Raw genomic sequence first — 72,089 nt, 5'->3', positions numbered from 1 at the left:
TGTAGTCCTGCTTTTAGTGCTCTGCGTGCCATGCCTAGTTTCTTGGAGGCTGTTTCCACTGTCTCGTTGTCTTATGGCATTGTTACGTCCAACAAGATGGTCATGAAAGCACATTGTTGAGCATTGAAGCTCATGAAGATGGCACATGCCCTGTTTTCCGCCATCAGTTTATCTTTCTCCAGCTGTCCTAGGCATTGGGTGAGAGTCTTCACCCACCTTTCATTGTGAGCAGCCCACTCCTCGGCCCTCTTTCTCATATCCTCCAGACTCTTGCCTTGCCTTTGAGCCAGCACCATCAATCGCTGCTCTTGGTCTTGCATGTCCTTCTTCAGCTGTACCTGTTTCTCTTGCTCCACACTCAGCTCCTATTTTAACTTTTCTATCTCTTGCTCATACCTACGAGCCCTCTCTTCTCGCACCACCTCCAGGTCATTCGCAGCCTTATGGATCTTCTCCCCCTCGGCCTACAAATCCTCGCAAAATCCTATAAGTTCATCATTTCGCTGTCTTAAAGATGCCATGATCTCTGTGTCTTCACTGGCCTTGGTCTCATACTCGGCTTGCGCATCCTCCTTTTCCTAGAGCTGCCCTTTCAACTCATGTAGTTCTCTCTGAGCTGCGGCTAGCTGCCTCGTTGTTTCCAGTTGGAAGGTAGCTCTAGCCTCTTTCTCAGCTTCCAGCTTAGCAGCCGTTGCTTTCTTCTCTTCCTTTGCCTTTTCCAGCTGAGCTAGCAGTTGCTTCATGTATTCATCATATTCTTGTGCTGGCATGCCTGTTGTGGGGATGGAGGTGGTGGAAGTTTCTATTTTTTGTCTCTTTGGGTCCCTTTGCGACTCTACATCAGCAGCTATAGGTCTCTTAGTTTCGAGTGCAGAGGATGTGACCTCTCCTCCTCCTTGGCCCATCTGCTTGTCAACCAAAAACTGCACCCACTCCAAGACATTGCTGAGATCGACCTTGCGAGTGGAGCCTTGGGTGGCGGTGGTAGTGGGCGTTGTCGTGATGAGAGTGGCTGGTGTGGTAGGTACAAAGAGAGGGGGAATTGGTGCCATTGGTTCTTTGCCTTTTCCTTTTGCTGGGGGCGGGGGTGTGATTTTCGGCACACTGGTACTGGGACCAGGTGCTTCTGTTCTGCGTGGGCTCTTTGCGCCCTCCTCATCTCTTTTGTGCGGCTCCTCAATGGAGCCACGGGTGGCCAATGCTATTTCTTCCTCTTCCTTTCTTCTCAGCTCCTCTTTAGTCTTCTTCCTCTCCTCCTCTGCCTTCTTTGATTCCATCTCAGCTAATCTTGCCTCCTCTTGCTCCTTCTTTTTTCTCTCCTCCTTATCCCTGAGCGACTCCCTCCGAGCCCTCTCCAGATCTTCTTTTTCTTTTTTCTTGCGCTCTTCTTCCCTCTTTCCATGCAGGGCTTTTGTTTGCCCTGGGATTCTCCCTCTTCGTCTTTGTCAGTCTCTATTTCATCTGAAGACCTGTGCTGTTCTTCTATGTGAGGTGGGGGTTGTGACGGTGACTCGTCACTTCCTTCTTCGTCTCCCTTCTTAACTTCTTCTTCCCATCCTTGCCCTAGTGCTTCTCGGATTATGGCAGTAAGGACGCCTCCAAACCCTATGGTTGAGGCCTTGGAGGACAATGCCTTGCATTTTGATCTAGACGATGGGGATTCTCCTCCAACGGCTCTTCCTCCCGTTGCTAGAGCCTTAGCTGAAGCCTCTATGGTTCTCCTCACAAACCTATTCAGGTTTACCTCATCTAGTGATTGTGCCGCAATGCTGTCGAGCAACGGCACGTTGATCCGGCTCATTATGGTGTTGTACCTTTGGCTCGAGAACAAAGTGTGCACCATTTTTGCTTGCAGCTGGATATCTGGGTTTGGGATGTCTGCCAAGCTAATCCCATCATTGGTATGTACCTTCACCTTGTCCATTTCCAACATGGCATAGATGTCCCTCTTCGGCTTTCTTTTCACTTTATTTGGCAGCCCCAGTGCCCTCTCCACCAATTTCGGGGTCAGCTCAATCTGTACTTGCCGGGTGGCTTCTTTCTCACACACCGTGATGGTGCCTCTGTTTCTGTTAAAGGTGCGCAAAAAGTCGGCACACTGGGTGTAGTCCACCCTCTGGCCACTGCTTCTAGGTATTTCTGCAAATGGCACTGGTCTATAATCTGGCGCACTGTCGGCTCTTCGATGGCCACATCTTCAAGGTTGAAGATGTGACGGAACTTCAACTGGCTAAAGGCTCTAGTCTCCACCATGAGCCCGTACTTCGCTTGCTCCTCCTCCGAGAAGGGGAGCTTGCCAGCCTTGTCCTGGCTTGCCATGCTAGATGCCTGTAAGTTCAGCCATTTTCACTATTAGTGCTTTTTGACAAGTAACTTGCTGAAAGAAGAAAAGCGTAGCAGATTTTATTGATCTGAAATATTTTGAGTATAGCCTTAACTTTTCTTTTCAAACTTTTACCATTACATTTTACCATTGCATTTCAACTTTTATTGACATTTCATACTTGGTTCACTTTTTAAATTTAAATTCCACCTTACCCCCTCTCCCTTTGGAACAAGAAGAATCCATCCCAGGATTGGAGGTTGAGAGGACAAGGGCATTCAGCATACAGAGCGTCAATCTATTTGCGCATGAGCCAAGCATAGAAGTTGGGGTTGTACTCTAGCTAAGCTTCATGGTCTAATTCGAATGGATGGATACCCACGTGCATGATGTATGTCAGAACATCGGTTAGGAGATCGCCAGAATCGACACGACTAGCAATGTGGAGTTCTTCCTCTGTTAAGAGGCGGTCAAGGTAGGGATGCCCCTTGATGTGCTCTTCCATGGGTCGGCCACGAAGAGTGGTTAATACTCGATATGAGGTTGGCACGATGTAAGTGGGATCGTACTCTGCTATTTTGATTGCACAGCGCTGCTCAGCGTTGGTCATTATGCGGCACCCCTCAACTTCCCATAGTAGCCTAAGAGTGTACCAATGCTTCAAAAACATGGAGTCAGTATCAGTGAGCTTGGATAACTCTGTGATTTCCTGATCAATGATAGCAGAAGTGGTTTGCTGATCATGGGATGTGATGTGACGTTGTTTAATGGCTTGCTCTTTGGAGATCTCGCTGTTGAGCAACTCAGCAATAGAGCGAGAAGCTTTTGCAAATGCGAATTCAAAGGTCTCCCAAGAGCAAGGTATATTGCGCACTTCCGTTGCAAAGGGTTCTTCTAATATACCTAAGTCTAAGCGGTCATAGCTGAGGGCTAGCGACAGGAAGGTGGCATCGAGTCCTTTAATGCATTCCACCACGTCATCCCCGGTGTCCTCAGCAAGGTCAACGGCTAGCACTAGAAAGGATTTTCGTTCATAGGAGGCCATAAGGCCGACAGGTGGTTGAGGTTTGACAAAACAAGAACTTTTGACAACGAAGATGGGCGGTTGGGAGGGTTCGTGAGTTTGTGGTTGGGCCGTTTGGATGTTGAGTGGATTGGGAGCAGCCATGATGGATGGGCTACTACATTTAGGTTGGAGTTGGGGAGGCAGATTGACTTCGGCGGGTGATGACTCTTGTGATAGAGCTTGCAATTTGGGCCAGTAGACTTATGGAACTCCCTTGGGTCTAGGCGTGGATGAGGCGGATGGTTGTGGTTCAGGAGAGCACTATGGCTTGTGGGTTTGAGGGTTTATGGGACGCAGTTTGATCAAGCTTGAGGGCGGTGTATGAATGTTGCCTTTGGCCGCATGGGCCTTAGGGATCCACAGCCAGGTATTTCCCTCGTAGTAGCCTTGTGCATGCAAGAGGGCTTTAGGGACCCATCTTTGCTTGATCACGCGGCACTTCCTGTGATTGTGTATTGGCCTCCTAAGTTTAGAGTTCTGGGTCTTATGAGGATAGAAGCGTCGACTCCTAGGCGGCGGTTGCGGCTGTTTGGGCTTCCATTGAAATCTAGGCTGTTGAACCTGATGTTTTGCTATTGTGGGCCGTGATTCCTGAATGCTGGGAGGTGGCGGCTGTGCACTATCCCCCTCCGTAGATTTGGTCATGGAGAATTCTATCAGTGGCGTTGCGGACGATGATGAAGTCGCGCAGCCCTTGCTGAAAGCTGTGACAATGCGAACGTTGCCTATTGCGAGGTGGATGCGCTGCAACTCATAATCAACATTGCAATGAGTCTGCTTTTTGAAAGTGCGCCCTAGCAGCGACTCCGTGCCTGCATCTTTAGCATTTGGCAACACGTAAAAAATCATTGCGATAGTCTCAGACTCGATAGAAATGGCTACTTTGCACTTGTCGAGGAGTGCGTAGGAATGGGCCCCATATGGGCTTAATTTAGCATTCGTGGGTTGAAGTGGTGGTCTGCCAAGTTTGGTCCAATGATCATGAGGTAGGACATTGAAGTCTGCTCCCTCATCGATCAGAGTGTTGAAAGCGCAGGTTTGTTTTGCAGTGACCATTATATGGAGGTATGCGGGCTCTACGGCTTCCTCATCCTCATCATCAATCTCAGTGATTGTGGCCACTCGTACCTTGACAGGCGGCTCTAACATCGGGGGCTCGTGCAAAGGATGGGTGGGAGGTAGTACTTCTTGACACAACTGTCATTGAAGAAGCCTATTCCCTCACCGTCTAAGGTTTCAAGTTCAACATTGCCTATGCGGATGATCGCACGAACTTTGAAGGGTCCAAGGCCTCGAAATTTCATTTTCTGTTTATGTTCCTTAACGGAGTAGAGAGCACTAAGTCACCCTGTTCAAAGTCGTGCTGCTTGACATGCTTGTCAAACCAACTCTTGCAATGGGCCTTCTTACATATAAGTGCATGGGTGGCTAGAAGACTAGGCATTCGAGCTCGACTAGGAGTTGGGTCCATGCCTCCTTCCCTTCCCATCGTTCTTGAAGGGCTATTCTCAGGCTAGGAACAAAGAATTCTAAGGGTAGGATTGCTTCTATTCCATAGGTCAGCGTGAACGAGGTTTGGCCGACAGCCATCTTATAAGCTGTGTGGTAAGCCCAAAAAGTTGCCATAAGCTTGTTGTCCCAGTCGCTGCGTGAGGCTGAGACTACTTTGGTCAAGACATTGACGAGAATCTTATTCGTGGATTCTGCCTGACCGTTCGCCTGCGGGTAGTATGGCGATGATTTGCGATGGATAATGAGAAAGGTGGACAGGAGATGCGCTATCACTTCGTTGATGAAGTGCGTGCCTTGGTCACTAACCAGTTCGATGGGGAAACCAAATCACGAGATCACTTGCTCCCATAAGAACTTGGTAGTCGTCCTAGCGTCGTTTTTACGTGTGGCTCTTGCCTCTGCCCATTTCATGAGGTAATCCGTGGCCACAATGATGTACTTGGCTTGTGAGTACTGCGCCGCAAGACTGATGGGTCCTATGAAGTTGATTCCCCATTTTTCGAAGGGTTGTCGAGCAATAATTGGGGTCAACTCCATTTGATCCCTTGCGAATTGGGACTTTTGTCCGTTGGTACTCGTCACAATGCTTGACGAATCGCGTGGCATCGCGGAAAAGCGTGGGCTACCATAGTTGAGACTGCAACACCTTCCATGCTGTCGTGTCTCCGCTAAAGTGTCCTCCCGCAATGCCACTGTGTGCCTCCGAGAGCACATCGTGCATCTCATGCTCATATACGCATCTACGCAGCAATCTGTCTTGCCCCAACCTATAGAGTTGGCTTGCAATCAGCTGATAGGGCTGGACCTTAAGGATTAAGCACCTAAGTCGTGGGCTTTTTCTATTGGTTGCTCAGGTAGTCCATGCTCAAGCACTTGGACTATGTCATCCGCCCAATATGGCGTCAGATCAACCTTAAATAACTCTCTCTCGCTAGACAGGTTAAATAGATGGGCATCGGGTAATTCATCAACGATACCTTATCCAACAGCTTCTCCTGTGGGGATGCGTGACATGTGATCAGCCATGTAATGTTGTTTTCCCTTTCGTACTACCACGGAGAAATCGAACTCTAGAAGCAGAAGGAGCCATCGAGCTATGCGTCCTGTAGCGCAAGGTTTGTTACGAGATAGAGCAAGGCTTGATGGTCCACGAAGAAGGTAAAGGGTGTGGCCAAAAGATAATGCCGAAATTTCTTCACAACGAACACCATGGCTAATCCCTCTCTTTACGTTGTCGAGTAGTTCATTTTCGTCTCAGTGAGTTGTCTGCTAGCAAAGCTCACTGGATAATCTAAGTTGTGTTCGCCAAGTTGGCACAACACTGCCCCCACGGCAAACTTAGAAGCGTCGATGTGCACGTGGAAGGTAATGGTCCAATCTGGGGCTCGTAGAAATGGTGCTGTTGTTAGAGCCTTTTTCAATTCTTCGTACGCTTGTTGGCATGCCTCGGTCCATTCGAAGACAATCAGCAGCTTGAATAATGGTCTGGCGATCAACGCATAGCTCAGTACAAACCGCCAATAGTACCCCGTATGGCCCAAGAAGCATTGAACTCCCTTGTAATTAATTGTGGGTGGAAGGTCAACAATAACCCTGACTTTCGAGAAGTCAGTGGCAATGCCGTTCTTTGACACCACGTGCCCTAAGATGCATCCGTGCTTTATCCAAAACTAGCACTTTAAGGGGTTCAAGGAGAGACAATACAAGCGACACCGCTCAAAGACTGCGCGGAGTTTGTCTAAGTGTTCGATCCAGGTCGAGTGGACACAGAGATCATCAACAAAGACTTCTAACTCCTTGCGAAGCATGTCCTTAAAGATGGTGCACATGAGACGTTGGAAAGTAGCAAGGGCATTGGTCAACCCGAAGGGCATGACTATGTATGCAAAGATGCCCCACTCAGTAGCAAAGGCGGTCTTGTGCTTGTGCGCAGGATGTACTTGCACCTGGTTGTACCCAGAGAAGCCGTCCAAAAAACTGTAGGCTTCCTTGCCTGCCACCCTCTCAAGCATGTACTCGATGTACAGAAATGGATAATTGTCCCTCTTCGTAGCAGTGTTCACTTTCTTGTAATTGACACACACTCGGATTTTTCCATTCTTCTTCATCACAATGACTATGGGCGATACCCAGTCTGTATGCTCAATTTCGTAAATGAATCCAGCTCTCATCAGCTTGTCAATTTTCTCTTTGATAGCATGAGCGTGTTTTGGATTCATAGGGTACAGTCGCTGCTTGATCGGCGTTGCGTCTGGTGTCATGGGTATGTTGTGAGTCACGACACTCGAATCTACCCCCTTAAGCTCCTCTAAGGATCAAGCAAACACGTCTATATACTCTCACAAGAGAGCGACAAGACTCGTTTCTTCTTCATCAGTCAAGTCATCGGCAATGAATACTGGTCGAGGTGTTTTCCCTTCCTGGGCTAAGTCTACCTCCTTGACTTTGGCCGGTCCCTCGATTGGTTCGCTTGTCCGCCCTTGACGTTTGGCACCTAATAGAACTACTACCCTATCCCCTTTTTTGAATTTCGTGAAGCATTTAGGGAGGTCCTGCGGCTTTTGTTGTTCTTTTGTTCGTGTATCCCTGGGTTGCTTTGCCTTTTCCTGCCTTAACTGTCTGCACCTTAGGTGGACGGGTAGGTCCCCCTTGGTACTGGTCGTGGGTGGCCTAGGGATCTCTGGATCACTATCTGAACTAACTTCTGATTTAGAGCAAACCCTCCGTCTTCGTTAGAAGAGGTGGTCTCCCCTAGTGGCCGCAGTTCAAATGGTGATTCAGTCCTAAGTACTCATGTCGTTCCTGGCTGGGATAGGCCTGCTTGCTCAAGGTCTATGGCTCCTACGTGTTCCAACCAAGCACGATCACATTCCATACGCATGACTCCTCGCTCTACCCTAAAGGTATGCCTTCTCTGCGGCTTGGAATATGCTCATATCTGCTCAATTTCTTATCCTTCAGTGTCATATTCTACGGTATCTACTTCACCCTCGCTCTCATCACTGAAGGATTGGCAGTCTTCATATTCGTCGCTAGAATCTTTGTCATCCGACTGCTCGTCGTCTCTTAGGGTTTGGTATGTCTGGTGTCGTTGGTCAGGAACTAGGGCCTAGTTATACATGAGGTTTAAATCATGCACCCTAGTCCATTGCCACTTGGATTCCTCTAAGAGATCCTGGAGTGGTTTGAAGTTTGCAACTGGATTGCCAGCTAGCTTGTCCGTTAGGTATTCGAGTATCCCCTGGAGTTCCCTTTTGTTGGATGGTACTTGGAAGGTGACAGGCTTAGGCTTTCCACGGAGGCTTCCTGCCATCATGCAGACTGGCACGGAGAGTGCGTTGCTAGGCTTGCCAATCGTTTTGATGGCTTGCTCATACACCTCATAATCTGAGAATGGCAGGTCGATTGTAGTGAGAACATGCATTCAATCCCGCTCATCCTCTAGGCATGGGATATACTTGGTCAAGGGCCATAAGACTTCTTGACCTGAGTGTTACCCTTGAGCATAGCAGAGATGGCATCTAGGTCGACTGGTGAGGTCTTCCAAGTATCCATCTCTATCCTTATGACATCCATTCTATTGCCAAGGAAGATCAAGTCATTACCCCAATCTTCGATGACTCTAGCATTGTGCATCCAGGGTCGGCCTAATAGGATATCGTAGTCCACTCCCTTCATGACTATAAAGTCAATAGAGAACTCGACACCTGCGATCTTCACTGGCCAATTCTTAAGTACCCCGAATGGCTTCACTCTCATACCATTTGCTAACGTGACATTAAACCTAGCAGTTTCAACAGGCGGGTTTCCCCAAGTCTGAAGCACTGCGTGGCTAAGCACACTAACCCCAGCTCCCGTGTCTACGATTCCCTTTCTTGTTGTGTCACCTAGGGCTAAAACCGACAAGACCGCATGCATCTTGGAACCTTCCCAGAAGGCATTGACGTGCAAGGATTTAGGCATAGAGTGCAGCGTCAAGCTCGGTATTTGCGTTTCCGTGTCTTGGTCTTGAGGGTCTGCCATGACTTGGTCTCATGACCCTTCGACCCACTGCTTAAGATCTTGCCATAGGGTAGGATACTGCCTAAGCAGATCTCCTAGGCTAAGTGTTACAGGGGTAGTCACTAGCGTAGTAAGGAGATTGTTGGATACTCGTCTTTCCCCTAACCTAGATTGTCCTAGCCAATGGCCGCGAGTGATCTGCGGCTCTGTAGCATCAAGGCTTGGTCTTAACGGCACTGCCTGTGGCACGGTTGCTTTTGCCGACTTAGGTTGGGGAGGTGCTATTGGCATGCTTACGCTGGAGAGATCATCGATCTCATCCTCTATGATGGGCTCAGCGTCCTTGAGATGCTCTTGAGCCTCCACCCATTCCTTCACCTTTTCTATGGCCTCTAACTGTTGCTTCGGATGCGGGTATTCCCCTACCTTAGCGCTTCCCTTTTCGGCTATCTTAGAGATTAAAGTCTCTGCCTCTGCGTCTGAAACCTTCTTTCCAGCAGGCAGAGTTGTAGCACTCTTGGTTTTTTGTGTGACTTTAGCTTTCGATCTCTTCTTCTTCCGCTTGTGGCTTTTCTTCCCTATCGAGGATGCATCAAGGTTGCTAGGTCCTGGCAGAGAGATGCCGGCCTTCTTCATTTGGGCTCGGGTCATGACCCGCAGTGGGATAGGTCTAGCCTCCCCATCGTGGTTTTCGACACCAAACAGTCCCAATGGGACAGATGGTACGTTGGCTAAGCTAGAAGATGGCTTTCGCTTTGGGCAATCTACGAAGAGATGGGTGATTCCGCACTCTACGCACCTTTGGTCAGCCTTGTCTCTGTTTTGCTGCTCTCTTTCAGGGCAGCGTGATGAGACATGACTTGGGTGACCACAAGTCCAATAGATGATTGGATCCTGCGTCTGCCCCCCTAGGCCTCTACCTCGTCCCCTTTCTAATGCCATCACCGGCACGGGTCGATAATCCATGAGGACCGTGTTGCCCTCGTTGTCATGCGAGACGTAAGGGTATATGTCTCTTCCTCATTCGGCTCCTCCACGTAGTGGACTGGAGCGTCGCTCGGTGGATGGGTCACGTAAGGACCAGGCGGTCTAGGAATGCCTATAGGGTTTATGTCCATTCTAGGGACGGCTGGTTTCATATCGTTAGGTGCGGGAAGAGCCAATGGGACTCCCCTTCCGAAGAATGGCTGGGGCCTGTTCGCTAGGTAAGGCTAGCCATAGGGTTGCAAGTACGGAAGTCTTCTTGGTAATCTACAATGCGCGACATCATGGCCGAGGCTACCGCAGTTAGCACAAGGTCTTGACCTAGGGTCTTGATGCTCGGCCGGCAAGTGGTTTGCGCCACAGTACACGCATTGGATGTGCGGGCGCGTTGGTCGTCTCAACATGTCTTGCAACTTGGCTAATTTCATCTTGACATCAGCAAGCCTTGGTCTGTCTCTCAGTGGCTTTCCCCTTATCTTGGGATGATGGGATTGATCACTCACTAGAGGCTGACGCTCTCTCTGAGCTTCACGAGTTGGTCTCCTCTAGATTCGAGCTCCTGAAGTTCTTCTCCTTCAACTGATCATCGACTCTGATGACTTCCTCAAACACTCTAGCTATCGCGTCTCGCTGCAAGCTCGAATTGCCTGTCAAAGCCTTATATAATTCCTCGTTTCGAATGCCGCTATTGAACACAATCAAAACTGCTCTTTCAGTCCGTCACTCGCCCATAGGGATTCTCTTGAAGAGGCTCCTCACATGGGTTACGTAGTCGCGGATGTCCTCCTTCTCTTTCTGCTTGATGTTTATCAAGCGTACTAGTAGATTATCGGAGTATCCAAGCTCGGCAAATCTCTTAATGAAGAGATCCTTGAGGCTGTTGAAATTGGCACGCTCTGCAGCATCTAAGCTCGTATACCACGTCCTACCCTTGTCGCCTAGGCAAAGCCCGAACACTTGCGAGCGTTGAGTTTGGTCGTTGAGGCCGTTAGCTTCGCAGACTTGCTCAAACTGCTCAACAAAGCTGTATGGGTCGTCATGAGGTTGGTACTTATCGAGTTGCTTGGCAACAGTCAATATTTTGGCCTAGCTCTTTGAGCCTTGGCTTGCCCCTAATCCTACGAGTAGCGACGTCACTAGTGCGGTGGCACTCTACTCTGCTGCTGTATTATCGAGCAGCCGTTTCATGAGAAGCTCGCTCAACGTCAAGTCTCCCTCTAGTGCTCTCTCATGGTCCGTTTGGTTTCGGCCAACTAAGTTCAGCACTTGTTGCACCTCATGCAGCTCCATGCTTTGCCTTTGGCTCTTAGCTTGCTGATCCCTATTGTACTTGGCTATAATCTGCAATGCTTTGCGGGCTAGCCTTCTCTCCTCTTCTAGATCTGCGATGATTGCGTCTGCTGTCCTGACGCGGTGCTCATACCGGGCATGCGCGTCGTAACTACTCACCAGCTGCTAAATAGCATCTGGAAATACGTACAAATCGAGCTCCTCATTAGACCGATGGTCTGAGCTCTCTTCCGCCATGGTCGAGTTCTTGCGCTCCACTAAGCTGTCGATCAGGTTTGACAGATCCATGTCGTTGGCGCTCCTTGCATTGTCCTACTCTGCGCTTTGATGGTTTGTCTATGTCTTGGTTCTCTCCTACTGGTGGGTTCCTTGAGTGGTTTTATCTAAGTGAGTTCCTTGACTTATTGAATACAATCCTCAATTTATGATCACTCAGTGTGTGTCGTTTCTCGTGCACTTGTGGTCAATCAAGCTTTCAGCTTTCTTATGTGTACTTCAAGTGGGGAATTCAATGTGAGTGCGGCAAACAATCTCTATATGCCTTACGCCCTCTTGTCTCGTCTCGGGCCTGATAAGCTTCGTCGCTCAAGTCCTGGCCGTTCTAGTGAATTCTAGGATCTGCACTGCTTCTTGCTATTCACTCGGGGGTCAATCACAGGTCCTATGATTGGATTTTCGTTCTCAACGCAGCAAGTCGCTAGGGAGTGCTCCAGCACTGTCCCCCTATCCCTTGCTCATGACTCCTACGTCAGGAACTGCCTACAAGGTGTTCACTATGTTGTCCTGGAGCGGGTTGCACTTCCAGTCGGTCGCACGGGGTCAATTTTTTATGTTTTCTTTTTTCTGCCTAAGGGTGTGTCCAATTCTGAGAATCGGACGTCCGATTTACCAGTGGTCCGATTCTCAGAATCGGACCAGGTGGGTCCGATTTTGAGCTGTCCAATTCTCAGAATCGGACAGGGGTCAAGTATCCGATTTTTAAAAATCGAACAAGTGGTCTGATCGGACCAGGTGGGTGGTCCGATTGCTGACGTGTCCTAATCCATGGGTCCAATTCTACGAATCGGATAGGGGTGGGTCCGATTTCCTCGATCGGACAGGTGGTCCGATTTCCAAAATCGTACGGGTTGGTCCGAGTGGTCCGATCGGACAGGATGGTCCGATCGGACGGTTGTCCGAGCGTCCGATTCTCAGAATTGAACACTGGATCAGATGTCCGATCCCGCCGACCCGAACGCACTTTCGAGCATGAAATCGTCAAAAATCTTAAGGTATTGATTATTACAAGCTACAAGATTCAACAGGAATGATGTTGGAGTGATGGGAAAGAGATCTATATACTTGGGGATTGCTGATAGCAACGTAACTCCTCGCACTGATCGATCAAAATGGGTCACCCAAGCTCTCTCTCTCTCTCTCTCTCTCTCTCTCTCTCTCTCTCTCTCAACTAGTTGCAAATGAGGATTTCCTTGCCCTCCAAGAACTTATGCCCCTGCTGGACATTACCCAGATGTTACCGATCACTCTCCTTGAGATTCCTACACATTCAAATGAGCATTTCCTCCATTTTCCACTTGTTTTTTCCAATTTTCTCCCTGTTTTACACTAGCAAACCCTATGCCTCTCGGGTGCGATTTCCTAATGTTAGCCTACTCTAAACGTAACAAGAATCGAAAGCAAAAAACCAAAATAATTTCCCCTACTTCGATGCTCGATATGAGGCACACAAGTGCTCGAGCTTGAATCCATTGGTCCCGACAACGGAACCAAAATGTGGGAGCTTTCACTCAACCGCCAAGACCCGCGTACCGCTTATTACTTCAAGCATTTCAAGGAGCTCTAATGGCTATCTCTCACCTAGCCGACGTGCTGTCGATCCTATAAATGTAGTGAGCTTACCTTGATGCCGATGTGAGTAGCCTCCTCCCTCGCACACCTCGATAGCTCCACGATTCTTGATGCTAGCTCAAGCATCCTCAAGCCTCCTTCATCTCCAAGCTCCATCCTCCATAGCCGCACGCGCGAGAAAAGAGAAGAGAAGAAGAGAAGAGGAGATGGTGAAGAGCTTCACCCTCTTGATCCCTCACTCCCACACACTCACTCCCTCACACTCTCACACTCCCTCTCTCAAGAGCACACACAAGCAAGAAGAAGAGAAGAAGAGAAGAAGAAGAGAGCTCTTGTTAGCCACACACCAAAGGATGAGCTTCCATTCACTTTTTGAACTTTATATATACAAACCCTAAAATCCCATGGGCACCTATCCCTTTTTTACATGACGGCCATTGTGGCAAGATCTCTTTTCCATTTCCCTCTTCTAGCCTTATGCCTTTAGTCTACACCTGTCTAATATTTTACAATTGGCACAGGAGGGAGCCTGGAGCTCTTTTACAAGAGTTTTCCAAGTTTTTGAGGCGCCTTTCATTTAAAATTGCGCTTTTTGTCTCGGCTTAGCTTTAGCGGTCACCTGCATGTCTTTGCTCTTTTTCCGTGCTTTTTCTACTTTTTCCTTCATTTTTCGCCATCTTGACTCGAGGTTAACAGAGGCAGAGATGGTAATGGAAAGAATGATTGTGGGAATGGCTGTGGCAGAGACTCGCAAAAGTCTAGGTCTAAGTCACAAGGTAAGTTGCGCAACAAGTCTTGTGGGAGAAATGCTAATGTGACGTCATCATTGCGGCAAGAAGGGTCATATATGCCCACAATGTCATGAGTTGCACAATGACAAGCGCAAAGAGAAGGGGAAAGACAAAGTACAGGACAAGTCCTTTGATCGCAACATTGTGCCTACGAAATCCAGTGTGAAAATCAAGGAGATAAATGTTGTGCAAGCTGATGACTCTGATGGGGAGTACATACTTGCAGCTAGTTCTTGTGATGCTACATTGTTGACCAAGGTTCACTCTATATATGCACAATGCTAGCTTTTGGATTCTGGTGCTTCATTTCATGTTACACCATGCCATGAGTGGTTTCACTCCTACTGCACTGTCTCTAGTTCAAATTGCTTGGGTGATGACATGTCACTTGCTATTGTTGGCATTGGGGATGTACGGCTGCAATTCTCCACTAGCAGTACTTTTCTCTTACAGGATGTATGTCATGTACCTGCACTCACACACAAACTTATGTCTGCAAGGTAACTTGATGATGCTGGGTTTCATGTCTCTTTTGGGGATTTTGCTTGAAAGATCACACGTGGTAGACTTGTGCTTGCTAGAGGTGCCAAGGCTGGCAACCTCTATCCTCTTGTAGTTGATGGGTCCTTTGTTGACCATGTTTTATCAGTGGGTTCCATCCCACATGTATCTCTTTGGCATGCCCGTTTGGGCCATATATTCTTGAAGGGAATGAAAATGCTTTCTAATTTGCAGTACTCAGTGCTCCTTGACTATGTATGTTTTGATTCATGTAAGAATTGTTTTTATAGCAGACACACTAAGAATACACATAAGAAGTCTGGTAGGGCATGCATGAGTGAGCCCTTAGCTTCGGTACATTTAGATGTTTGTGGGCCCATGCCCTGTCAGTCTATGGGTGGTGCAAAGCATTTTGTAATGTTTATTGACGATTTTTTGTGTAAAGTCTGGGCTTATCCCATTAAGCTTAAATTTGATGTGTTGGCTGTGTTTCAAAGATGGCTTGCATTGGTTGAGAACCAGACTGGACATAGGCTGAAATGCCTTAGGATTGACAATGGGAGAGAATATATGTCATGTGCCTTTGAGCAGCTATGTGATGAGAGGGGTATTAAGTATCAGTTGACCACCCCCTATACCCCACCCTAGAATGGTTTGACTGAGCGGATGAATAGAACCATCCAGGAGTGTGTACATAGTATGCTTAGCCATGTAAGCCTACCACAGAGCTTTTGGGCTGAGGCTGTCAGTACAACTATGCATATCATAAATAGATCATTTCTATGGCAACTAGGATATACAGGAGTTGTGGAGTATACAGACTCTGATTATGCAGGACATGTAGATAGTAGGAAGTCCACTTCTGGCTGTGTATTCACCTATACTGGAGGTATTATCTCTTGGATGTCCAAGGTTCAGAAGTGTATGGCTCTCTCTACCACTGAGGCCGAGTATGTTGCAACCATTGAGACTTGCAAGGAGGCCATATGGTTGGGCCATTTCGTTCATGACCTTGGGATTGATGCTATCCCTATGATGCATTTGAACTCTATGAGTGCTATTCAGCTAGCCAAGAATCCGGTCTTCCATGCGAAGACAAAACTCATTGAGGTGAGGTATCACTACATACATGGGGTCGTGGAGGATAAGTTTGTTGACCTTGTCAAGATCTCCACTAACAATAATCCTGCAGATTTGCTCACGAAAAGCCTCACTACTGAGCACTTTGCCTTCCTCAAGAGATTGATGGGCATTGGATGAGATGACATTTTTCTTCATCCTATTGTACATGCGTACATTGTATTATCTTTTCTTTTTCTTTTCACTCCTCACTGGAGCAGATTCACCTTTAAGTGGGAGGTTGTTGGGGGTAAAGGCGCCTCTGCCTAGCCACCTGTGTATTAGTACACCAATAGTACCCGCTACTGCACACTGTATAGGTGACGCGTGCCTGTCACCGTCACTTTATTCTTTATTCTTTTAGCGACAGTTTGAATAAAGGAAGGCCTGATCACACATTGTGACTGCTAGAGTTTCCATTTGGTCTCTCTCTCTTTCTTGTTCTTGCTCTCCCGCCATAGCTCCTTCAAGCAAGCTTCATCCTTCTCACCTTTCAGTCTACCCATCTAGACTTGGTTTTTATTGTTGTTCGTCATGTTGCTCCGCCTCTGACTCAATTGAATATGAGGAGTGGAGGCTTTGCAAATCCTATGGTAAGCTAAGTGATAGCTCAAGGTACATTGGAAGTGTTATTAGGATTCTCCTTGAGCCAAGTGGTAAAGGCCACATCATTGCTACTTTCGTGGGCCTCCGCTTCCGAAATCCAAGTGGCTTCTTTGAGAGGGCACTCTTTTCACTTGGTGAGGTACTCAAGGTAACCTTTGTGTTCCCAATGCCAAAGAATTACTTCTACTTCAAAGGGGCCATTGGGATGAAGTAATGGAACTTGCCGCCTCCATTGGGTGTCATAGTAGAACTTGTGCAAAAGGCATGCATAAAATGCATTGTGGACACAGATGCTTTTTGGCAGGTAGGTGACCTCATTCAAGATTTGGGTGATGCAGTAAGGTCCATAGTATCAATGGTTGAACTTGGGGCTCATATTCTTTGGAAGGGACATATGCTTGGAGTTGATGAGAACCATGTCTCCTTTTGTGAGGTGAAGAGGACTGTCTTGTGTTTCTTATTGGCTTGTTCAATCATTGTAATTTTGCTATTTTCCAAACTCTACTTGGTTACTGCATTTCTCTCTCTCCACTTCTTCAAGAAGTCTTCTGCATCTTGATCTTGAGCTTTGGTAGCCCTTGAGGCTAAGGCTAAGGGTGTTATGACATCTTTCCCTGTAGCTAACTCAAAAGGTGTGCAACTTGTTGTTGAATGGATTAAACTATTGTAGTGGAAGTCAAGCACATCAAGATACAAGGCCCAATCTTTTTGGTCCACCTTGGCATAGCTTCTGAGATAGACTTTGCTGCCTTTGTTCACTCTTTCTATTTGCCCATCAATTGCAGGGTGGAAGGATGATGAGAATCTTAGTTGTGTTTCTAGGGTCTTAAAGAGTTCCTTCCACATGTCACTCATGAAGCACCCATCTCAATCTGATATAATGGCTAATGGTAGCTGCATTCAATGGTGGCTTGATGGGTATAAAGTGGGCTTGCTTGGAAAAATAGTCCACCGCTCCAAAGATAATGGTATAGCAATGGGATTCAGAGAGTTCCATAATAAAATCCATGTTGATGACATCCCATGGCCGGCTAGATATTGGCATTGGTTGAAGTGAACCACCTAGCTTAGAGTGTGGTGCTTTCACTAGTTGGCATGTGGGACAAGTCTTGACATAGTGTGGTGCTTTCACTAGTTGGCATTGGTTGAAGTGAACCACCTAGCTTAGAGTGTGGTGCTTTCACTAGTTGGCATGTGGGACAAGTCTTGACATAGTCTATGACTTCCTCCTTCATGTTTGGCCAAAAGAATTGTTTTCGAAGGGCCTCTTGTGTCTTGCTTTGGCTCTTATGTCCTCCTAGCTTTCCATCATGCACTTCATGTTGTATGATTTTCTTCAACTCCACACTATTGGGAATGTACAATCTCTTGCCTACAAACCAGATTCCCTCTTCTAGGATGTACATGCCATGTGGTATCCTTTCAGCTCAGACTTCTTCTATGATTGTGTTCATTTCTTGGTCATGTTCCAAAGCCTATTTTACTAACTTGAGGAAGTTGCTATTGGCCACATTCATGGCTTTCAAATCGGCCTTGTGACTTAGTGCATCTACTATTTTGTTTGTGGACCCTGGCTTGTATTTGATTTCCAAGTTTAACTTTGCCAAGAAGTTGAGCCATCTAGCTTGTTTGGCATACAACTTGGGCTACGACTATAAGCATTTGAGTGATATGTTGTTTGTGAACACAACTGTGTGTTTGTCTTGTACATAGTGCTTCCATTGTCTAAGGCAATGAATTACTACTAGAATTTCCTTCTCATGTGTGCTCCATCTAGTCTTTATGTCTATGAACTTATTGGATTCATAAGCTATAGAATGCCCATCTTGCATCAACACTCCCCCAATGCCATAATCATATGCATTTATGGAGATTTCAAAGGTCTTGGTGAAGTCTAACACTTTGAGTATGGGGTTCTTACTCATACATTCTTTCATCCTCTCAAAAGTGGCTTGTTGCCTACTCTCCCATGTGAAAATTCCATCTCTTTTGGTTAGGTGGGATAATGGGACTGTTATTATATTGTTAGCCTTAACAAATCTTTCTACAAAACATAGTGAACCATATGAATTTCTTGACTTCTCTAATAGTCTTTAGTACTAGCCAATTCTTCAATTCGGTGACTTTCTTGGGGTCCACCTTGATGGCTTCCTCGCCTATGATGAATCTTAGCAATTCTAAGTCCATTGCAAACTCGCATTTTTCAAGTTTGGCGTATAGTTTGTGTTGTCTCGGATTCTCAAAGACTAATCTTAGATGTTGCTTGTGTTTGTCCAAGGTTTTGCAATAACTAGGAGATCCTCTATGTATATAATGGTGAATACATCGATCTCTAACTGGAATACTCCATCCATTAAGCCACTAAAGGTACTCGGCCCATTGCTCAATCCAAACCCTAGGACAAGCTACTCAATGTGTGCGAAAAGCTATTTCACATATATCTTCTTTAACTATGCAGATTCGGTGGTAACCTCATCTAAGATCTATGTGGTTGTAGTATTTGGCTCCATGGAGTCTATCTCTAGTAGGTCTTCAACTAAGGGCATCGGATTTTTATTTTTAATGGTGATCTTGTTAAGAGTCCTATAGTCTACACACAATTGAAGCCCCCCATCCTTCTTCTTGACAAATAGCATTAGGGAATCGAATGGTGACTTGCTTGGTCAAATAAATCCTTACTCTTCTAGTTCATGCAATTGCTTCTTCAACTCCATAAGTTCGATGTGATTCATGCGGTATGGGGCCCTAGCTGGGGGGACTACCCATGGGAGTAGCTCAATCTTGTGGTCCACCTCTCTTTTGGGTGGTAGGCCTTAGGGTAATTCTTTTGGCATCACATCTGCATACTCCTTAAGTATGGCTTCCACTTCTTTGTTACCAACTTGAGATTTAGGATTTTTGGTGACCTCTTACTCTATATGTCATATCATGCATAAATACACCATATTTTCATGTTTCACAGATTTCTCCACTTGTTTGGCAGTGTAGGCCATGATACGAGACCTAATATTTATGACTTATTGAGGTGTTACTTGAATTGGAGCTCCTAGTTTACTCCAAGCTTGCTCTCCTTCATTTGTGCTTTGATTGATGTCTTGCCTAGGAGTTGCATTCTTTCACATGGTACCCTTATGCCCTCTCCTTGCATTTCAAATAATGATTCATTAACTCATTTACCAAACATTACAATGACATACCTATCATAGAACTCCATGCCCAAAATGACTTCAAAGTTGTCCATGATATCACTGAAAAATTGAGCCTAGCCTCCCATTTCCCTTGCTTCCACTTGCACTGCAAAATACTTGCTTGACCTCCTTTGCTTCTCCTTGTGCAAAAGTCATTGTTAACCCATCTAGGGGCTTAGAAAATTTTAGTACATGCTTTGCTGCACAATCTGGTATGATGGAATTGTGAGTGGCTCATGTATCTACCATGATAGCTTGATCCCCTTCACTCACTCTACCCTTAAGATATAAGTGTTGTATTGCTACTACTCAAGCCACCATGCATTGGGGACATGCACTAATTGTCCCCACCCTTGGGTGGTCTAGACTCTCTTCACTTTCATTGGGGATTTCCTAGATATGTAGGGGTTGTGGATCCTCTCCTCCATACACACTTGTGGCTATTACCCTAGATCCACTTGTTGAGGATGTGTCTTCCATGGGGCATCTATTTTGGTAGTGTGGTCCCCCACACTTGAAACATCTAACCCCTATGGTTGAGGCTTGGAGTCTCCACCATGATGCATTTGAACTTGCAAACTTGTAAGATGTACTAGGGGTTGGTCTATAATGGTTGTTTCCCCAATGTTCAAATTCTCCTCTTAGCATCAAGGGTGTTTGCGATGTGTCTAGGGTTATACTAGAGATTTGACCTTGAATCTCCAAGATGGGACCTCTTGGGGGGTTGGTGGGCTTCGAGGCCCAAGAGTTGCTGGCAAGGTTGGTATTGAATCTAGCTTGATTTCCTTGAGCTATTCTCTTTCTTCTAAGTCTACTAATATTTCAGCCATTCTCATGGCCTCTGCTAGGCTAGTCGATTCTTGTCTTTCCACGTCTCTCCTGGCCCACTCTTACATGCTGAATAGGAATCCATGTAACTTTGTGTTTATGTCCATGTTGGATAGTTACAACATCAAAACTGCCTCATCTTCTTGTGTACTTGCCTGAGATTTCTCCACTCATCTCTAACTTTGAATTTTTCCATCTTTGGGATGAAGTAGTCTTTGAGTTCCTCTTGAAGTTCCTCCCATAAGAAGACAGTGTGGCCGTGCTCCTATTCCAATAGGAATTAACTAGTAGCATCCTCCTCTAGATAGATGGCTACTACTTCCCCCTTCCTATCTTCAGTGATTCTAGCGTACTTCAAGTATCTATCTACTTTTGCAATCCATTTCTTCAGGATCAGCTTACCTCTCTCTCCCTTGTACTTCGTGGGTTGAGGCATCTTGAACTTATCGTAGCCATATTTTGAACTTTCACTCTTCTCATCATCCTTGTTGTTTTGCCTCTTATATTTCTTCTTGTCCTTCTTCTTGCTTTCTACTTCAGCTTTCTTCTCCTTGTTTTTCTTTGTATCTTGAGCTCTCCTAGAGATTTCCTCCCTAGCTAACCTATCTACCAATCTATCTATCTCCTCTTGCACTTTGTGCCTCTTCTCTTCCTCCTATTGCTATATCACCCACTCCCTGTAACCCTGCTCCACTTCAAACTTTCTTCTCTTATTCTCCTTTTCTTCCTTCATTTGCATGTTTCTCTAAATCTAATAACCCTGACATGCCCTCCAACCGCTACCTCTCTAGTCTTGCTACTTTTTCTTCTTTAGCTTCTCTCCATTCTTGACCTTAACTCTTCTTTCTCTCTTCAACCATAGGGATGGGTGCATTCTCTTTGTTGTTCTCCATGTTGTTGTGGGGAGTCGTGCCTTGACTCCAGTGTTTTTGACACAGGGAAGCCACGATTCGCCTCTGGATGGTGGTTGTGCCACAAGGAAGACATATCACATCTTCAAATGGTGACTTGTGTCAGAGTCATTATGCCGATGGTCTTCAAACTAGGGAACATTGTGAAGGGGATTGATGCGATGTAGGGCAACATGGCATGGGTCGTCATGATGTGATTTTGCGTGATGGATCTTCTCTCTTGCTTTCGTGAGCACTCCTTTACTTTGAGTAAGAGTTGCTCTAATACCATGTTAAGGTGTCAGACGAACAAGGTAGAAAATCTGGAAAAGCTAAAGCAGAAGACAAAGGCCAAGGCAAAGTGAAACGGAAGACAAAGGCCAAGGCAAATTGAAATGGAAGACAAAGGCGCATAAGGAAAAGCGCAAGTCAATACTTTTGTAGAAGAGCGCAAGCGCATCATGATTTAATTTAAGGAGCGCCGAGCTCTCACTCGTGCAATTTGTAAATGTAGACGGGCGGTGGAAAGGAAGCTAGGAGGATAGAAGGACAATGGGAAAAAGGGCATAGGCTACGGCTAGCCATGTAAAAAAGGGGATAAGGGGATGACCGCCCAAAAGGGATTTAGGGTTTTGTATATAAAGTTGAAAAGTGAATGAGAAGCTCATGGCCAAAAGTGGGTCTCCTCCTCCTCTTCTTCTTCTTCTTCTTGCTTGCTTGCTTGAGCTTGTGCTTGAGAGAGGGAGTGTGAGAGTGTGAGGGAGTGAGTGTGTGAGGGTGAGGGACCAAGGAGGAGAAGCTCTCCGTCTTCTCCTCTCTTCTCTTCTCTTGACTTGCACGTGGCTATGGAGCTTGAAGCGTGGAGCTTGAGGATGGAGCTTGCTTGAAGCTTGCACTTGGATCTGGAGCTACCGGAGTGCGCGGGAGAGGAGGTAACTTGATCGGCATGGAGGTAAGCTCATACACCCGTAGATGTGGATGGTGTGTCGGCTATGTGAGAGGTAGCCATTAGTGCTCGGCTTGGAATGCTTGAAACAATAAGCGGTCTGTGGGTCTTGGCGGTTGAGTAAAAGCTCCCACATTTTGGTTCCGTTGCCGGGACCAACGGATTCAAGCCTTGAGCAAGGGTGACCTCATCGAACCTCGAGGGGAAGGCAAGGAGGGTGCTGACATAACAGTCAGGCCTACTAACAAGAGCAAGGACTTGTTGGAAGAGTTGATACAAGCACAGGTCAAACAACGAGAACTAGTGAGTGAGGCCATGCCTGAAACAAGAATGTCAAGAGACAATGCCAAGAACGGGCTATGAACTTATAAATATCATAGAAGACCCCAAAAGAAGCCTAAGCCTTATAGACGAAGGCATTGATGGAGGGTTAGCACAACGCCGCGATGGATATCCAAAGCGTTGCTACGTGCTCAAGGGTATTATGCAGGTAACCGATGGATTTGGGTACCAAAACCCCCTGCTAAACCACCTCTATCAGCTGAAGGCCAGATTGCATCAAAATCAACGAGGCACAGGAGGAAATCTAAGAGAAACTCCAGGTCTTGAGGCAAGAAACCAAACATGAGTGTTCGAAAGAAAAAGCCTCAGCCTAGCATGCTTAATAAGCAGGTGTCATATGTAACCATTGAGCATGCACAAAGACCATTAGTGCTCAAGGAGCTTTTGACTTCCCAAGAGGATAATGAGCACCAGAGGCACAATAATACTCGTGAGAAGGCCGATTGCTCAACAAAGCAAATGGCACAATCGTCTAATAGCCTCGAGCAAATCACTTAGCCAGTGCCAAGTCCACCTAAGAGTCCTAGATCTCCTACACCCTCTTTTCCCAAATGGACACAGAAAGCACAACATCAATCGTCAAGGGCGACTGCTCAATCCCAATCTCTATCTCCATCTAAGCTTCCAAATGTCCAAGAGGTGGGACATGACACCATCTATAGCTCTCGGCCCAAGAATATGCATGTGCAACCTAATGTGACTAGATCAACTCATGCTCGATCTACACAAGTGAATGCTCAAAGGGCAACAAAAGACATGACCACTTTCGATCACCCTAGGGACTTGACACTGCAATCCACCAAGGGTAGCCAGTCCACTGGACTAGCCGCTACTACTTTCAATCAGGGATCATAGCAGTCACAGCCCTTGGCCATGACAATGCCCCTGGCAGAGCGTGTCCTTAGCAATACACCTATGGAGGAGGTGCCACAACCAATGTCCTTGACAACTCCAGCACTTCCAAAGTACTTAAAGCCTAGGCTGGAGGAGTTGAACAGAAGGGAATTGGCTGAAGAGCTAGACTCTCCAAAAAGAGAGGCAGTCGTACCCTCACAACCTAGCGAGGCTATTCAGCAAGCCACAACTATGCCCCATGAAGACACACTAGAGAAAGAGAATGCTGAGGCCCAGCCAAGCACATCAACCGACTGACCTAGTTCAAGGTCCCGAGACTTCAAGGGATATATCTCAATTGCCTAAGAAAAAGAAGAGAAAAGAAAGAAAACAACAGCGGCAGTTGTAAGTGGTTGTAGACCCCAAGAAGATTGAAACCAAGAGTACCGAAGAGCTGAGGAATAAAGCATCGAGACCATCCAGCAATGAACCCATTGATGTCTCTCTTAATAGTGGTGAAACCTCAGACACATCCGTGTGCTCTGAAAAATCAAAGCAATCGTTACCATCAATGGTTGCTTGCAACACTCAATCCACCGACGACAGAACTCACATTGACCAATCAAGAGTGGATACAACACTGTCACAACAGGATGACAAATCTATACCAGTCACATTTGAGGAGAACCATGACAAAATAGTAGCAAAACCTCAGGAAAAACGCACAATCTTGGAGAGCATAAGCAATCCTAGCGTTGACCAATCTTGCTCATCTAGGCCTGAGCCCCCAGCTATGCTAAGGCCTAGGCAAACTCCTAGAACCTTGCATGAGATCTAGGCCAATCTTGCTCATCTAGGTCTGAGTCCCCAACTATGCCAAAGCCTAGGAAAACTCCTAGAACCTTGCATGAGATAGCAATCAAGCAAGCCCTCGTTGAACATAGAAGTGTCGCAGAATGCTTACCAGAGTTGGATGCTAAGCTCAAGGTGTTCGCACGTGTCTACGTCCTTGCGGACATGGGCGCATTCCCTAAGGAGCAGCTTGGAGAATACTTGCCATTTTCCCTATCTTGGGAAGAGCAAGAACATCTTAACGAGAACTATGACATGCTCCTGCATGAACGCATGCGACTCACCTCTGACGAGGAAGCCGATGAACTACGCTTAACTGTAACATTCAATGATGTGCTCTGCCAACCAAATCTCTTAGAGATAGAGCAGCTAAAGCGACAATCAGAGGGTCAAAGTCAATTTGAAAAACATTGGTTTGAAAGCCGCATTGCAATGGCCGAGCTAGGAGCCCAGATTATGACAATCTCAGAGGAGCGATTGGCCAAATGGAGGTCTCAAAGAGACCCAGTCTATGTGGCACCAACTTCCTTTCGAGTGTGCTGACTGCCATTCGGGGTACGGACTTAGCTGGAACTAGCCAAGAGAACTCTCTGACTGATAAGGTTCTCATTGAGAAGGAGCTACATGTTGCAAGTAGACTCGGACAAGGTACCATGATACTTGACGTTGCAAAATACCTGATGTTATTAAGAAGGTTACCACAAGTACTGGATGCATGTGAGTACAATCCCGAGTTCTACAATTGGTTTTTATCCTCGTAAAGTGACATGGATTTGTAAATATGTGTATAAATAAACAATGATTTTTATGACCCTGTATAGATAATATCAACACACACAAGCAATGATAGTCAAGCGCAAGGAGAAGAGTTGGGTTTGACGAGCTAAGCTCCTCAGGTCCTTCTCTCATCACACATTTAGAAGTCGTGTGACCATTCCCACCTCCAAGTGAAGAGCATGCAACCCTCATTACCACCAAAGGAAGCCTTGACCAACAACTCTGATGGTGTAGACGGGGTACCATCCCTTTCTATACACCTTTCCTCTTTTTCGGTCTACCTTTCCAGGGATGAGCCCTGCTCCACTCCATGACAACAACCAGTCCACACAACTTAGCGTAAGCCAAGACCTACTAATGGCTGGAGGTGAAACGGACATCATCATGGGGGCCATCCCTCTACAACAAACACTGCATGCCTCACCTCTCCCCTCCTCATATGCGCTTGATAACCCACTGTATAATCCCTTCCATGCAAATAGTTTTATCCTGTCTCAAGGCCTAATCCTTGGTTCGCATTTTGCAGGCCCCCCTACGATAGCCGACATGGAGCACCCAGTGCAGTTAGCTTGCAAGGATGCTATTCACCGTCGAAGGGAGTATGTAGCACAAGCTCCTCCGCTAGGACGCTACGTACCTACTCTTAAAAGGTATGCAAAGAAACGAGGCCCTAAATGACACCGCCTAGGACGTAGGCCGAAAACCCCCCAAACCAAGAGGACGAGAGCTCAAGGGAGCACACAGGGCGTGGCAACATCGGTTGTACGGGTCCCCAACAGACACTTGGGCACCAGGTGCTCGAAAGAGGAGAGGGCAGCAGGAATTTGATGCATTGTTTAAAAGCATTCTGGAAACAGTTGCGGCTAGGGACTACACCATCTGGGTCCCAGCCGACATCTTCCCTGACCAGTCTCACAGGAGCCCCTCACCAGCAGAGCCTTAGTCGCCCGACCACCCGGACTCGCCCCGCCTCGTACAAATAGAGTAGCCCCACATTATGTAAAAGGCTTATCAAATGCTACCTAGCCATGACTTTTTGTCTCTAAAGGGTTACGTGCTGACATGTTCCCTAATTGTATAAACTTTTCATATCTGCGTTTACTATGTTTCATGTCTTTAGCAAAAGAAAAAGATAATCAAGAGCATGTGATAAGTATCTAAGTCAACACCATGGAATTCAGATAAGTGATGTCTCCTTGTGTTGCATTGGTTTATTATAGTTGTGGCATGTGTCGTGCATGTACTCTCATGAAGTGACAAGTGGATGCAGGATGACGCAGGTCTTTATGCGAAAGTGTTCAATACTCAAGACACCACAAGATTGCCAACCCCATGAAAAGTCGTGACAAAGCCACGCTGCCGAAAGCGAAAACCACCCTTGTGAGTGCCCACGTTGCATGGCCCAAAGCATGAGCTTAACCACTTCCTCTTTCTGGGTTACACTCTACGTTGGGCACTCACGGCAGCTGTTACCCCAGTTGTACCAATATCGCACGTTCCAAAGAGGGTTGTAATATCTCAAGTGTATCTCTCCATCTCAATAACTGCTTCTCTAATAACGAGGCTAGGACACACTCATCACTATAATATCCATTTCCTGAGCTTTCGAAGCTTGACATTTTCCAACCCATTGAAATGTTGATAGCCTCAACATATTGCAATGGTTGTACTCAGGCAAGTCCAAAAAAAAAAGAGAGGATAGAAACAAAGAAAGAAAGAAAAAAGAACAAGAAAAAGAAAAAGAAAAAATGAAAAAAATAAGAAGCACCCACGATCACAGCACAACACTTAGGGGTCCTCAAATTAGGTACGTCCAGTGACCTTGGTCGTTTGGCTCCATCCCTAGTCCCCTAGCTCTTTAGTATCACCCACAATTGTTCAGGGCACATCAAGGGCAGAACATACCTAGGGAGCTTGTCTCGCCTATGGTTAGACTTGTCACCCTGACCCATTCGCACGATTCCCTCTTGCACTTTGCCTTAATACCATTGCAATCAATTGTGGTAAGCACCGCAGGAATGGCCATGAAAAGTACACCGTCCTCATCATGCAAGTCCAATAGCTCCCAGTTACCGAAAGTGTGGTGTCCTTGTATTCAATTATGCTACGTCGTACAATCACAACGCAAAGGATGTCTCATACACCTTCGCGTGTACTTCTTCTCAACATGAACAACTTTGCTTCATCCACACATTATTACGAGAAACCAACCCGTGATCTTCTAACTACGTAATATCTAAGTATGCACGAGCACTCACGTAATATATGTACCGAAATATATACACAGTCTGGGTTCTCAAGTGCAGGACAATACTCTCAACTTGCTTAGAGTTCGACCTGTCTCCCAAACTAATTGAACTATGTCTTGTGCACGATAGAGAATACTAGTACTACCCCTAGGGAGAGACCACTTATTTGAGGTTTTCAAATTGCAGGTATTGAAGACTCCAATGAAAGTGTCGTTCGCTCTTTATCGATACCCAACTCTGAATTCTTATCCTTTATCATCCTGCAAGCCCGCAAAGAATCGTCATATGCAGAATCCCCAACAAACCAATACTTGTGCTGGCCATCAATGCAATTCCCAACAAAGAACAACCCTACCACCAACTCCAACAACCCTTCCACCAGCCACTTGGGCCACCAACGTGCCCCCAACGACCTTCCTCCACATCACCACCAACACTCCTCCATGGTAACCACCAATGTCCCTTCCACCCACATCTTCAATGCACCCCCTCTCTTCCCTTCTCTTGACTTGCGAGTGGCTATGGAGCTTGAAGTGTGAAGCTTGAGGATGGAGCTTGCTTGAAGCTTGCACTTGGATCGTGGACCTACTGGAGTGCATGGGAGAGGAGGTAGCTCGATCGGTATGGAGGTAAGCTCATTTTACCCGTAGATGTGGATGGCGTGTCGGCTATGTGAGAGGTAGCCATTAGTGCTTGGCTTGGAACGCTTGAAACAATAAGCGGTCCGTGGGTCTTGGCCGTTGAGTGAAAGCTCCCACATACCAACTGTAATGTACTTGCACTCAATCACTTACTCAATATGGCACAGAAAGGTAACACGATATGTGAGAGCAAGGCATACTCTTGTGTTATTCAATAAAAGAAACAATACAACATAGACACATTCTAGGACCACACCCTCATGATGCCGCACATGTGAGGGTTTACCATTGGGTATAGAGAATCACATGTAGAGTGGAAACCAAGCATGGCTCAAAGTCATCACTATTCTCTATATAGATGTTTCTAGTAGCAATGCCATCGTATAGCTACAAAGTCCTTATACCTCCCCTATGCTCCCTCTCCCCCTGCGTGTGGCTCCTGTCCCCCTCTTTTTAACAATGCATTTTTTATTATTTGATTTGCATGGTCCACACAAGTTGTCACTTGTGTGTATCCACAATACTTTTCTATGGTCGCCCCTCCACCCTAAGTACACAAAACTTAGGCATGGTGGGGCTCTAATCTAATCTTAGGATGCAACTAATCATGCAAGAAAGTTTATTTATCCTTTTGTGTGCTTAAAGTATATCCCTAGACTAAAGACCTTTGAGCAAAGGCTCACTCCACATATATATCCTTTGTTTGGCCACTAGCCTAGAATTCATGTTAAGTGGTGGCCTATTGTCCTTGTATGCTTGTGGAAAGGTCCACATGCCAATTGTATATTTCATCCATATTTTGATTAATATCTATGTATGTATGCATCACCGAAAAAAAAAGAAGAATGGGGCCTTTGAGCAAAGGCCAAAAGATGAAGATCGAGCGTTGTAGCAAAATCTCTTTTTCCTACGTGCTAGTCTAGACTCTAGAGGCCATGGGGTCGACGTTGGTTTATTCCATTCCCGCATACGCGACCCGGAGTTGCTTTATTACGAGGTGCCATCCGTGTGCAGTCCTCTGCGATGGATCGCGCGGGAGAAAGTGGCGGCGCCGGCGCCAGCATCCTCAAATTCCAGCAATGGAGCAGTCGCGTGGACGAAGAATTCTGGCAGCATCTGGCCTCCATCAAGCTTGACACCATCCATCTTGATGACAAGCCACTCCCTATTCAAGGTCCTTCAGTCTTTCTGCTGCCAATTGCCGGCTCCGCTTGTGTTTATCTGCTTTGTCTATCATAATCTGTATCACATTCATGGCTTGGTGCTGATATATAACAGAATCCACCACAGACAGGGTGCTTTAGCATCCCGGTCTTTCTGCTGACAATTGCGGGCTCCACATGCCTTTATCTGCTTTGCCTATCATAGTTTGTATCACATTCATGACTTAGAGCTGATATATAACACAATCCAGCACATTCACAAGGTGCCTTAGTCCTACCACATTGAGAAGGCATCTTAATCCTGGCTAGTTACTACACAAACAATAGGACTAGTGTCGTACAAGTGCAAATAAAGTGAAAGCTCATATGTAATAGGATCCAACATTGGATGAGAAGGTACCTTTGTCCTAGCTTCTACGGAGAATGTAGGACTAGCACATTCTGAAGGTCCTTTAATCCTAGCCACTATACAGAAAATAGGACTAGTTGTGGAGATACACTAGGGTTGCAAAAGAAAACATAGTGTATGACTACGAGTGAAACATTAGTAAAATCAAACACCAATGCAAAAACACAAAAATGCAAAAATGAAGATAACTAAATAATGAATGCATAAATGAATGAAAAGTGCTGAATAATGAACGAATGTGTATAGAATGCCTAAGGATAGAGCTGTCCAACAATCGATGACTCTCGTGGGAGTGGGTTGAGGGAGATATCAATGTGTGTTAGGGAGAGGGCTCCAATGCTAACCAAGTGGCATAGGCTAGTCCGAATCGTAACCTCAAGAAGTGGCTCATCCACCATGCAAATGGACCTAGTGGATGAAGAAGGAAGACTTGACATTTTCTGATTGGTAAAGCGGAAGGGAGAATTAGTCACCTAGGTGTTGGGTTAAAGGCCAGTGGTCAAAGGTTGGGTGGGCAACCCTTGTATAGTACACAGTGTATAAGTGAAGATAATGAAGAATAAGGGTAATAGAGTACCCATTAAAAAAACTGTGTGCATGCTTCCTTTTTCCCTTACCCTCTTGCACCTCATAGCTTTGACTCTGCATCCCACCATTGCTTCCCTCTCAATGAGTATCAAAGCTGCTTTCATAGGAGCTTGTGCTTGGATCAAGAAACACAAGGAGTTGAGCTTTGTCGAGAAGTTGAGAATTTGAGTTTCTTTTTTGACATTCGTGCTTGCAGTCCCAATTGAAAAGAGGTACTAATCTCACTACTGAGCTCTTTGTTTAAGTCAAACATGTGTTTTAGTTTGAGGAGCAATTGAGGCTCAATTTGGGGTTTGCCATAGCCCGATGTGGAAGCATTTGGTAGCCAATAGTGGTTGGATTCAAGGCAATACAACTTAGTTTTTGGATGCTTGGAAAGAGGTTTCGATTTTTTGGATTTGATGTATGTAAGCACGTCGGCTACTTAAGTTTAGGGGTAGCTTAATTCAGAAGCAGAGGGTCAGCTTAGCAAGGGTTTTGCTTGCTAGAAGCTCAAGGCCTGCTTGTACTTGAAGCTTGGGGCTCATTGAAGTAGGCAGTTTGCTCATTATTGTAATGTTATGGCTTGTTTAAAAGCCATGGGGCACGGCCATTCAATTGTGGAGTAATAAAGGATGCTTTCAATCAGTTCATTTGTTGCAAGAACATGTTGTGATTCTAGTTGTGATGTGCCATTTTGTCAACAAGGTGGTGGCCTGGTTGATTAGTTTTAGGCTAGAAAGCCTTAGCCTGCCCTACTAAGGCTCAAATCTTACATCTCAAATACCCGTTTTGATTGAGTGAACCGGTTTGGTTTCAAACCAATTGGAAAAGGGCCGCATTCACACTGCAAAAAATGGGAACTGGTTATTATGAGAACTAGCCACTGGAAATGTTTACTCACTGTTTGAAGAACTGAACTGGTTATTTTACTGAATCGGTTCAGTTGCATTGTGTTCTTATCGTAGGCCTAGTTTTGCTTGGATATTGGTTATTTTTCTGCAATCATGTTGCCAAATACATGTTGTTTATGTTTATCTACTTTGCTGGTCATAATCTGTATTGGATTCACAACTCAAGCTGAGTATTAATTTGATCCAGCATGTCAAGAAGTGCCATAATAATCTCTAGTATGCATAAAGTTCGGACTAGTTTCATACAAATACAGGTTGAAGAGCACTTGCCTATCCTATATGGTTGCATCAGCCTGGTCTTGTGTGAATTCACCCTTGCCTATTCCATGTGGTTGTGTTAGCCTGGTTCTGCTTGATTTTAACATCTGCAGTGTAGTTAACTAAGACTTTGGCAAACTCTGACCCACAAATTTTTTCAATCAGGATATTTTGCACCCTGCTCTTATGCAAACCTATCAAACCACCTGCAGCTACGTGCAGAGTCATTCCCCATGGACTTTGGAGAGGTTGACCATTCTTTCCATGGTGGTAATCGAAATCAATGTCCAGCTCCTGGGACTCTTTATCTCACAAATACTGAGGAGGATTTCCATGCAATTGATAAGTCTTCTCTTCTAAAAGAAGAAGCTAAGAAGGTGAGCATGCTGACTTCTGAGGGGGTGATTCAATTGTAACTTTATTTTTTCTGATTCATTGTTGCCTTTATGATTGTTTCGTCACATCAAATCAGCACACTGACAAAAATTATGTTTTGATCTTACTGCCTCAGTTGTGGAGTGATATATGCTTGGGCAAGGCAATAGAAGATTGTCGCTTGCTGAATAGATTTTTCCTTATCTCTTATGCGGATCTCAAGAAATGGAGGTTTCATTATTGCTTTGCTTTTCCTGCTCTAGTGCTTAATCCACCAGCTATATGCTCGGGGATTCAACCAGCTTCTGAAGTTTTCACTGCAGAAGAGGTGTGATATTTTGTAATTCAAAATGATGTTTTTTTAATTCTGTGATGTGATCATCAGGCCATGTATTGTAATTTAGCTAACATGAATAGTTGGGAAAAGGAAGTCTGGAAAAGTTTTATTGTTAGGAGGGTATGATGGGTGGGATACTAAAATTGTTAGGAGGGTATGATGAGTGGGATACTGAAATTGTCACAGCTTATTTCCTGGATGATGTACCTTCTTTTAGCTGTTTAAATATTGAAATCAATCATCATTTACATTTAATAGAGTAATCATCCTCAAGTTTACACCCTCAAAATGCATATTCCTGTCATTGCTTCTAATTGACTTGGAATTGCCAGTTCAAGACGAGCTGCAATGTTAATGTTAACCTAAAGGTAAGAGAGAACACAAACATCTAAAAAGCACCTCATCCACACCATGAAAGCCCACAATTGCTTAATTGGAACATGCCAGAATGCATACAGAAGTAGGGCATCAAACCTGTCTAGGTTATCACTGTGGAAAAGTCAATTTTTGCTAGCAATCTCCTCAATCACCTTTCTAGGAGCAATGTCAGGTTGCTTCTTGTTGCTCCATGTAATAGGTCTTGAACCCAAAGTAATGTAAGACCTTGTGCCAAAATGTTAACTGTATGCTAAAATGTTGGAGTGTCAATGTGACTGTCAATCTAAATTTCAACATGACCTTTGCCCATACACGGCCTTGTGAAATTTGGTGCTTGCATGTACCATATTGTGGAAGTGTGGTCTACCAGTGCAAGAGGAGATGTTTTTCACTGAAACAGCTAAGGATGGTAACTAGCTTGAATAAATGTGTGGATATAAATAAGGATATTAGTGTGTCAGGACTTGACAAGCCTTGGGTTTTTTGCAACTTGCATTTGTAGTGTGGAGATCCTGAGGGGCAGGCTCGAAGTGTGCAACCAACTCAACCAAGTGCTGTCTAATCTTCTTCTTCTTCCACACATTATAATGATCGTCTTTAGCTTTGATTCTGCATAAAAACAGGAAATCTGGGTTGTGCCTTGCTACCTTAGTGGAAATGTATAGATGTCTGAAAGGCTGAAAATGCAGCAAAAATCAGTCTGCTGGACTTAAAGCACAGCTGTAGCATCCCTCTGCTGCCCAAGATACAGCCTCCTCCTGTTTGTCCTGATGATATGCAGCCTCTGCTACTGCAGTTGACCAGCCTCTTTTGCTGGAAAAATTTTAGCCTTTGCTGCAGTGCCAGTTACAAAATGCAGCCTCTTGTCTTCTTGCCTGATAAAAACATGGACTTGTCTGCTGATGGAAGTGCAGCCTCTTCTATTGGCTTACTTGATGAAAACAGCCGTTTACTGCCTCATGTGAAAAAATTGTGAAAAATTTCGGCCTCATGTTGCTGATGGGATGCTGATTTGAAAATGCTGCTACCTCACGTTGTCGTGCTATTACATGGACACAGTGTGAAAAACTTTGGAGTGCATCATCATCCGACTTTCTTATTGATCTAGAGAGTCAATGTGATTAGAGTCATTAGTGCTAGTGTTCCTGGCATGGATGTTCCAAAAATACTAGATTTTTGGACAATTTTAGCCTAATTTTAATATCATTTATTGTAAATATCCAAAAAGCTAGAAAAAAACATCTAGCTTAGAGTGGCATGCAAAAGGCAAGTTGTTCTTTCAGCCAGTTATGGGATTTTTCATAAAAAAGAAAGATGGGCGAAATCGCGCGCGTCGCGATCGCAGTTGACAAGCTGAAAATTGCACTTTGAACTGGAAGAAGAACAAGAAGTGATTTGGGAGATCTCTGATCAGGTGTCCTGCGGTTTTATCCCTCTTTGAGAGCCAGCAGAACCATCAAATTTGGGCTCCGAGCAGCAGAGAGCAGGTTTTTATTTTGATCCACGTTTTTGGTCTACGAGGGAGCTCCAGGAGATCTATGCTTGGGGAGTACTTCTGAGTAGTGCCAGACAAGGGATTCTAGGTTCTATCAATACATATTGATTCGATTCATTGTGCTTTATCTTTGTTGTGTTTACCTCTTGTCTATTCTTTTTCTTCTTTTTCATCTCCTATCTCTATTTTCTTCCATCTCTGATTCTTGGTGGATACGACCTTTTGACAAAAACCCCTCCGACATTGGTAAACCCAACGTGAAAGGTCGTTAGAAGAAGGAAAGACAAGATGGAAGAACCTTCGAGCACAATTTCCAGTGATATTTTGCAACAGGTGGTGCAAAATATGAATATGCTTATGCAGGAAGAACAACAGGTGATGCAGGCTTCTGCTCAAACAAAAAGTGTTGTGATGAATGCTTTGCAAGCAGTTGAGCGTGAGATGAAGTTATTTAATGGCAGGAATGTATTTGCATATGTACATACCTATGCTCAAAAGATGGAATTCTTTGGGGTGGCTCAACTTGCATGGAGCCCATATTTTGTACGTGTTACTGTACATGAATTAAAAGCGTGAATTACTGAATTATACATACAGGATGTTGACTAGGTAGCTTTCAAGAAGACACTCAGGGAAGAATTTTACATTGAAGATACCGGTTTGATTACGCACAAGACTTTTCAGGAGTGGGTTTTACAATCCAATAAGGGTCTTGTGGCTATAGAATTGTTGAGAGAATTTGAAAGTCGATTTGAGCAGTTGGATCTTACAGAACAACAAGCTCTTGCAAGTCAAAAAATTGAATTGTTTCTACAAGTAGCAGATTTTGAGCTTCAAGAGAAGCTTGATGATTTGCTAGAGGATCAGACTACAGAGATAGGTCTTAAAACAGAGTGGAGACATGTCAAGGAAGCTGTTACTGTACTCGTGAAAAGCATAGAAGAAGAGAAATATTGCATGTCTCTAGCTTGTCCACTGCTACGGGCAAAACGGTTGATGTATTTGGTAAGCTACCCACTTCTGTGGCTAAACCTATGGCTGTACCTGTTGTTTCCGATGTTAGGGAAGATGTATTAGATGAATTGGTCAAAAGCATGCAGGATCTTCAATTGAAGGTTGCAAAATTGGATGAAAAAGGACAAGAGGATAGGGAACGGGCAGCAGCTCCTAAGCCATGAAAAAGATGTATGTGGTGTGATAGTTTGCAGCATGAGAAAGGATTGTGTTGCCTATTAGGAGGCTTTGGCACGACAGCTCATCTTTGGAAAGATAGCAAGATCTATGCACAAGAAACATGATTGCCTCTTGCTTTAAATTTTGGAAAGGGAGGTATGCAGAAGTTGTTGGAAGACTTGGTTATTCGAAATGCTTATGCGACTATATATGTTTCTACTTTTGGTCTACAGTTGGATAGAATGGATGGTCAAGTGATGGTTGGTTCAAAGGCTGAAATATGGACACATGCTTTACATGCAGGTGAAAAGAGAAAAGCTACTGATAGTGAAATGTTTCATGCAGGGCAAGACATTCGTGACATAACTGGTTGGGAATTACTAGTAGATGCATATTCAGTATATGCATATTTAGCAAAGGTACAAAATACGGATGTACTTGTGGAAGAGAAACGAAAGAGAGATGAAGATAATGCAGGGATATCTAAAAGAGTGACAAGAAGAAGCGTGGATTAGTCTAAAGTTACAAATCAACTACCTCCTGAGCATGTTATGGAAGAGGTCTGTTAGGAGCAAAAACAGGATAGTAAACAAGAGGGCAAAAAGAAGGGCAAGCAGCCAGGATATAAGTTACAATTTGACATTGAGACAGCCACCGATCTTAAGAAGGTTTTTGAAGAACGGATCTTAAACAGTCGGGTGGAATTCACCTTGGGAGAGGTGCTTAGCATCACCAAGCGGGAATTTCATGATGAGATCATTGACATAATTAAGAGGTAGCGTCAGTTTCTTGGTGATACCACTAGTACATTGCTGCAATTTGAAGAGGAAACTGGTTTGTTGGGTATTCGGGCTGAATATGAGCATGAAGTAAGTACTGGATTATCTATGCAGGATGCTACTAATCAGTGGACAGTATGTGGAAAAGAGAAGAAAGTGGCTGAAAATGCATTGTCTTGTAGCAATATGCATGGTGGAGTAAGGCAGATACACCAATATGGGGAAGAGACTTTAGGATTTATTCCTCGAAGTCATTACACAAGAAATCATTGGGCCAGGGCTACCATTGAAACGGTAGTGAAAATAGGGGAGCATGAATCTCCTTGTATTGCTTTGCTTGACCATGGATCTGAGATTAATATCATTGAGCGTGGATTGTATGAGAATGGTGTATGGCCTATGGATACTGATCATGGTTGGCGTATGAGGGCATGGCCTATGGACATTGATCATGGTTGGCGTATGAGGGCTGCAAATAATTCTTCGAGAGAGCTTTATGCTGTATGTCCTAATGTGAAAGTGATGATTGTTGATGTACAAGAAGAGCAATACTTCTTTGTGCATGATAATTCCTCATATACAGTGATTTTGGGACAGCCCTATATTGCAAAAGTGCGTATAGAAACAAAGGTGCTTGATGATGGTTCTGTTTATGTAAAAGTCAGAAGCAAGGATGGGAGGAAAGCAATCCAATTTCTTACTGTTTGTGTTAATCATCCTAGGAATAGGGATACGCTTCGAGAGTCTCCTTTGGCTAAAATGCAAGGGAATTCAAAGACCTGGATTTTCATTAAGCACTGTTGTAATGCGGGGCTACAATAGTACTGTTCAGAGGATGTACTCGTCTCTTGATGGAATGAAGCATGTATTTACTATTGGTTATTCTCAGTTTACAGCAAACAGTTCATGTTGGTTTAAGCCTATAGAAGCTACGTACAAGGCTGAACGTATATCTACGAAACGGGATACTAAGGAACTGAGAGCATTGGGGCTGTTAGCTGAAAATGAAGGCATTTCAGGCATCTTTTATGGGCTGAATATTAATGACATAATGGCTGAAATTTCAGCAACTATACATGTAGAAAATGAGGCTGAAAGCAGTGTTGTCAGTATGTTCTTTGGATATGTATGGAAGGATTACAATGGGCTGAAGCACTTGTGGAGACAAAGTATAAGACAGTTGACAAAAAGGTGAAACCAATTGCTTTGCCACTTCCACCAGAAAGTAAGGGTTTGTATGAAAAAGTGTCAAGGCAACCAAGCTTATGGGATCCTAAAGATATAGGTCATCAGTTTACATCTGAAACATTACAAGAATTGAAAGTTGATGCAAAAGGGTTTCTTTTGCCTGCTGAAAGAGACTGTTTATGCAAATGTTAGCTAGACATGGAAAAGCATTTGCATTTCAGTCAACTGAAATAGGTTGTGTGGATCCAAATGTTGTCTCTCCTATGGTAATGTTTACTGTGCCACATGTATCATGGAACTTGAGGCCTATTCTAGTGCCTAAAGCTTACTTGCCAAAGTTGATGGATTTGCTAAATGAAAAGATTCGCATAAAGATCTTGGGGCCCTCTTCAGCCCCATACTCAAATCATTGGTTTACTGTGCCCAAAAAGAATGGGGCTTTGAGATTTATTCAAGACATGCAACCGGTCAATAAAGTGACCATAAGAAATGTGGGTGCAGGTCCTGTGGTTGATGAATTTGCAAAGGCTTTTGCAGGCAGAGCGATTTATTCTTTGGGTGATCTTTACTCGGGGTGTGATCAATTTCAGCTTGCAATTGAGAGCCAGGATATCACAACCATGAAGACTCCTTTGGGGTTAGTATGAATGTATACTCTCTCGCAAGGTGCAACAAACTAAGTGATACACATGACAAATGCTATGAATAGGGTACTCGGGGATTTTATACCACAATTGACTATGCCTTTCTTGGATGATGTTCCAATCAAAGGGTGTGTAGTGGATGAAAAGAATGAAGAGATGGATGCTCATGGGTGCAGACAGTTTGTTGCAGACCATATTGTGGATTGTGAGAGGATTTTGACGTGCCAAGAAGAGGTGCATTTAACTCTTTCTGGACAAAAGTCTGTCTTTGGGGTTGAAGAGGTTTCGATTATTGGGCATATGTGTGGGTCCTATGGGCGAAGACCATCACCAGCAAAAATAGATGGGATTGATAGAATGCAAGATGTATGCATGAATGTATCAGAGGTGCGTAGATTTTTGGGTGCATGTGTGTTCTATTTGATATGGATTCCTCACTTTGCACATGTAGCTGATTCTCTATATCAGCTTCTGAGAAAAGGTCAGAGATTTCATTGGGAAAGGAATCATAAAAAAGCAATGAAGAAATTGAAGCAACTCTTAAAATCTGCTCCTACATTGAGAAAGACTGACTATTCACATGGAAAGCCTAGCATTATTACTGTTGATACAAGCCCAATCGGAATTGGATGGGCAATTGGGCAAGATGATGAGGAAAGGGCAAAGATATGCAATACGCTTTGGTGCTAAAGTATTGACTGAACGACAGAGAAGGTATCCACAGGTAAAAAGAGAATTATGGGGAATTGTGACAGCCCTTAAATGTGATAAAGAGTATTTTATGGGTACTCGTGTAGTCATTGAGACCGATTATTTGCTAGTATTGGCTATGATTACTAGTCGTGCTACCCTGGATATTGCTATGCTCTGGTGGATTGCATATATCAAATCTTTGAACCTTGAATTTCAAGCATATTGCAGGAAGAGATAACCTAGTGGTAGACATGTTATCTCGGACACGCTATGAGAATGAAGATGGGATGATGGATGAGGAGGAAGAAGATGACTTGCTTGTGGCTGAAAATGATGTTGTAAGAGTGAATTTAGCAATGCAAGGTGTTGCTTCAGCATTAATAGAAGCTTGGACAACAAAGAGAAGACACTTTAGATGTTTTGCATCTTGTGTAGAAGTGTTTTTGGAAGACAAATATACAGGAGAGTGATTGAGAATTGGTCAATACCTCAATACATTAACAAAGAGAGATGAATGGTCAGATGAGCAGTTTAAGAAGATCAAGAGGAAAGCCTATGGATTTTTCTTAAAAGATGGATACTTATAAAAACATGCTAAAAAGAAATAGGGTATGTCATTGCGAGTTTTGGGTGATAGAGCTTCATAAGTAAATGTTATGCAAGAATTTCATGAAAGCTTGTGGGCTGGCCATAGAGGTGTTTGGGATATTTTTGCAAAGATCAAAGAAAGATATTGATGGCAGGATATGTATAAGGATGTTGCTAACTTTGTGGAAACATGTACGACATGTCAAATGCATTCATCTGTGAGACATCGGTATGGATTGCAACCCACATATCCATTGTCTCTTCATTTTAAGTGGGTGGTGGATTTAGTCACGATGCCTACAGGTCTTTGGCAAATGAGGTATCTTGTACTTGCCCGTGAAGACTTGACTAATCAAGTGGAAGGGAGAGCTCTACGTACTAAGACAACAAATGCAATGTGTACTTTTCTCTTAGAAGAGATCTTTTGTTGGTGTGGTTGTGTGGGCAAAATTACAGCAGATAGGGGTGAGCTGGATGCAGATGAAGCTCATGATTTCTTTGCACGGTTGGGGATAAAGCTTGCTTTAACTTCAGTCTATAACCGTGAATGAAATGGCAAAAGTGAAAGAGATCATAGCCTATAACCGTGAGGGAAATGGCAAAAGTGAAAGAGATCATCCACCTCTTGTGAAGGCATTGGTAAATGTGTCACGAGGACGTGAAAATTTGATGCTTTGCTTATGTTTAATTGACATTTGATTAAAGGATTAATCAAATGTGCAATTAAAAGATGCACATGTGTTGCACATGGGAGGTGCAAGCTACTTTCTCACAGTTGAAGACCGAAGGACCCTGTGAAAAAGATGGGTGTCAAAGGCAAAAGTTGTAACAAGTTACACTTGTCAGATTCTAGGTGAATTTTGGTGTCAATTTGCCCCTAGGACCTTTAATTGGCCATTAAGTGTCAGTGGTGACACTAGGGACTAGGCATTAATTAATGGATTAATGCTTGTCCAAGGGTCAATTAATGCATGGGACCACTTTGGGTTGCAAATGGCCTAGCCAATTAATTTTTGGATGGGCAAGGTCAATTTTCTGGGCATGGATTAAGGGCTGAATTAATTTTCAGAATTAATTAATTCTGAAAATTAATTAAATGACTAGAAATCGCTGAAAATGGATTAAGAAAGCTGCCACTTGGTAAAACTTTCCCATGCAAGTGGAGGTAAGGCTAAATAGGGCTGAAGGGAGAGGAAAATCTCGTTTTTTCATTTTGGAGCTGTTGGAAAGAAGTGTTGGACTGTTGCTGCCAGCTTTTGGGGCCAATTCCCAGCCATTGGAGACCATTTTGGTGATGGAGATTGCATATTCTTGACCTTGGGAAGCTGACAATTGCTGCTGATACACTTTATCTTGAAGATCATAGTCTCTGATGCTCCTATTGTTGTTGGTGCATCCGTTTGGGGCTGGTATAGCAGGGCAACAACTGATTTTGATCAGTTCTTTACGACAAATCTCAAAATTTTCTCTCTCTACAGCATTCTCTCATCTCCTTCAGCCTATGCTCAGCAATTCTCAGCCATTCAGAGGAGATATCAGCCATTTTTGGTGGGCTGATCTGTAATTTCTGCAGTAAACCCTAATTCACAGCAGAAATTAGGGTTTAGCAGCCACCTTGGGATCGGTGCCAGAGATTGAAGGCTCAAGGGACTGAAATCAGCAGCTGATAATTGAAGATTATCAAGGGATTTCAGGAGCCAGCCCATCCCAAATTGATTTGGGGTAGGATTTGGCCAGCGAAGGGTCAAATTGGAGAAGAAGTCTTGGGTGAAACAAGGGGCAAATAACCCAAAAGGCTTGCTGGACATTTATGACAGCAAGAGCAATTGGTTAGTAGGAGGAGATTGAAGAATCTCAAGTTGTACTCCTTCCAATTGAATGAAAGCTAAAGAAATACTGCAAGGGGCGCCAATTTTGGGGCCAACAGGGTGTCTATTGTCCAAGAATGTTATGGTAAAGTGTGTATTTCATTTTATGTGTATTTATTTATTGCTGTAATTAACTCTTAAATCAGGTTATCACCACCCATTCCAAGAAGGAAGGCTGATTACAAAAAGTATGTGGAGAGAAGGTAAAAGAGTGGCCACGATTGCTCCCTTATGCCTTGTGGGCTGACAGAACAACTCATAGTGCTGTTACAAGATATATGCCTGCAGAATTGATGTATAGTCAAAAACCTATCATGCTGATAGAAGAGATGACAGTTACATGGAGTGTGCTATCTTGGGAAGAGGAGTTGAATCGAGAGGAGTTGTTGGTCTTATGCATTAGACAGTTGGAAAGAAAGTCAGAAGACATAGAGGCAGCAATTGCAAAGTTAAGGGCAGCAAGGACACAGAACAAGAAACAGTTGGACAAAAGACATAGATTGAGACCAAGAATTATACAAGATGGGGATTGGGTATTGGTTTATGGTAGCAGTTTAGACAATCAACATAGTGCCATGCGTAAAGTTTCCAAAAGATGTTTTGGACCCTATGTGGTAATACATGTGTTTGATAATGCTACTTATGCATTAAATGAGCTGGATGGGACAGCCATAAAACTTCCGGTAGTGGGGAAAATAATCAAATTATTTAAGAGGTGGGAATCTAATGCCTATGAGTTGCCAGAATTGACAAAGGGTGCACGTCGGCTGCCCAATGGCCTACCAAGCCCTACAACCCTACAAAGGTGGATGGAATCAGCCATGAACTTTTTTTTTGTTTTGGATTTGATATATGTAGCATTTAGTGGGGGTTTAAATTAGTTTTTGTCCTATTGAGTATCCGTGTCCCAAACGGGAGAATGATAAAGGATGGTCAGGACCCAAGACCTTCACAAAACAAGCATACTATTCCTACCATTACTGGGTGTCGGTGAAGAAGAATAAGGTTAAGGTGTGGATATAGCAAATAAGTGAAGCAAGCAAGACACGCAAGGCAAGTAAGCAAACTAAGGAAAAACTGCCTTGGAGATTGCCATGGGAAATGCCATGAATATGGTGGATCCAGAGTCGACCACTCTAAAAGACCGAAAAGGTATAAATGCGCACAGATGCATGTGCACATGAATAGAATCCCGATGCATGGGATAGTGCCCTCGCAGGGGAATTGTTCACTTGCCCAAGCACCCTTTTACAATCATATCATCTTGACAGTGCGGATGAAGTTACAAATGTCCATAATACAATACAAAAGAATAAATGAATGAATGTCGAAAAATTGTAAGCAACATCACTGTCACTATCAAGAGTAGAAGCTGCCCCCTCTTAAACTGGAAGGAAAAGCAAGAGAGAAGCACCCTCTTCCCGTCAAGCTGAAGAAGTAGGGGAGGGTGTACCAAACTGATCTTGGGTAATAGGTACTGAAGAACCGGTTGGTTGACCGCTTTGGTTAAAATATCTGCAAAATTGTCGGATGTAGGCACAAACTCGAGGTAGATAGTGCCTAACTCAACCTGCTCTCTGGAAAAATGGAAGTGGACTTCCACGTGCTGCATCCGTGGTGTAATGATCGGATTGCCCGCAAGGGCAATGGCACTCTGGTTGTTGCAGTAGACAACGATGGGAGAGTCACATGGGAAATGAAGTGCCGCCAATAAACTCCTCAGGTAGATGGCCTCGGTGGTGCCATTGAAGAGAGCCCGGTACTCAGCCTCGGCCGTGGAAGCCGCCACTGTCTCCTGCTTATGGCTTGACTAAGACATGGGAGCCGTGCCCAAGGTAAAGTGGTAGCCGCCATGGGATCGCCGGGTGTTGAGATCTCCTGTCCAATCAAAATCAGTGTAGCCCTACAAACATAAACCAGAACCATATATCAGGCCATAAGAATAAGTACACTGTAAAAAATGCAACACACGAAGACATGCAATCCAATGTGACATCCTAGGTGCTGTGAAATACTGACCGAGTAAGCTAAATTTGGCCTAGTATGAATTAACCAAAGAAGTTTTTCTACAACAGAACGATAGGTATGTGCATTGAAGGGCTGTCCTAGGGCATCCTTCGACAAGTGGACAATAGGATGATCAAGAGGCATGACCACTGGCTGTGTTTGATCCGAAGTGTGCTGTTTCACTAGCTGAAGTGCGTACTTTTGCTGTGACACAAAAATGCATCCCCCAAAACGAACTACCTCCATCCCCAAAAAATAAGACAACAAACTAGTAGGCACGATTTGCGATGATGTGGAAGAAGAAATAGGATCGGCATCCTGTGCAAAAGAGTACACGATATCCCTCTTGTCAAAAGCAACGTCCCTCCTAACGATCACCTTGTTTGTCGGAGGATCGAACAAACGATAGGCTTTCGCTTTAGAGAAATATCCAGTAAAAATAAGGAGATCAGCTCGGGGAGTGAGCTTTCCTATCTTATCATTAGGCGTGTGTGTGTAGGTACGACACTCGAAGACTGTGAAGTGAGAAATGACAGGCCGAGAGCCAAAAAATACCTCATATGGGGTCTTCTTAGGAAGAGCCGCAGTCGGGCACCGGTTGAGGATATACATCGAAGTGTTAACAATCTCGACCCAAAAAGTGCTCAGGAAGCTTTGTTGCGAACAGCGTAGAGTGTGCCATTTCCATGACTGTCCGGTTCCTACGCTCTATGACTCCATTCTGAGAGGGGGAGTTAGTAGAGGTGAGCTGGCGTGAGATGCCATACTTTAGTAGAAACTCGGAAAACTCTTGGGAGATAAACTCACCACCGCTATCACTTCTCATGCAACCAACACGACGTTCAGTGTGGTTATGAATCAGCACCTAAGCAAAAAAATAGGTAAAAGCATCAGACTTATGCTTGAGGAAGTACGCCCACATGTATCTAGAATGATCATCCACTATAAAAAAGAAGTATAGTGCGCCATTTAAGCCGGCAGTGGATGTCGGCCCACAAAGATCAACATGAATCAATCTAAGAGGCTCCTCAACACGATGTGTGGACTGTTGAGGGAATGGGGTATGGTGCTACTTTCCGAGTTGACAAGTTGAGATTGTGAGCTAGTTTTAGATGGGGAAGGCCCTCAACTAGCTGACGGCGGGATAACTCATAAAGAGAGCCATAACCAATATGCCCTAAGCGAATGTGCCAAAGACGCTCATTGTTCGTAGGCTCCCAAGATGTGGCTAATGTCTGGAAGCTATGGAACACGGAGCCCTCGGCTGTCGGCTCAGTCAGAAAGTGAGTCATGTGGTAAAGGCTATAAGACTGTGCCTCACCGCGAGCAATCACTAAACCAATTTGAGAGTCAAGGATCTTGACTGTGGTTGTTGTAAAGAAAACTGCTTGCCCCAACTAGCAAAGCTGCTGAACAGATAACAAGTTCACCCCAAGGTAGGGGACATGGTATACATTGTCCAATGAAGCTAGATCCGGACCCTTGTCAGTGGCAAAACTGACACTACCTTGAGCCTGAATCTTGACCGAGAGGAGTTGTTTCCTATACGGACCCGCTCGGCTTCAAGGGCTTGGGTATGGAAAATGTCCTCTATAGGAGTCATATGATGTGTAGCTCCATTGTCCACAATCCAAACAGGAGCTGAAGTGCTCCGCTGTGACGAATGGGCCTCTGCAGTAACATCATCAAGAGGCAACTCACAGATGTGGACGAGATTTGCATCTGTTGTCTCTATGGAGATGATGTGGGCCTCTGTAAACCAGTCAGGCAAGCCCTTTGGAGTTGAGAACGTTGTCGACTGAGATGGCTGAGTGGTGGCAGTGTGAGTCTAACCTTTAAACTGCCCCTTGCCATCACCCTGCCTCCTTGGCTGGGGGTTGCCTGACTGAGGGACGGGGTTCTGAGATTTAGATTTGGGTGCTGTGCCTCTGGCCTTTGAGCGACACTCGTCGTCAAAATGACCAACCTTTTGACAATGTTGACAATACCTATTATTTTTAGGTACATTCTGCCACCCTTGTTTGAGTTGTGTTTGGGAGTTTCCTTGTGATTCCCCGGATTGATTTTGTTTTTGATTTTGAGTGGAGGTTTAATTTTGTTTGCCCTTCCCTTGTTGCCCTTCTGAGAATGAGCAACAATAGCCCCCCTGAGGAAGAATTCATATGAAATTGATTGAACAACGGTGCGTAATGCAATAACTGACACTCAAATTCATAGAAAGTGGACATGGCAGGCTTTGAAACTATACCTTCCACAAAATTGAAGTATTTCCTAGGGAGCTTATTTAGAAACAATGTGACTTGATCGTTAGAGGACTTGGGAGTCCCTGTAGTGAGAATTCAGTAGGAAGTCGCTGATACTTAGCCAAATTGACTTTCAAGTCATCCCGGTCAGTGATTTTAAAGAGTTGGAGCTCATGGTCAAGATTCCTAGGGAGTTTATTTAGAAACAATGTGACTTGATCGTTAGAGGACTTGGGAGTCCCTATAGTGGAGAATTCAGTAGGAAGTTGCTGATACTTAGCCAACTTGACTTTCAAGTCATCCCGGTCAGTGATTTTAAAGAGTTGGAGCTCATGGTCAAGATTTATACGATGGGTCCTATCTCGAGCCACATAGCAGTCAGTCAAGTGTGCCCATCATTGTGATGCTAAGTCAAAATGTTGAAGCTGAGAATGAAACTCAGGCAATAAGCCCTACATCAACTCGACAATAGCGGAGGTATTCATAGCCTTTCATGAGCGGACAACCTCGTATGGAATAAGTGCGGGATCGGGTTGGGGTTTTAACCCCTGCACAAGATTCCATAGGTTGTGGGAGTCAAGGACATGTCTCATCAAGTTCGACTAAGTAGTAAAGCTTGACCTGTTAAAACGAGTCCTATCATCAAAAGCATGCTTCTTGGCAGAAGATGAGGTGGAACCATGAGGTGTCGGGAAAGTGGGATAAGATGGAGGTGGAGGGTAAGATGGTGGTGGTGGGTGTGTCTGTTAGGAAGAATGAGGGGGAAAAGGTGGGTAGGTAGAAATAGGTTGGGAGTATCCAATGAATGCCAATTGATGCGGAGGCACTGGAACACGAATGTTTCCATAAGGTGCCGATGGAGGTGGAGGCACTGGGACACAAAAGCCCTGTCCAAAGCTTGGCTGGGGCACATCAACATGACCAGGAGGTCCACTAGGTAATGCTATAGAGGCAAGCTGTGGTACCAACTGATCCACACTCGGGAGAGACTAGGGGGGATACCCAGGCTTCAATGATCTTGAGTGTGTGAGAAGTAGGTGGAACACCACCCGATGGAGGAAAGGATGAGGTCCTAAAGGTGGTGCCAATGTTTCCATAAACCCCCGGTGCGGTGTGATGTGCAACATGAGGTGTTTGATAGGGGAATGTAAATGGTGCGAAGGGAAGTGGGGAAGCAGTGGAAGAATGTGGTGGGATGGGTGGGTTTTGAATTTATGGTGTAAAAGGTGCAGATGCATTTTGTTCATTTTTACCATTTAATGATTGAAAATGAAATGATGATGCACTATGCAATGTAAAAATGGGAACATGAAATTCATTCTGATTTTGAGAAGTAAACTGAAAAGAAGAAAGGGTAGAAGAAGAGGTACCTAGCTTTTTCTTATAATCCCCATGACGTGTATTAACATACAAGAATTGGTCCTCAAGAGAACCTTTTCCATAGTCAACTTATTGTACTCCATCTTCCTCATGATTTCTATATTGCAAAGCAGAAGAGGTAAAAGACGAAGGAACTTATGGGACACAAAATCTCTCTAGCATTGCGTTTTTTTTAAATATAAGAGGTTTCTTTATTAATTAAGCAAGTTTTGGGGCTGTTTAAGTAAAGCTAATGCATTTTTAGCTCAATAGGACATAGTGTAGTCTTCTACACCGGACTCCAGTAGATTCTTTTGCTCCCAGGATCCCTCTTTGAGACCCGTTATCTCACTGGTACCAGCAAACTATGCGGGATTCGGGGATCCTTCCACTAGATTGCTCTCCAGAGGGCCCTATAAGATTTTCTCGGCTTGCCCCTTGGGCTTCATATGCTTCATTCTTTATGGCTGATTATATTGCACATTTTGAGATGACTCTCTGTGGCATGAGGCCATGGAGAAGGAATAGGATAGTATTGACTGGAATGAGACATGGATCTTGGTGAATCGTCCTTGTCACAAGAAGGTCATCAAGATGAAGTGGATTTTAAAGACCAAGCTAAAAGTTGATGGGACTCTAGGTAAGTATAGCAGATGGATGTCAAGAGCATCTTTCTGAATGGTTATTTGGAGAAGAAGGTCTATGTGGAGTAGTCACCTGAGTTTCCTTTTGCAGACTGTTTGGATAAGGTGTTCCGTTTGATGAAAGCTCTTTATGGGCTCAAGCAAGCTCCGAGCTCTTGGTTCCAAAGGATGAGCAAGTTCTTATAGACTCATGGATACCATTCTATCCCCTATGATCCAAATCTCTATGTGCACCCTACATGCGCAGGGGTTAACTATATCCTACTGTATGTCGATGACTTACTTATCACCGGCTTAGATTTTATTGCCATTGCAGAAATCAAGGCCAAGCTTTCTGTTTCCTTTGAGATGATTGACCTCAATCTATTATCTTATTTCTTGGGGATGGAGGTAGTTTGTTTTGGGGAAAGTATTTGTGTTTCATAGTAGAAGTATGCCCTTTAGCTGGTGGAACAATATTGCACGGATCAGACACGGCTTGTGGCTACTCCTCTTGATCCCACTGTCCATCTGTCGAAGGATACCCTAGGTTAGGCTCTTGATGCACACACCTATTGATTTGTTATGGGGAAGCTTCTTTGGTTGATTTATACTAGGCTAGATTTAGCATACTCAGTCAGTGTACTCAGTATTTTTTAGCACCTAGGATATCACATTGGATTGCTTGCCTTCATGTGTTAAGATATTTGCGGTGTATTTTTCATTATGAACCAACTTATGAATATAGATTATGCTTGCAGGGTTACACTAATTCTCATTAGGTAGGAGATCCACAAGCTGATGCATAAGGGACTCCCTTCATAGCATTTACTTCCAAGTCATCTTTTGGGTTGTCGGCTTTACTAAGCTTAAGATAAGGAGGTAAGGGTACCCCAAAAGGCTTAGCTTCAGGCGTGTTAAATTTGTCCAGTACCTGTTCAATGTACTTTTCTTGAGATAAAAACAACAATTTTTGCATTCTATCTCTGCGAATCCTCATGCCCAAAATATGCTCTGCATTTCCCAAATCTTTCATGGAGAAGGCTGATTTCAGCTGATTTTTGAGAGCATCCAAGCTAGTCTTTCTTTTCCCAGCTAGCAACATATCATCCATATACAAAACAAGCATGATGGGGCTGCCATCTGTATCCTTTTTCATGTACAAACAATGATCTGCATGACTGCGTGTAAACCCATGAGATAGCATAAAAGTGTCAAAAATTTTGTACCACTGTCGTGGTGCTTGCTCCAGCCCATACAGGCTGCGTTTTAGTTTACACACCATCTGCTCTTTTCCAGGAACCACAAAACCCTCAGGCTGTTTCATGTAGATTTCCTCATCAATGTCACCATGCAAAAAAGCTGTTTTTACATCCATTTGGTACAGCTCTAAGTCCAATACAACAGTGAGAGCAAAAAGCACACGTAGAGTGGTCATCTTCACAACAGGTGAGAAGACTTGTTGGAAGTCAATCCCTTCCTTCTATGCATACTCTTTAGTAACCAATCTTGCCTTGTACTTGGGTTTCCCATCAACTGTCTTTACTTTGAAAGCCCGTTTGTTTGGAAGAGGCTTCCTTCCATTGGGCAACGACACAAGATCCCAAGTATCATTAACATATAGAGATTTAATCTCTTCTTGCATAGCTAGCTCCCACTTACTGCTGAATTCGCATGACTTGGCCTCTTTGTATGTAAGAGGCTCACCCTCATCTGTAAGCATCACATAATGCAAGGAGGGGTCATACCTATGTGGTTGCCTTCTTACGCGGGTAGACCTACGTACCCAATGATCTACATTTTTAGGAATTGGGTCTACATCTGGAGATATGGCATTTTCAGCATTTATTGGCTGCTATAAGCCATTTTCAGCATGCTGTTCATGCTGTATAGCACCTTCATTTTCATTACCAGCACCTACATTTTCATGATCAGCAAGTCTATTTTGTTGTCCATGACCTCCTTGTGCTTCTATTTGCTGTCCATCATCATCTGGCTCAAAAATAACCGGCTGATCATCAGTTTTAGTCTGTGATATAGCACCATGAGGCTCATCATTTGAAGTAATAGGTGGTTGCAAATTCTGAAATTTTACTTTTTTCATATCTTCATTAGAGGCTTAAGTACCTTTTAGCAAATTTGCCTCATTAAACACAACATTACGGCTGCGAATAATTTTCTTGGACTGAGGTAACCACACTTTGTAGCCAAATTCATCCTCATCACCATAGCCCATGAAAATGCCTTTGGTGGATTTTGGGTCAAGTTTGTTCCTCGGCTCATCTCGAACATGCACAAAAGCATCACAACCAAATATGCGTAAATGGTCATATGAGGCCAATTTGCCAGACCAAACCTCCTTAGGGATGCCATTATTTAAGGACCTGTTTGGAGAGCGGTTGCAAATGTGAACCGCGGTTTTGAGTGCCTCTTCCCAAAATTCATGAGGGAGATTAGCAGTGGACAACATGCACCGCACTCTTTCACATAAAGTCCTATTATATCTTTCAAGCACCCCATTTGAAGAAGGGCTGTAAGCTCCCTCTTAATTCCATGCAAGTCACAAAAGGACTTGAATTCCGTAGATGTAAACTCACCCCTATTATCAGTTCTCAAGCATTTCAGCTTTCTACTTGTTAGAGTGGTTACAAATGCATGAAAAGTTTTAAAAACAGCAAATACTTCACTTTTATTTTTCAACAGGTATACCCAAATCTTTTTGGAACAATCATCAATAAAGGAGACAAAGTATGCAGCACCACCCAACGATTTCATGGGGATACTACGTACATCAGAATGCACTAAGTCCAAGACATTGGACTTACGAGAGACACCAGAATAAAAGGAAATTTTTATTTGCTACTGACACTCATTACAAAGTTAAGTTTAGAGCCTTTTCCATCAACCCTCTTCAGAGAGGTAAGGACATCAAGTCCTTTCTGGCTCATATGGCCTAATCTCTTATGCTATAACTCCAAATGACAGCCAATTTCAGCAGCTGCAAGAAACTTACCATGCAAAGCTTTATAGTGCAAACAATACAAATTGCCCTTTTTGGTTCCTTTTGCAATCGGCATGGAACCTTTTTTCACTTTCCACAAACCACCACCAAACAGTGTAGTGTAACCATGTAAGTCAAGCTGACCAACAAATAGTAAACTCTTTTTAATGCCAGGCACATATCCAACATCTTTCAACACAAGAGCCCATTATCTAAAGACAAGTGTACAGTGTCAATCCCATCAATGCTGCAAGCATGGTTATTTCCAAGATACACTTTCCATAATTGCCTGCATTGAATATAGCAAAACACTCCAAGCAAGGAGTTACATGGAAAGAGGCACCAAAGTCTACAATCCAAGTCTGAGTGACACCATCATCAACTGACAAAAGTGCATCAATCACATCAGCCTTGGTAATTTGCATATCCTGCATGTGATATACAAGGGCATCATAATCAATTGCACATAATACATCAGCCTCTATATCCGAAAGCTCCTGTATGACTACATTGGAGGCTACATTGGCCTTTTCCTTGCCTTTGGCTGCCTCAAATACAATTGCCTTATCCTCTTTCTTCTTTTTGTCTCCTGCATTCTTCTTTCTCTCTTGTTTCTTATTGTAATATCTGCAATCAAGCTTCTTGTGGCTCTTTCGACCACAATGATAGCAAGTAATGTCACTCTTTTCCTTTCCTTTGCATCTGCTTTTGTTTCTCTGTCCTGCATTTGCATTTTTCTTTTTAGCCCTGCCTCTTACATTATAAGCTGAGTTGCTGCCTTCTCCACTAGACATATGTCTAATTTCTTCATTCAAGATTGAACCCCTCACCCCATCATATGAGAGATTGGGGTTATTGCTAAGAGAAACCACCAAGGTTTCCCAAGAATTAGACAGTGTCATGATAAAAAAGATTGCCCTCAACTTATCATCCAAATCCAAATTTGCATCCTTGAGCTGATTTAAAATACCAGTAAATGCACTCAAGTGCTCAGCTACAGGCTTTGACTCATCCAATCGCATATTCACCAACTTGCACATTAAATGCACCTGATTAATAGGTGTGGTGATCTCATAGGTAGTTTTCAGCTTCTCCCATATTGTATAACTTGTATCTAAATCCTTAACGTCTGTCAAGATGTCATCAGTGACACCATCTTAATGTAAGCCACAACCTTTTTGTTAACTCTGGCCCAATTTGCATCAGACATTTGTGCAGGTTTATCTTCCTGTAGAGCATCCTCACAATCCTTTAAGAACAATATGCCCTGCATACGGTCTTTCCAAAGGTCAAAGCAATGACCATCAAACCATTTGATTTCCATCAGACTCTTGATATGTGAACTGGAAGAAGTTGCAGCCATTTTTATCATGAACACAAGAGTAAATGCCCTGGACTGCAGAAGCACAAGCTGAACCAACAAACACATTGCTGTTCTTCCTCAAACAGTAATAAATCTTTGCTGTTTATACATAAACCAGCCACCACACTGGCAAATACTATAGAAATTTACCAAATTTTGCACAAAGCCCCAAAGTTCCAGGTCTAACAGTGCATAAATGTCAGCCAATCTGACCTAGCTGAGCGAAATTTTACCAATGCATGAAAAGCCCTAATATTTCGGGGTCCAATGTCAAGATATTTTACTCGAAAGAGTGAAATTTTGACAAATTTGGCAAAATCCTCAATTTGATTGTGGTCAACACGTACAATGTCTGCAATTTTTGACCTGAATGTCACTACCAAGTATAGACAAGATCAAATCCAAGAGAAGCCCCAAAATTTCAGGCTCAGATTTGCACAAGTCTGAGACCTGTGCCTCCAGTGCGTGAACCCGTGTTAAGAAAAGGGGAAAAAATCAAAAATTTGAGAAATTTCTGATTTTAAAACCGGGGAACGGGGAAAAGGGGGTCCATTGACTTGTGTCGCGTTGCGAGACTGGCGGCGCCTGTCCTGTCGCGTGGCGCTCGGCTACTGGCAACTCGACTCTCCCTGCTCGTTGGCGTCCGTGTTGCGCTCGCTTCGCGTTGTGCCCGGTTGCCTTGGTCGTCGTGTGCCTTGGCGACTCGTCACTCTCTACTCACCTGGTTGTTGCATGACCTGTAGGACACACCTGTTGACGTCCGTCGTTGTGATGCCTGATGCCACACGCTGCTACCTGGTTGCCTGTCGCCACACGTGCTGCTGCCCGCTGCACCATCGACTCTGCTTGTTGAACATCCAACTCCTGTACGACTGCTAGAGCATTCAACACAACCTGTGCCCTGATACGAGTTGTTGGAGCTTAGTTGGAGGGGTGAGTAGCAATTTGAGGAGTGAGAGTGACGGAGAGAGAGAGAGAGTGTGTGTGAAAGTACGATTAGATTTGAGTGTACCAACAATGTGTTGGTACACAAAGAATAAAATGTATTTATACTTAGGGCATATAAGGGTGCATTCACATGTACAACTGAATAATGTATGTGTACTATACACGGAGGTGAAAACGGGCCTTTATCCCAACATAGTGTTCCAATGGCGGTTACCTCTTTTCGTTGGGCACAACTCCCATTTCTTGGTCAAGCCGTAAGTAGGAGACGGTGGCGGCTTCCACGGTGGAGGCAGAGTATAGGGCTTTCTTTGATGGTACCACGGAGGCCATCTATCTGAGGAGCTTGTTGGCTGTGCTTTAGTTTCCATGTGTTTCTCCTACAATTGTCTATTGCAACAACCAAAGTGCCGTTGCCTTTGCGGGCAACCCGATCATTACCTCTTCGATGTGGCATGTGTGAGTCCACTTCCACTTCACCAGAGAGCAGGTTGCGTTGGGCACTATTCGCCTAGAGTTTGTAGCAGGAGGAGTCTATTCAGATTTCTTGTTGGTACAGATAGCTAATGCAGGATTCAGGTGTTACTCACTTTCCTAATGCTCCTTTAGGTCCACACAGATCAGCCTGCTCATAGGCCTAGTGGAATAGTTCCCTTTGTGTGAACTATACTCTTATGTTACAGATTCTTCAGGATTCCGAGCCTACTACAGTTGAGGAGATTCTTGCACATGATGTTTGGCGGCAGGCTATGCAGGATGAGCTTGATTCCATTGAGCGAAATCAAACTTGGGAGTTGGTTCCACATCCTAAGAAGTAGAAGGTAATAGGTGTGAAGTGGATCTATAAGATCGAGTATCTTGCCGATGGTTCCTTGGACAAGCATGAAGCTTGACTTGTTGCCAAGGGTTTTGCATAGAGAGCACGTTTGGACTATATTGAGCCTTTTGCACCTACAACTTGAATGTCTACTATTCGGCCTATTTTGGCTCTTGCAGCCCACCACTGCTAGCCTGTTTATCAGATGGATATCAAGTTTGCCTTCTTGAATGGCATCCTTGATGAGGAGATCTATGTCTCACAACCTCTAGGTTTTCTTGTGCAGGGAAAGGAGGACCATGCCTCATCATTACAGGGAGTGATACTCAAGAGGTTGATCGTACTCGAGATATTTTGAGACAGGAGTTTGACATGACGGATCTTGGGATCCTATACTTCTTTCTTGGTTTGAAGATCTATCAGATGGCACAGGGCATGTTCATTTCCGAGCACATGTACATCTCTAAGCTACTTTCAGATTTTGGTATGGCCAAGTGTCGACCTATTTCTTACCCCATGGACCTAGAGTCCAAGCTTGTGGTAGCAGGAGATCCCCTTCTAGATGCTACTTGTTAGAGAGTGGTTTTCATCTCTCCGATCATGACCCCAACTTGTACTACAAGGTTGAGGGTGTGGGATGTGTTTTGGTTATGTTGTATGTGGATGATCTCATCATTACAGGGAGTGATACTCAAGAGGTTGATCGTACTCAAGATATTTTGAGACAGGAGTTTGACATGACGGATCTTGGGATTCTATACTTCTTTCTTGGTTTGAAGATCTATCAGATGGCACAGGGCATGTTCATTTCCGAGCACATGTACATCTCTAAGCTACTTTCGGAGTTTGGTATGGCCAAGTGTCGACCTATAATGGACCTAGAGTCCAAGCTTGTGGTAGTAGGAGATCCCCTTCTAGATGCTACCGGTTAGAGGTGCCTTGTTGTTGGCTCTCTTATGTGGCTCATTGACACTCGGCTGGATATTTCTTTTGTGGTGGCTTTGTTGTCTTCTTTTATGTAGATTCCTACCCAAGATCACTCGAGGGCAACCTTACGTGTTCTTGGGTATTTACAGGGGACTTGATCCTACGGGATCATGTATGGAGAGGGAGTTACTCTTTTTGGATGGAGTAACTTTGATTGGGCAGGTGATGTGGATTCGAGATGGTCCACTACAGGTTATGCCTTCTCCCTTGGAAGCGGTCTCTTGGAGCAGCAAGAAGCAGCCTATTGTGGCCCTTTCTTCTACTACAGAGGCTGAGTTTCCATTTTTTTCTATGCAGTCGGACTGCATTTATTGCAGCCGTACCACCCATCTAGAGTAGGTCAGCCAGATTTAGAGGCCTTGATAGCAGTCAGCCAGTTTTGGAGGAGTTTGGCTATTTATAGACACAACCCACACTTGGTTGATCACTCTTGCTTTTGCAGATTCAGCACATTCCGTCTCTTAGACACCCTTCGACATTGGTGCTGCCATCATCCTAGTTTGATTTGGTGCCCTCACTGATGCCTTGGGCTGCGTGTAGGGATTGATTAGTCCTCATCATTGTATTCAGCATTCTTCTTTAGTCAGTGCAATATTTCTTCCTTCGTCTTTTGCTTTCTCTCTCTCTTTCTCTCTGTGTTCGTGTTTCTTCTTCCATTGTGCACTCTCACAATTCTAGCCTTGTAGCGCCTTTACTTTCTTGCATGCTTTTATAGATAGTGTTTGGGCAGTATGTGTTGATATCAGAGTATCCACTAGTAGAAATTGTTTCTTACTTGGTGATTCTTGTATCTCTTGTCTCAATAGGAAGCAACTTGCAGCGACCACTTCGAGTTGTGAAGTTGAATATAGGGCAGGTTTTACAGCTACAATTGAGTGTGTTTGGCTTAGAAGCCTTTTATCAAACTTGCATATTGCACTTTCATCAGCTACATGTATCTACATTGAGAATCAGAGTGCATTGGGCACACAAAATCCAGTATTTCATACTCGAACAAAGGACATTGAGATGCATGATCACTATGTTAGAGAGCAACTCCATGCAGGGGAGATTGATTTGGTCTATATGCCTACACAAGATAACATAGCAGACATATTCACCAAGGCTCTATCTAGAGAAAATTTTGAACCTTTTGGCAAAGCTTTAGGCTTACTTCTAGTTGGGATTGATTTGTGACATCCCTATTTCATTCACATCATTTACTCTAGGCGGGTTTGTTAAATACACCTTGTATTTTCCTTTGAGTTGTTTTGGTGTGAACACACCCTATCCACAAGCGCTTTTTACCCTCTTGTGTGGAGGGGTTTTTTCCCCGTGTTAATATGCCTTAGTGTGTAGGTCTATATAACCTTAGGGTTGTACCTTGTATTCTCATTCTTATGATTCATTTTAGTGAAGGTACTCTTACACGCTTCTTTGTGTGTCTACTTTCACTTACTCTCTCTACTCCATTTCTTGTCTACTGAACCATCCGTTCGATCCAACACTGCTGCCTTACTGATGACAATGACAACAAATATGCTGCAAATGTAGGCTCTAGTAGACATGGCAGCAGCAAATGCAGCTTGGGAAAGTATCTTTGACAGTGGGTGAATGCTGAAAATCAGTCAACAGCAGTTGGAAAGTGATGCTGATCGGCAAATGCAAGGATAAGGGGTTGCAAATTGTTGCCAACGATTGAAAGAGGGTTGGATGTAGGTGCCTGATTGTGGACAGCAACTAGAACTGTGATATTTGCTACGAAGGGGTGTGGAAAGTGGAGAATATAGTGCTAGCAATGTGCAAACAAGGATAGGGCTCGGCAACTTGTCTATTTATAGCATATGGGACACATACACTCTCTAGGAAACTGGTCATTTAATGATAACTTTAGTAATAAGCATATTTTAGGGTTGTAATAAAGAGCTAATTTGTATATAATGCATTTTCAAGCTCAACATCCCCTCTTAGGTCCAGAATTGGAACTAGAAAGGGAGTGCAAAGCATAGCTTAGCCCATAATCATCCCAAGATATCCCACCCCAAAGTAGCTAGGACATTGGGCCAAGGGTGCATGGTAGCTGCCCAAGGACCTACCAAGACTATAGAGGTGGTGGTTATCTTACTAAGGGAACCCAAAGGGTCACTCTAGAGAGGCCAAGGCATCGAACAAAGGGTGCTCTTAGTTGCTCAGTTGCCTACCGGGACCTGCAAGGCGATGGAACCACTTAAAACTCTACCTTTTTTTTGGAGATTGATTTGATCTTATTAAGTATTAATGCCCCAAGGGGGAAATAAAAGAGATGGTAAGATCCACCACATCACAAAATAGACAAGTTGTCCCAACTACCTGTGGGTGTCAGTGAAGAAGAAAAGTATGGGGAGTATGTGTATAGTGTTGCCATAGAGATTGTTGAGGGAGACTGCCATGGGGGTTGTGAATATGGTTGATCTAAAGTTGACCACTCTCTGACCAAAAAGGGATAAATATGCATAGATGAACGTTTATAAGAACAGAATGCCAATGCATGGCATAATGCAAAAGGCAATGCACTATGTTATGCTTAAGCAAAATACTATGAAACGGTGTCACTTGGATAGTACCCTTGCAGGGGAATTGTTCACTTTCCCTAGCACCCTTAATGATACTAAGTATATTAATAATGAGTAACCAAAATCCTATAAATACCAAGAGAAGAAGCTGCCCCCTCTCACCATTGGACGGTGGAAGGGAAAGGTAGAGAGAAACCTTCTCTCCCCATTAGGCTGAAGTAGAAGTTGAGGGAGTACTCGTGCTGATCTTGGGTAGCAAGCATTGAAGAATTGGGCAATTGACCGGCTTGATCAATATATCTGTAAAGTTGTTTGATGAAGGCACAAACTCTAGGCGGCCTCTTGCTAGTAGTGTCCCACACCATTACTAAACGAGATAAAAACATACCTATCAGGCATGAACCATCATGATTCCATGAGTGAAAGTGGTTTTATGCATGTCATCAAGCCTCGTTCTAGATAGCAAGTTGGCGCTCTGATACCAAGGAAACGTCCATCTAGGATCCACCAACCTGCACATGAGACATGAGATAAGCTATATCCACAAAATAAAGGGATTGGACATTAGACTTACCTCCCAACTGTAGAGCCAAATGTTTACCCCCGAGCCTAGGAGCTAGTAGCACTTTGGGTTATAACCATGTCCTAAGAACTGGCATCCCATACCACCAACCCACACCATCCTGGTGTATGGATGCATTGGACTATGGGCCAAGAGTCCAAGAGTCCAAGAGTGGTAATCACTCAATGACCATTGTGACCAATGCTGCTAGTGCCCATTGGGATGCCCAAGGATGTAACACTGAGGATGTGAGAGGGGGTGTTAGCTTGCACTATGTTTAGTTTCTCATCTCTTGGTTGTGAGCTCTGTTAGAGTTTGATGGAGACATGGGAGCTCTAAGTGTTTTTGCCCATTCTGGAGTGTGCATTACACTTTTAGTGCGTCTAGTGCATTCACACTAGCTGATGTTTGTTTTTAGCCCTTTGCATTTCTTTTTCACTGGCCGGAGTGTGTTTTAACACTTGATTTGAGGCGATTAGCATTTTATCACGGCGATCAACATTTTCACGAGGCGACGTCATCGTTTTTTTCATTTTATGCAATCAATTGGCCTTATTTGGCACACGCTGACAGTAGTTGGCCAATTTCAATTGTCTTTGACTATAAATAGTAATCACCCAGCTGCTGGTGATCATTCAGCTTTGCAAGTTTTTAGCATTCTTTAACATTTGGGACTCTCCTTTGTCTTCCGGTGCTGTCATTTGACATTTGTCATCAGCCTGATCTGGTCCCTCATTGATGCATTGGGCTGTATGCAGGGATTGATCAGTCCACCTTGAGGCCTGTATTCAACATTCATTCAGAGCTTAGTGCAGATTTATCACTTCCATTCTCTTCTTTCTCTCTCCGTGTTTTTCTTCCATTGCACACTCTCACAATAGCAGGGTTTGAAAATCAGCAAAATGCAGATCCCTGTCTGTGTAGGGGCCTGAAACTAACACAGCACTGCTGAGCCATGAAAAAGAGCATGTATAACAATTGCTAGCATGGGGAAGCACTAAAATGTTGCTGCGCCAACAAACACAACTAATCATGAAGGCATTTGTTGTGAGAAAGATAGGTCTGGATTGCAAAGTTAAAACAGTCACCTTCCATAGAAGCTTAATGGTAATTGTAAAGACAAGCATTGTGCTTTGATATCAAGATAGAAATAGGCACAGAAGTGAGTGGACAGCACAGAGAAAATGAACATGAGAATGAAGAGAAAGATGAACAAGGCTTGCTGCTCCTAGGTTGTGATCCTAGGTACAAAATTCTGATAAGAGAACAGAAGCATGTACAAGTGGCAGCTACTAGTGATACGGGATGGGGATGGGGATGGGGACAAGAATTTCTTTCCTCTATCACCATGAGAGGGGGCTCTAACTGTCAGTAGATTAGTTAGCTCATGAGTGAGTTTGTATGCTTTAGTGGGCTGGGCATAGGAGTTTATTTTGTGCATTTTTTGGCACTTGTTTTTGAGGATTTTGCCATTATTTTATGGCTGACTAGTATTTATAATTATTTTATTTCCTCGCCAACCTGGTATAGATATTGGCATATTTTTTGACTATTTAGTTAGTGGCTCCCACTCCCTCCTCTCAGTCATTCATTCACTTGCAAACTTCTAGAGCAGGTTTTGGTGAAGAGAGGGGGCCAGGGCCAATGCCCATAGAGCCGATGACTTACTGTTGTATGTGATCGTCTCGGTATATGGATTTCATTTCCTGAGCATGTCTCTAAGTTCTCCCTTTGCAGTGTTCTTCTGTTTCTCTTTTCTCTCAGTCTCCCTTTCTTCTCTCTTGTGTCATGCAATCTATTACAGCAGTCTTCTACGCTTCCATCGCTACATCCACTCCTGACATGGTATGAGATGTTTGTGTTCGATCTTGGAGTGCTGTTTTCTGCTGGTGCAGGTCTGCCAACTGCTGCTGCTGATCATTTCTGTCTGCTATGACCACTTTTCAGCATGGTTGACACCAATCTAGTGCAAATCGGCTCGTTTGCTGCCCCAAAGTCCTGTGTTTTCATCATTTGTGCCTGCATTTTGCTGTTGCGATTAGATTTCAGGCTGCATTGACTGCATTTAAAGCTGCCTCCTCCAGTGTTATGATTCCCTACATCTGTCTTTTCAGGTTTTACATCTTTTCCAGCCTTGGCAACAATATTTTCAGGTTGCTTTTACTATCTTTGATCCTTGTCTGGCTAATCTTGGTTGATTTCACCTAGTCTAATCACATTTTGTCCTCTTGTAGTAGTCGTTTTGTGATCACTTCTCTACACTATGTGTGAACTCATGCTAAATATAGTTTATGCTGTGTTTTGCAGTACTCTATTTTGATACTCTTCTTTTCTGTCTCTTCTCATCCTTATCCCCTCCGAATGACACCTCCCTGTTGCTTCTGATGCTAAACTTCATGGCCTTGACTATCTCACATGGAGTGCTGTTATGAAAGCACAGTTTGTGCAGAAGCGATTATGGTACGTTGTTTGAGGAGCTATTGAGCGGCCTTGATCTCTTGCTCCTCTTCTAGTTGATTGGGACCTTGACAACTGTGAGAAATTTGTGCTTACATGGGATTCAGATGATGCTCGTGCGTATTCTACTATTCTCTGATGCATTTCTAAAGAGGTTCTATTGGTGATCACCTCCAATAGAATAGCTTCAATGGTGTGGGAGAAGCTTTAGATGTTGTACAAGGCTTCATTGACTATGCGTGTAGTGACCCTCTATGGACAGCTCCAGCAGATGAAGTTCGAGCCTAAAGATACTGCTCACTCTTTCTTGCTTTGTGTTACACTGTGGGCTTAGGATTAGCTTCGGAATATGCGATCCATGCTTCTAGAGGCTCATCTTGTGGGGATTGTGCTCTGTGAGTTCCCTCCGAAGTTTGATGGAGTTGGCAATGCTTTGCAAGCCCAAACATCATTGACGCTAGTTAATTTTGCACATGTCCTTGATGTTGCTTGAGTACGAGGCGTCATTGAGATCATAGGGGAGGTTTACATCTCGACCTAGTGGCCATGATGAGGCATTTGTAGCTTCAAAGAGGGGTGACAGGAAGAAGTCAAAGGCCTAGTGCTATCACTACGGTAAGAAGGGATATTTGGGCAAGGACTGTAAGGAGTCAGTGGCATTGAAGAAGAAGAAGGAGAAGAAGTAGGATAGGGGCTCTTTTGACGAGTCATTTTGATCGGGATGGGAAGTTGGAAAATAGCCGTCCCATGTTACTATGGTGGCAACTTATAAACGGGTATAGAATGAGAAACTAAACCCTCTCAATGACTGTAAATGTTAAATATGGCTGCCAAGTGGCATAACTGGCCACAACTGGAAAGCGAAAATGGTAACTAGGACAGATGAATATTCAATAATGCCTAGGATATGGAGCAGGGCACATTAACTCCCATGTACTGTCTCTTGTGCTATAACAATTTGCTTTGATGACTGACCCTCCGTACATTTTTCCTCTCTGCGTGACTCTTTAATGTTTTCATCTCTGATGGTTTGATGACGATTTTTGTTGACTTTATGAGGCTGATGTTTATTTTTGCAGGCTGCGGCTGTTTCAGTGGCCTGCCAAAAGTGGCGGGCTTCTTCATCTTCCACAGGTAATATGTGATGTAATGTACTAGCATATGATGTGCTGACTCAAATTTCTCGTAATCAGTTTCCTTTTCTTTTGTTTCAATGCAGGCATCCCGTTCTTTCTGCTTGATATTAGTGAGACAACTGTCAGAGCAAGACCCCTAAAAGAATGGTCTGACTGTCAACAAGGTGGAAAGGTCAGTTTTTAGCATGAGAAGTCTGGGAGCTTGTTTGACCTAGTTAAGCAAGTTGTGAGTTGTGACATGTAACTTAAAAAAGACACCTTGATAACAGGTAATTGCAGTCTTCTATGATCCATGTCATCTGCACACAAATCCAGGGTGGCCTCTTCGCAATTTTCTTACTTTGGCTGCAGTTCAATGGGGGCAAAAACATATGCAAGTTTTGTGTTATAGGGAAAGAAGAGGTCAGCCTGATTTGGGCCAATGCCTTCTTGCAAATGTGACTCTTCCAGGTTATCCAGGTCCACCTTGAAGTACCGATTCCTGTTTACAACTGTAACTTCAATTGTTTTCGGCTTGCAGATATTGGTATTACAAGTGAATTCACTTTTCTTATCACCAGGTCTGAAAGAACAGATTCCTGATGCTGTGGGGTGGGAACTCACTGCACGCCAGAAGGAAGGCAAGATGGTTGACCTTGCTTCTTCAATGGACCCGGTCAGGTAGCAGTCTGTATACCATTTTTTGAACATGTCATTCCATGGTTAAGAGGGTGTAAAAATGTCCTGAAGTGTAGAGAATATGCAGGCTTGCAGAATCAGCAGCAGATTTGAACCTTAAGTTGATGAGGTGGCGTCTTTTGCCCTCTCTTGATGTTGATCTTCTCTCAAATACACGTTGCCTTCTTCTGGGGGCTGGGACACTAGGCTGTCAGGTTGCACGTGGTCTCATGGTAGGTCTGATATATGTCTAGAATATTTGCAGTGGCTACAGTAGAGAGCCAGAAGACATTATTGTGGAAAACTTTTGAAGCCATAATTGCTTCTTGCTTTACTTGCTAGGCTTGGGGTATACGCCATATCACTCTGGTTGATTGTGGCCGTGTAGCAATGTCGAATCCAGTACGGCAATCACTTTACTCGTTCCAGGACTGTCTGAATGGTGGAAAGATGAAGGCAGTAGCAGCTGCTGAAAGTCTGAGACACATCTTTCCTGGCATGGTAGGTGATCTATATTGTAGCCTGAGCAAATTTTTTCTCTGGCTTTTATGGAGTTCTTAGTTTCTAGTGTTCAATCTCAACAGGAGGCAAAAGGTGTTCAACTAATAATACCCATGCCTGGCCATGGTGTGATGGAGAATGAGGTGCCAGAAGTTGAGAAAGCCTGCAAGATGCTACATGACCTTGTAGATGAACATGATGTAGTTTTTCTTTTGACAGATACACGAGAAAGTCGTTGGCTTCCCACTCTTCTTTGTGCATATGGCAACAAGGTTTGATATGCTGTTTTTGTGGACGCAGTTTAATGACTTTTTTAAAAGTCCATAAATGAACATGGTTTCTCTTTCTGCTATCAGATTGCCATCAATGCTGCCTTGGCCTTTGACACTTTCCTCGTGATGAGACATGGTGCTGCACCTAGTGTGGATGATCTTGAACATGTTGACTCCAGAGTAACAAGATTGGGATGCTACTTTTGTAACGATGTCGTTGCCCCTGAAAATGTAAGTTCCTCCTACAGAAGTAATCTTAAACATCAATCGGAGGGTGAATTCATATAAAACCTAATGGATGTACGTTATTACAGTCTACATCAAATCGGACATTGGATCAGCAATGCACTGTGACTCGACCAAGTGTTGCACCAATTGCAGCAGCACTTGCTGTTGAGCTTACCATCAGTCTCCTCCATCATCCGTTAAAGTAGGTTTATATACTTGATTTCTTTCATGTGCTGCTAGTGTAGTAACAGCTACCAAAAAAAAGGCCCTATTTATTTCTGCCTTGTCTTGCTGCAGGATAAATGCTCCTGCAGACATGGGAGGCTCACCAATGGTTGAACCCCTGGGTATTCTACCTCATCAGATTCGGGGTTTAGTGGCAAACTTCTCCCAGCAAGTATTTGTAGGAAATGCTTTCAGTAAATGTACAGCGTGTTCTCCATATGTAAGCGGTTCTTACAATCTTCATTTTCTTTCTGTTTTGCAAGGATAATGTATGCTTCTCTCCTCTTATAGAAATTGTATATAAATACGAGTGAACATTGCAGGTTCTAAAGGAGTATCGAGAAAGAGGCTTTGATTTCTTGAGGCAAGTTTTCAATTCCCCTACATATCTGGAGGATCTTACCGGCCTAACAGATTTGATAGATGCAACAAACAAGGTTCACATTGATTGGGAGGATGACTGATCGTTCAAAAGTTCATTCATGGCACGCTGCAATGTCAGAGACATGTTTGATTTTGATGCAAGGCCATCCATACTTGTTATTGTTAAAAAAGTGGCATTCCCATTGTTACATCCAAGGCATTCTATCCCATGTATTTCTCATGGCTTATTTTACCAACCTAAACATTCAAATCGTAACAGGAAATACACCACCATTCAATTGGGGATTGTAAGCCAAGCACGGTGTACATTTCTCAAAAAGCATGGATTGAATCTCAAAACATCCAAGGATGGCAAAGCGAATTAATTGTGATGGAAAAAGGATCACTGGGGCATAGATCATGTAAAATTCCCATGGCATCCCACCTATTATGTTAGCCCACCAAAGTTTGGGGGACATTGAGTGTTTTGGATGTGGGTTTCTTGTTTGGGCAAAGTTTGGGCCAATTGATTGGTTGCCCATCTGTTGTTATTGGTTCACTTCTAGTTTGAGGCACTGGGCCTTATGTGTATATATACTTTGGTATCTTCAATTTGGTGCATTATTCATGGCTCTCTCTCTCTGTGTCTCTCTGTCTCTGTCTGTCTGTCTGTCTGTCTCTCGTTTGCATGAGTGTGTACTAGCATCAGCTCTTCGTCTACTACTAGAGGTAGCAAACACACACCCCTCTCTCTTCGGCAGCAACAGTCTGCGTCTCTCTCAGCTTGCTGCACACCACCCAATAAATCAACGCATACTTCCCCTACCTTTTTCGTCACCAGTCTTTACTTTTCCTACGCCCTATTTTTGCATTTAGGCTTGATTTTCTTGTCCTATAAGTGAGATGTACTCGTCCTCCTTCTCAATGATCTCGTCAGCACTGCCGAAGCCAAGTAGAGAAATAGGCCCATGGACTAGAGAAACGGGTCCAAGGGAGAAATATTTGCGTTCGTGAGTTTGCAATGTGAACATAGAGAATGTGGGTCTAAAGAACTTGTCAAAGTGCTCACGTGCTTGATGGAGCTAGAGAAAAAAATTGCGCAATGGGGTGTGGATACAATTGATAAAAAGATTAAAGATGAAGTCAAGGAAATGACAATTGAAGTGTAAGAGGAGGCACTGAAGGAAATTGAAACAAAGACAGAGGCAAAGCGAGGTATGATAGACATCATCTTTTCAACAAATAATGAAGCTACATTGCAAGAGAAGATTTCATCCCACGCATGTGTAGGAAGCCTTGTCGGGTGGTATTAAGAAACTACTTATGAAGATTGTTGAATATATTAGAGTCATATAGACTAGAGATAGGACTAAGGCCAATATTGGAAGAATATGGTTCAATTGGATGGTGCCATAACATATCACTAAGGAAGGGAAGAATCAAATAACCAAGTTGTAGTATTAAAGAAATCAATATTTTTTGAAGGGAACCAAAATATCAATCATAAATGAACTTACACCATCACAAACTAGATGTAATTGTTAAGAGATAAAAGTGAATAGGAAAGAGGATAAATCGACAATTTATCGATGTAGCAAAATCATCATAGAGGAGATGAGAAAGCCTAATCATCGAGTTCTTTTAGGGTTGTGATCCATTTATTAACATTTATAGATTTAGCAATTGGTTATTTTTGAAGTTAATGGCACCTCAAAGTGGATTGTAATCGAAATCCTAATATGTATCTCTTTGTCTTATATGCCTTGAGTTATCTTGAAGGATATTAGTATAACACACACACACACACACACACACACACACACACACACACACACACACGTGTATAAAATGTCGGATCTAGAGCATGTCATGAACAAGTGAATTAAGTTCCAAGATGGAAGCGTAAAGACAATCTTGTGTATTGGATTGAAAATGATATTAACTAAAAGAGGAAAGCATCATGATATTGTATTAATCATTATGAAAGTGATAGTCAAGTACAATGCTTTATATAATTTGGGTTATTTCACTCTCCTCACTGTGCATATGGGATTCATGACATCTTTTCATGGAGCATACATCATTTATCTATTTCTCAACACCCCCTCTCAAATGATTGAGTCTCTATACTTGTTGGCTTTTGCCTCTCCTACATGGTGACATGGCCCAGGAGACTAGCTCATAGGGCCTAGTCAAGTTAAGCTTGAAACTTTACATCTTTGGTAAGGGTTTTTACAAAACAAAACCACTAAGGGAAAAATAGATATCCACTATGGGAAAAACATATGAAAGATACAACGAAAATTCTTTAGAACAATCTTTCAGAGTTGTCGTCGGTAGCGAAAGCATCTTCTTCTTCATATATGAATTGGTTCTGGTGGTGATCATTTTGCATCTGCTGTGCTCTTTTCTTGTGGAAACATTCACTGGCTATATGACCAATCTTGCCACAATAATGATATATAATCCAATCCTTGTTGTTGTTGGTGTTGAGTCCTCGACCACGGCCTCTTGCTCCATAAGTGTCATTGGTGTACAAGAGACTGTTGTTGGTGGTGTGTTCCTTTGCATCATTGCTTTTAACTTTGCTTTCTTCATCACGTAGTGAGTGCTCAATATCTTTGAGTGAGAGACTTGGAATATTACTTAGAGTGGACACAAGATTCTCATTTGGATCCTTATTTACACTTGTAAGCAGTATGGCTATTGCTTCATCTTCATCAATATTCTTCTTAAGAGTTGCAAGCTGGGTTTTTAGGCTCTTGAACTTGTTAATGTGTATGGTCATAGAAGCACTATATTTTATATCCAGTTTATAAAACTACACGAGTAATTTTACCTTTGAATTCTTTGCTTGGGTACCAAAGATCTTGTCAAGTTCCTCCCAAGCAGTTCTAACATATCTGATGCTAGAGATATGATGTAGCACATCATCTTAGTCCCCAGGCAATGATGCCTAGTGCCTTGTTATTAATCTTCTTTCATTATTTGGTTTTTGGTGGAGCTAGTGTAAGGATTCCACTTTCTGAATCTTCTTTTTCGCTATTTGCATCGCCTTCATCATCTTCAAAGAGATCCTAGAGGTCTTTCCTCATGAGGTGGTACATGGTATTTTCCTTCTAGGCATAGAAGCCTTCTCCAATTTGTTTGAGCTCTGCCATTTTTTATCAGCAACAAATCAACCAGCAAAAGAGTTGTACTTCAATGTGTCAAGAGACACAAGATGATTAGTGTTTAACAACACTACATGAGTATTAAAAAGATACTATCTTGGAGCTCAATGTCAAATGTTGATGCTTGATCTTCTTCTTGCTTTTGCTGATTTAGCGTGATGCAGAGGAGTAAGAAAATGAAAGGTTTTATGACCTTGAAGGTCAATGGCTATGATTGCCCACAGAGATGACAGCTAGGGTTTCTCAGATTGTGATTAATAGAGAGAGTATTTTAAGGAACCCTCTTGGGCGAGGTTGGCCCAATTGGAGGCTACCAAAGCCTTACGGTGGTAGCGCAAATCGTGCAGTGTGGAGATGATGGCAGCTGTACGACCAATAGGGGCGCAGTTCAAGACAACGAGAAGGAATTTCGACAATGTCGACTTTTGTAGTACTCAATGTTGACATGTGAAGTGATATGATGGTGCACCCTGAGCAGAGAGAAAGATCTCCATAAGAAATCGTGTGGAGATATTGACTATGGAGAGAGATCTAGGTACTGCAAGTAGACAGGGTACTGCTATCCATGGCAGCCATGAAAGCTCCAGTGAAGGTGAATGTGAAGTTGGAGTAGGAAATGAAGACTTGAGATGATATCAAGCTGGGTAGAAGTGAAAGGGAGCTAGAGAAGCAGAGTGAGAAGCTGACCATGCTCAGCTGAGCTCTGATACCATGTTAAAATGTCGGATCTAGAGCATGACAAGAGCTATGGAGGTTGGAAGATAAAGACTAAATTCATGTTTGACATAGACAATGAGCAGATAACTGTTACACAAGTGAATTAGGTTCCAAGATGGAAGCTAGGACTCATAAAGACAATCTTGTGTATTAGACTGACAATGACACTAACTGAAAGAGGAAAGCATCATGATATTGTATTCATCATTATGAAAGTGATAGTCAAGTACAATGCTTTACATAAGTTGGGTTATTCCACTCTCCTCACTATGCATATGGGATTCATGACACCTCTTCCTGGAGCATATATCATTTGTCTATTTCTCAACAACACACACACACACACACACACACACACACACACACTCACTCACTCTCTCTCTCTCTCTCTCTCTCTCTCTCTCTCTCTCTCTTGCATGTGTTTGTAGGAGAGAGAGAAATGGTGGCCATTCATTGGCTCCATAGAAAGTGCTAGCACAAGTGCCCTTAATAGTTAGACTCCTTTTCTTGTGCAATATCCTCCTTTTTTCAGAAGGGATTGGTGACTTTATTTCCCCTTCTTCACATAGCAATTAGAGGATTAAGAAAAACCTCCTCACTAGGTTACTAATGTGATTACTTCACCCCCTCTCTTTCATTGTGTTGGTTTGACCCAAAAAATAGCTAGCCTAACATAAGGAAAATCACAGTAAGGGTGTCTTAGCTATTCATATAAGCTTGATAACTAGTGAGATTCACATGACAAGTTTGGGCTAATTTATGTGTCATGTCTTGATTTGCCAATTTCTTTTGTCACTTGGATACTTAAATGCTTAGTTTTACTTCTTATGTATATGTATATCTCAACAGCCCCCCACCCTCCCAAAAAGCCCCAAAATACACATTAGATTCACATGATAAGTTCGGGCTAATTTATGTGTCACGGTTTGATTTGCTAATTTCTTTTATCACTTGGATTCTTAAATGCTTAGTTTTACTTCTTATGTATAGGTATTGTTATGGACCTTTACTCATGGGACTTCAAGTCATAACTTGTCATGAGGCACAAAAATGGCACAACGGAAACACACACATGATATATCAATAAGGAATCCATTGTATTCATGATATTGAAAGATAGTTGGCCTACTTCACCTAGGTCTATCTTTTGCTCCTCTTCTTCCTTGTTGTTCTTGCATGAGTCTAAGTCATCTTCTATCTCTTCTTCTTTGGCCTTCTTGCCTTGATCTATCTTTTCTTACTCTCCTTGTTCTAGCCTATCTTCTTCCTTTGGCTTCCTAGCTCTCCATACTCGTTCTTCTAACTTGGCTTCTCCGCCTCTTTCTACTTGCTCAATCTTTTTCCTAACTTTATTCTTTTTGTTTTCTTCTACTAGCTTCTGCACATTTTGCTCTAGCTTCTCTTTCTCTTCTAGCTTCTTCCGAGCTAACTCTATTGTTTCTTCTATCTCTTTTCGTCTCTTTTCTTGTTTCATATTTTCCTTGATCTTCTCTATGGCTCCATCTAATAAGTCTTTTTCTTCTCCTTTCCTATCATCTTTGTCTATCCCATTCCATATGTTCACGATCCTCTCCTTCAACTCTCTTCCTAGCCTATCATCATTAACTTTGTGGATTTTGTCAGTTGTTGGGGTTGGGGTTGTCAAGGTCGAGGTGTTCCAAGATCTAGGTTGAGCTCCTCCTTGCCCTTCTCTTGTTGGGGTTGGGGTTGTCAGGGTCGAGGTGTTCCAAGATCTAGGCTGAGCTCCTCCTTGCCCTTCTCTTGTTGGGGTTGGGGTTGTCAGGGTCGAGGTGTTCCAAGATCTAGGCTGAGCTCCTCCTTTCCCTTCTCTTGTTGGGGTTGGGGTTGTCAGGGTCGAGGATTTTGTCAGTTGTTGGGGTTGGGGTTGTCAGGGTCGAGGTGTTCCAAGATCTAGGCTGAGCTCCTCCTTGCCCTTCTCTTCTTCTTTGGGTTGTTGGGATATAGGTATTCCAAGTTCTGGGCTGAGCTCATCCTCCCACTTTTCTTCTTTTTTAACTTCTAATGCTTCAAGCAATTGAAAGAAAAACTTACTTCAAATCCAATATTTTGATCTTAATATTCAAAAAGCTTTTGGTAAAATGTGATGTGTGTGGAAACAATACATTTCTTCTCCATTGCTTCGTTTTTTTCTTCTCCGTCACCCATCTCATCATCTAAAGTAAAAGTATTGGCTCCATGTATTAGTGGATCCCCAGCCCAAGGTGCTTTCACCCTTCCATTCTCATCTTCTAAGTCTATCTCCTCATCTACTTCTTGATCATTCTCTTTATCAAAGGCATCTCGTGCCTCACATGAGGGCACCAACTTGGCCTCACCCTCAATCTCAATGGGTGGAGGTGTTCCAAGATCAGGATCAAGCTTATCCTCCCTCTTCTCTTTTTCTAACATTGGTTCTTCTTTCAACTGGGTTGCAACCTATGGGTGTAAGGGTTCATCTTTCTAACATGTCCACCTATCTTCCTCTTCTTTCTTATATCCTACCTTCCTCATAACATTTTCTACCTTTGAACGCACATCCATCCTCCATCCTTCTCCCTTCACATAATACTCTATCCTTTCTTTTTCTTCTTGAACTCCTTCAGGTTGGCATTCTTCAGGATAGGGGTAGTCGATCTAGGGGCATTCTCCTTCTGGGTGGCGGTAGTTGATGGAAAAATCTTTGGGGTAGTAGTATTCATCTCTGTCAGGAGGGTATTCATTATAGAGGTATTGGTCTTCAGGGTAGCCTTCTTGGTAGTAGTCTTTAGGATAGTAGTCAAGGTAGTAGCAGTCGGCTCCTTGTTGGGGACGAGGTATACCAAGATCTAGGTTGAGAGCTCATCCTCTCCCTTGTCTTCATCTTCATCTTCGTCTAACCATAACTCTCATTTTTCTTTCACCAATTTCTTCTTTTCTTGGCTCCTTGGTTATTCTTTGGTTGGCTTCACTTCATTCTTCAGCTCTTGGACTCTTTTGACTCTCATTTGTTTTAAGTATGATTCAACATGCTCTTTGGCTTCTTCAGATCCAGAGGCAGTCTCCCAATTCCACCTTGGCATGATTTCTTTTTGTAGCTCCATGTTGAGGTCTTGGGCCATCTTTACTTGTCATAGCATGTTGGCTCTCTCTCGCACCATGATTAACTGGTAGTCAACCTCCTCCAGGTCTTCATCTAGGTCTTCAACCTTCTCTTGGAGATTGCGTAGCACATTTGTTTCTTTGTGGGTCTTCTCCAGTGCTTTGATGGTCTTCTTTGTTTGCTCGATTAGTTTGAGTAGCAACTCTTTCTTCTTGTATGTGATTTTGAGCTCATCTTCCTCTTCTTCTTTCATAGCTTTAGCTCTCTCCATGACATTTTTGAATGGTATGCCGCACATCCCTATCATGTCACAGCTCCCTCTCAACTTTGTAGGCACATCAGTTTCTCTTTCAATTTTCAGTAGGTAACATGCTCAAGGAGGCATTGCGACGTGGGGCGTAGTGTCGTGTTGTGTCACGTCATGTCGGGTCATCACATTGCATTGTGCGACATGTTATGGTAGGATCTCCTCTACCTCCATGAGCTTGCTCCCCTCTTGAGCTAGTATACTCCATACTAGAGTTGCTATGATACCAAGGGTTACTGACCTTCACGCGACTTCAAGTCACAACCTATCATGAGGCACAGAATGGCACAACGGAAATGCACACACGATATATCAATAAGGAATCCTTTGTATTCATGATATCAAAAGATACAACATTGAGGCACATCTCACGACTACACCCTTATGATGCTGCACATGTGAGGGCGAAAAAATTTGAACATGTAAATCTTGCTACATGATTAACATTGAGGCAATTTTTTTTTCCTAGTAGACGAAAAAAAGCTGGCTTAGTGAACTTACAAAAAATAGAGATTCAATGTAAAAAGCTAGGAAGCGATGATGTTATCCTCAAAGATTTTTTCCTTTTAATTTGTTTAACAAAATTTCATGGGTTTAAGGGGTTGCCATGTGGCCTACCCTATACAACCACAGTGTGGCTAGCCCCCAAAAGCGTTTAATGAATTAAATATAAAGTTTAAAGATGAAAGATTAATTGCATGAAAAGAGAAAAACTTCACATTGCTCACAATCTAAAGAAAATGTTTTAATTAACCTTGAACTTAATAAAAATTTTGGTTTTAAAAATAGAAAATACATAATAATTAGATGCAAAAAGTCTCAAAAAATTTGAGTTTGAGGTTTTTATATTTTCTACAAAAAATGTTTTTTTGAACATTGCGATTGCTATGTTGTGGCAATGTGGGGCTAGTTGAAGAATACCATCCTTGCCATCGAATTTCCCCTTTTGTCATGCCTAATGATATTGTACGTTGAGACACATCATATAAATCTCATTGTTCTTGGCATAAACTTCTCTCACTATTAGGGGTTGCCTTCTTATTGCCCCCATACTATAGGGTAATGATGATTTTATGCACATGCCATAACTTTTTATTTTAACAACATATTCTTACTTTCACTTATCAAGCTCATTACTCTCTATCGTATTCTCTCTCTCTCTCTCTCTCAATAGGTGTGAATTGCCTCTAGTTAAAACAAAAGATAGAAGGTTGCTTAAATGTGAGGGAAATCTTACACTCTTGTATTACTTACCTTTATGGTGGTGGAATAGTTATTGCGAATGTTTCTAGTTTTCAAGTTTGAGAGCATAAGGGCTCAAAATCTAATCTTGTAAGCTACTAGTTGGTCTGGCTGCTATATGCATGTGGATGAGTCTTTGGCTCTTGTGCATTTAAATGTTTGTGGCTTCATCACCTGTCAATCCTTGGATATCACAAAGTATTTTGTTACATTCATAGATGACTATTTGCATAAGGTTTAACCTATCCATGAAGCAAAAATGAGACGTTTTGCCTATGTTTCAATGCTTTCTCACCATGGTTGAGGATTAGTCTAGGAGGCTAAAATGCATACAATTGGTAAATATATCTCTAAGGCTTTTGAATAGCTATGTATGATGAGAGGGGCATTAAGCATCAGTTGACCACCCATACACCCCACCCTAGAATGGTATTGCAAAGTGCATGAATAAGACTATTTAGGAAAGAGTCCATAGTATGCTTACTTGGGTAGGCTTACCACAACACTTTTGGACTAAGGCAATTACTACTACTATACATCTCATTAATAAATCCCCATGCATTGCACTTGGTGCTAGAGCTGCAAAGGAGGTATGATCTGGTAAAACTCTTTCCCTCGTATAACTTGGATTTGAAACTTTTCAAATATATCTTTCTGGGATAGGGGGATGCAAGTGAGATGGGCTATCATCTTTGGGATCGACATGTTCAAAAGGTTATCCATAGCCACGATGTTATTTTTCATGAGGGAAAGATACATATGAGACTAGATTAGGTGATTGAGATATATAGGGCGATCACACACCTATATATTGCATGTGGTAGGTGACCATCACGGTCACTTTATTCTTTATTCTTTCAGTAACAATAGAATAAG

The 72,089-nt window shown here is 43.5% G+C and overlaps 1 protein-coding gene across 2 annotated transcripts; it reads left to right on the top strand.

Moving 5' to 3' along the window:
- Positions 1-28,477: 28,477 nt before the first annotated feature.
- APG7 (ThiF family protein) lies at positions 28,478-63,321 on the top strand. 2 transcript variants are annotated; one of them, XM_087689311.1, is made up of 14 exons: positions 28,478-28,763; positions 31,066-31,277; positions 31,412-31,603; positions 60,393-60,447; positions 60,533-60,621; positions 60,719-60,899; positions 61,010-61,109; positions 61,195-61,339; positions 61,449-61,607; positions 61,691-61,879; positions 61,964-62,110; positions 62,194-62,309; positions 62,405-62,552; positions 62,656-63,321. In XM_087689311.1, exons 1-14 carry the CDS (start codon positions 28,613-28,615, stop codon positions 62,794-62,796), a joined length of 2,025 nt encoding a protein of 674 aa, XP_087545437.1. In that variant the 5' UTR covers positions 28,478-28,612; the 3' UTR covers positions 62,797-63,321. The 2 variants fall into 2 exon arrangements, with proteins under 2 accessions (XP_087545437.1, XP_087545436.1); XM_087689310.1 differs by having other exon boundaries at positions 60,719-60,908.
- The last annotated feature ends 8,768 nt before the right edge of the window (positions 63,322-72,089 follow it).

The sequence above is a fragment of the Lygodium microphyllum genome, chromosome 12, assembly GCF_053477565.2.
Source record: "Lygodium microphyllum isolate KBCC chromosome 12, Lygodium_microphyllum_v1.1.10, whole genome shotgun sequence".
In the NCBI taxonomy this organism is placed as follows: Eukaryota; Viridiplantae; Streptophyta; class Polypodiopsida; order Schizaeales; family Lygodiaceae; genus Lygodium; species Lygodium microphyllum.
The sequence above is the reverse complement of the archived record's forward strand: the minus strand, read 5'-3'. Positions and strand labels throughout refer to the sequence as shown.

Bases quoted from the DNA above. Each gene is read 5' to 3' on its own strand.
- APG7 (XM_087689310.1), top strand. From the start codon at position 28,613: ATGGATCGCGCGGGAGAAAGTGGCGGCGCCGGCGCCAGCATCCTCAAA. The intron at 60,448-60,532 runs GTAATATGTGAT...GTTTCAATGCAG, and splicing joins GGCTTCTTCATCTTCCACAG to GCATCCCGTTCTTTCTGCTT. The intron at 60,909-61,009 runs GTCCACCTTGAA...TCTTATCACCAG, and splicing joins GACTCTTCCAGGTTATCCAG to GTCTGAAAGAACAGATTCCT.